This window comes from Trachypithecus francoisi, unplaced genomic scaffold (genome assembly GCF_009764315.1).
Source record: "Trachypithecus francoisi isolate TF-2019V2 unplaced genomic scaffold, Tfra_2.0 Lachesis_group21, whole genome shotgun sequence".
Classification (NCBI taxonomy): Eukaryota; Metazoa; Chordata; class Mammalia; order Primates; family Cercopithecidae; genus Trachypithecus; species Trachypithecus francoisi.
The window spans coordinates 29,710,891-29,769,517 of record NW_022681467.1 but is presented as its reverse complement, the minus strand read 5'-3'; the positions used below and the strand labels follow the sequence as shown (position 1 = coordinate 29,769,517).

The following is a 58,627-nucleotide window of genomic DNA, read 5'->3' as shown; positions in this document are numbered from 1 at the left end:
CAGGCTTCAGAGAGCTTCCCGATAGCCAAACACGCTGGGGTTCCTAGGAGGTGGCAGGCCCAGGGAGGACGCAGAAGCTCTGCACCCCTTCCCATACCTCACCCTGTGCATCTCTTCATCTGCAGCCTTTGTATAGCCTTTATAATAAACTGGTGTGTTTCCCTGAATTCTTTTTGGTTTTTCAATTTTTGAGACACAGCCTGGAATGCAGTGGTATGATCACAACTCACTGCAGCCTCGACCTCCTGGGCTCAAGTGATCCTCCTGCCTCAGCCTCTTGAGTAGCTGGGACTACAGGCTTGTGCCACCATGCCTGGCTAATTTTATTTTTTATAGAGATGGGGTCTCACTGTTGACCAAGCTAATCTTGAACTCCTGGGCTTAAGCGATGCTCCCACCTCGGCTTCCCAAAGTACTGGGATTACAGGTGTGAGTTACTGCACCTGGCCTTGCTTCCCTGCGTTCTGTGAGCCCCTCCAGCAAATTAATTGAGCCCAAAGAGGGTTGTGGAAACCCCAACTTAAAGCCAGTTGTCAGAAGTTCTAGAGGCTCAGACTTTTGACTGGTGTCTGAAATGAGGGCAGTCTTGGGGACTGAGCCCTCAGACTGTGGGATCTGTTGCCATCTCCAAGTAGATAGTGTTGGAATTGAACTGGAGGACACCCAGCTGGTGTCCACTGCAGAACTGATTGCTTGCTGGTAGGGGGAAATCCCCTCATATTTTGGGGTCACACAAGTCTGTTGGGTGTTGATGACTGTTGTGGTGGTGTGAAAGCAGAGGAAAACATGGTTTGAGAATTTTTTCCTGAACAATGGGACTGTCAGTCAAGGTGGACCACCCTTGGCCCCACATCAGGTGAATCAGCCTCTCCTGGGAATTATTTTGAATGGTCCAGTGCAAGGACTGAAGAGGTCGGAGCCGACATCCCTGTCGCTTTGCTTGGAAGACATTGTCCACTTGGCTCCTCTAGCACCTCTCAGGGGCTTTTTTTTTTTGGAGGCATGTCGTGTAATCTTTCCTTTGAGGTTCCCAAATCTCTCCAGGAGACTAACCCTCTACCTTTTTTTTCTCTCAGGCTAGCTAGAGTTGTTTCTGTTGTTTGCACCTGAAATACTCTGACTGATTTACTTCTCACTTTGTAAACATGGAAATGGTAGCATCAAAAGTGACTTGTTCAGGCTGGGTGTGGTGGCTCATAGCCTGTAATCCCAGAACTTTGGGAAGCTGAGGTGGGCAGATTGTTTGAGGTCAGGATTTTGAGACTAGCCTGGCCAACATGGTGAAACCCTGTCTCTACTAAAAATACAAAAATTAGCTGGTGTGGTGGCACATGCCTGTAATCCCAGCTACTCGGGAGGCTGAGGCAGGAGAATCACTTGAACCTGGGAGGCAGAGGCTGTGGTGAACCCAGATTGCGCCACTACACTACAGCCTGGGTGACAGAGCAAGACTCTGTCTCAAAAAAAAAAAAAAAAAAAAAGACCTGTTCAAGGCCACACTATGAGAACTTTGGGCACAAGTTTAAGGCTATGCCCTTCAGGAAGAAATGATCCTCAATCAATGGCCACAAAGGTAGGGTAAATCTTCCTAGGTTAAGTTCACCCCGTGTGTGTGTGAGACAGAAATAGAATGAATAATGGTGTTGGAGATGGCGATCTCAGATTCTCCTAACAGGCAAGCCATAACTCTGAGTCACAAATGTGAGTTTCATTTCTGGTCATTAGACCAGCAGAGTTTTGAGAGGCCCAGCACCATGCTCTTAGCACTTTAGGCTTGAGGAGGAATTCTGAAAAGGAGAAGGAGGTGGGGCGTGGTGGCTCATACCTGTAATCCCAGCACTTTGGGAGGCTGAGATGGGTGGCTCACTTGAGGCCGAGAGTTCAAGAATGGCAAAACCCCACCTCTACTAAAAATATAAAAATTAGCCGGTTGTGGTGGTGCACGCCTGTAATCCCAGGTACTCACACACGACTATCTCTTGAATCCTGAAGTCCCAGCTACTTGGGAGGCTGAGGTTGGAGGATAGCTTGAGCCTGGGAGGTGGAGGCTCCAGTGAGACAAGGTTGCACCACTGCACTCCCACCTGAGTGACAGAGCGAGACTCTGTCTCAAAACAAAGAAACAAAGCAAAAACTGGCTGGGCACAGTGGCTCATGTCTGTAATCCCAGCACTCTGGGAGGTTGAGGCAGGAGGAGTGCTTGAGGCCAGTAGTTTGAGACCAGCTTGGGCAACATAGCAAGACCCCATCTCTAAAGAAAAACCAAACCTGATGGTCTGAGGGAATGGACCACATATGCTAACAACGGTTCTAACCTGTAACAAGGAACAATAGCCATGGGCCACTGGACCATAAGCTCTGCAAGGAGAGGATCCATATTGGACTTCTTCACCACTATGTCCATAGCACCTGGCACACAGTAGGTGCTCAGTACACATTTGCTGAATGAATGAATGGGTTGGTCTTCTATGTGGTTGTCTGGACCCAGCAGCCAAATGGCTTTGTTACTAATGGACTGAGTCTCTAGCTTTGCATCCTGGCCTCACCCTTGGGGGCCAAATGGTGCCTGCTTGGTGAACAATGTCTGGAAAACAGGAGGAGTGACTGCAATATCTTCCCAATATGACATTTACTCAGCAGCAGCTGTGATACAGGAACGAAAGGTTCTTGCCCTGTAGGACTGCAGCCTAAATGATAGAAAACAAAACAAGCATCTGGCAGCTTTCCTGTGTGGGGGTGTTGTGTGTTTATTTCTTGTGTTAAGGAACAGAGAGGGAACAGGACACTACCTTAGATTTGTAACAAGAATGGGAATGATTATTTCCTTTTTTTTTTTTTTTTTTTCTTAAACACAGGGTATCACTCTGTTGCCAAGTCTGGAGTGCAGTGGTATGATCATAGCTCACTGCAGCCTCCAACTCCAGGGCTCAAGTGATTCTCCTGTCTTAGCTGCCTGAGTAGCTGGGACTACTGGCGCATGCCCCCACTCCCAGCTAATTTAAAAAATTTTTTGTACACACAAGCAGTGTGGTGGGGAGTCTCACTATGTTGCCCAGGCTGGTCTTGAACTTCTGGCTTCAAGTGATCCTCCAGCCTCGGCCTCTCTTTCTTTCTTTTTAGATAGAGTTCTGCTCTTGTTGCCCAGGCTGGAGTGCGATGGCATGATCTTGGCTCACTGCAGCCTCTGCTTCCCGGGTTCAAGCAATTCTCCTGCCTCAGCCTCTCGAGTAGCTGAGATTTAAGGCATGCGCCACTACGCCCGGCTAATTTTGTATTTTTAGTAGAGACGGGTTTCCCCATGTTGGTCAGGATGGTCTCGATCTCCAGACCTCAGGTGATCCGCCCGCCTCGGCCTTCCAAAGTGCTGGGAATACAGGCGTGAGCCACCGCGCCTGGCCTCTTTCTTTCCGTTTCTTCCCCTGGGGAGAGGGGAGCACCTAGGAGGAAATGTGTTAAGACCTAAAGGCGGTTCCTTTCTGCCTGGCTGGTCTGAATTCCCTGGTTTTGGAGGCGGCCTCGGGTGTTTCCCTGTTTAATGGCAGGGGCGGTACCTCGTTCCCAACCCCTAGGTCGGGAGCAGCGTTGACTGGCAGTGCAGCTGTGGGGCTGGGACGCCCGGGTTTCCTGACCCCCTGGAGAGCAGCGCGTGCGCAGTCCGCGGGACTCCGTGGCGAAGGCATCGAGAACTTTCGGGACCTTTATAGAAACAGCCGCACACCTTGGAGCAGCCTATATATATTGTATTTCGAGTTTAGCCCAAGCCAGGTCTCCCTGAACTCCCACCTCCTGCAACCTCCGCCCGCCCCCAGTCGTGGGAAGCCGCCCTGTTAGAGATCACCCGCCCGAAAAGCGCCCCGCGTCCCCAAAACCCTGTGCGCCGGCGGCCGGGAGAGGGCGCGCTCAGCAGTTGAGGCTGAGCACGCGGCAGGAGCAGGCGCTGCGGAAGAAGCGGCACTGGCAGGAGGCGCACGGGTCGCAGCAGGCGGGTGCAGGCGGCTTGCAGCTGTCGCGGGTGGCCACGCAGGGCGCAGACAGGGGGGTCCGGGGCTGCGCAACTTTCTTCATGGAAGCCTCCTTCTGCGTGGGAAACGCCGGGGCTTTATGAGCCGGCCACGCCCGCCCCTCTTGTCCTCACCTGTGCCTGGGAGCTCCTCGGGCTAGGGAGGTCCCGGACCAGAGGTTTCCCCGCCCGATTGCCCACCGCCCACTGCCCGCTCCCTCAGTCTGATTCCCTCACCTCCATCGCCATCCAGACTGACCTGGCTCTTGGCTGGCCCTGGCCCTCTTCTCCCTACTTTTTGTTTTGTTTTGTTTTTTAGACAGAGTTTCACTCTGTCACCCAGGCTGGACTGCAGTGGCGCGATCTTGGCTCACTGCAACCTCCTGGGTTCAGGCGATTCTGCCACTTCAGCCTCCCAAGTAGCTGGGACCACATGTGTGTGCCACCACGCTTGGCTAATTTTATTTTTATTTTTATTTTCTATTTTTTATAGACGGGGTCTCACTTATTGTCCAAGTCGGTCTCAAACTCCTGGGCTCAAGGGATCTGCCTGCCTCGGCCTCCCAAAGTGCTGGGATTACATTATAGGCGTGAGCCACCGTGCCCGGTCTAAGTGGTCTCTCTTTTAACTTAAAAGGAAACATGAACCTTCTTTTGGCCTTTGAGATTTGACCTTTGCCTGCCTCTCCGACCCGTGTTAACTTTGCTGCCCCACCGTGCACCGAGCGCAGCAGATGAGTTCCTGCTGCGGGAACCCAGCAGGAGCTGTCTTGGACACTGCTGTCATAGCTTGCTGCTTCCTTTCCTGGGAAGGAAATAGCCATTGGGTTTTGTACCTTCGATACAGGTAGCCAGTGGTCATATGTGGCTATTGAGTATGTGAAATGTGTTTAGTGTGACCTAGAAACTGAATTTTCAAATTTAATTTTAATTAATTTAAATTTAAAATGTAAAACTGAAGCAATATAAAAATATTTTTCCCCTTGAACACAACTTTTTAGTTAGAACTACTCATGCTTGTCAAAACTGAGCATTGGGATGAGATGTGCTGTACTGTAAACTATGCACCAGATTTCAAAGATTTAGCACAACAAAAAGAATAAATTATTTCAGTAACTTTTTAAATTAATCACATATTGAAATGTTAACATTTTGAGTATACTGGGTTAAATAAAATATTACAATTAATTGCACCTTTTTTTTTTTCTTTTTAAAAATGTGGTTATCAACTCGGTGTGGTGGTTCATGCCTGTAATCCCAGCACTTTGGGAGACTGAAGCGAATGGATCACCTGAGATCGGGAGTTCGGGACCAGCCTGACCGACATGGAGAAACTCATCTCTACTAAAAATACAAAAATTAGCCTGGTGTGGTGGCACATGCCTGTAATCCCAGCTACTCGGGAGACTGAGGCAGGAGAATTGCTTGAACCCGGGAGGCGGAGGCTGCAGTGAGCCGAGATTGTGCCATTGCCCTCCAGCCTGGGCAACAAGAGCAAAACTCCGTCTCAAAAAAAAAAAAAAAAAGTGACTATAAGCAAATTTAAAATTATTATGTAGCTCACATCACAGTTCTTTGCTTTTTTTTTTTCTTTTTTTGAGAGGGAGTCTTGCTCCGTCGCCCAGGCTGGAGTACAGTGGCGCCATCTCGGCTTACTGCAAGCTCTGCCTCCCGGGTTCACACCATTCTCCTGCCTCAGTCTCCTGAGTAACCTTTGTTTTTTTGAGATCCAGTTTCACTCTTGTCACCCAAGCTGGAGTACAATGGTGCGATCTTGGCTCACCGCAACCACCGCCTCCTGGGTTCAAGTGATTCTCCTGCCTCAGTCTCCCAAGTAGCTGGGATTACAGGTATGTGCCACCACGCCCGGCTAATTTTTGTATTTTTAGTAGAGACGGGGCTTCACCATGTTGGCCAGGGTGGTCTCGAACGCCTGACCTCAGGTGATCCGCACGCCTCGGCCTCCCAAAGTGCTGGGATTATAGCCGTGAGCCACTGCGCCCGGCCTCACATTGTATTTCCGCTGGACGCTGCTGCTCTAGGTTACTGAATTTTTCAGTCTATTTAAATACTACTTCCTCAGAGAGGCCTTCCCAGACCACGCTTCCCCTCACTCTCATTACTGTGCTGTAATTTCTTCGCACTCTTTATCATCGGAATTTATTTACCTATTTATTGATTTACTTGCTGTTCACCTGTTTTGTCCACAAGAATGTAAACTCCATGAGAGCAGGGATAGGATATATCTTTCTTATTCACTGCTATGTTCCCAGTGCTTAGCATATAAATATATTTGTCAGTTATATATTTTTATCTGTCAATAATCTCATCTTGCATGTTCACTTTACAGCCAACAAAATAGGCCTAGAGAAGAGCAGGGACTTCCAAGATCACGCAGTACCAGATCCTGCCTCCTGATACCTAATGCAGTGCTCCTCGCTCTGGTTACAGTTGATATGATAAACTGAGGCACACTAAGACAGGAATAAGCTGTGCATTTCAGCAATGCCTCAGTCCGGTGTTTCCCAAAGTGGGAACTTGTGTTAACGGTGGTATGATTTTAGGTGGAACGTTAATGTTAAATGACGCTGAATTATACAATGAGAAAGGATTCTTTTTTCAATCTTTTTCAACTTGAAAGGGCTAATTTGGTGCTAACATGTCCTTAGTGCCATTCTAACACTTTCTAATCCGCCTTTTTTTTTTTTTTTTTTTGAGATGGAGTCTTGCTCTGTCACCCAGGCTGGAGTGTAGTGGTGCCATCTCGGCTCACTGCAACTTTTACCTCCCCGGTTCCAGTGATTCTCCTGCCTCAGCCTTCCGGGCAGCTGGGATTACAGGTGTGCAGCACCACGCCCAGCTAATTTTTGTATTTTTAGTAGAGACAGGGTTTCACCATGTTGGCCAGGCTGGTCTGCAACTCTTAACCTCAGGTGATCTGCCTGCCTCAGCCTCCCAAAGTGCTGGGATTACAGGTGTGAACCACCATGCCCGGCCTAATCTGCCTTTTAACACAGAGATTTAGGCCTCAAATTTAGAGCCTTTGGTAGGCAATACCATCCATTCATCCAGAATTCACTAACAATGTTTTAACTTTGCCCCCCCCTTTTTTTCCTTTTTTTTTTTTTTGAGATGGAGTCTCGCTCTGTCGCCCAGGCTGGAGTGCAGTGGTGCGATCTTGGCTCACTACAACCTCCACCTCCCAGGTTCAAGTGATTCTCCTGCCTCAGCCTCCTGAGTAGCTGGAATTACAGGCGCGCACCACCATGCCCAGCTAATTTTTGTATTTTTAGTGGAGATGGGATTTCACCATGTTGGTCAGACTGGTCTTAAATTCCTGACCTGAGGTGATCCACCCTCCTTGGCCTCCCAAAGTGCTGGGATTACAGGTGTGAGCCACCATGCCTGGCCAACTTTACATATTTTTATAGTTACCTTCTATTTATGGCAAGTGATACTAGTTTTCTATCATAATTATATACAATTGACCCTTGAACAATGCAGGGGTTAGGGGCACAAACTCTTTACACACAGTCAAAAATCCTTTTTTCTTTGAGACAGGGTCTTATTCTGTTGCCCAGGCTGGAGTGCAGTGGTAAGATCACAAGTCACTGTAGCCTTGATATCCCAGGCTCAAGTGAATCTCCTACCTCAGCCTCCTGAGCATCTGGGACTACAGGAGCACACCACCACACCCCAGTTAATTTTTGAAAATTTTTTGTAGAGATGACGTTTCATTATGTTGCTCAGGCTGGTGCTGAATTCCTGGACTCAAGTGATCTGCCTGCCTCAGCCTCCCAAAGTGCTGGAATTACAGGTGTGAGCCACCGTGCTTGACTCATATTATTTTTGACTCCCGAAAAACTTAACTACTAATAGCCTACTGTTGGCCAGAGGAAAGCCTTACTGATAACATAAACTGTGGATTAACACATCTTTTTATGTTATATATATTATATACTGTACTCTTATAATCAAGTAAACGGCATGGTGGCTCATGCATGTAATCCCAGCAGTTTAAGAGGCAGAAGCAGCAGATTGCCTGAGCTCAGGAGTTCAAGACCAGCCTGGGCAACATGGCAAAACCTCGTCTCTACTAAAAATACAAATATCTGCCAGGCATGGGGTGCACACCCATAGTCCTAGCTGCTTGCGGGGCTGAGGCAGGAGGATCACTTGAGCCTGGGAGGTTGAGGTTGCAATGAACCGAAATGGTGCCACTGCGCTCCAGCCTGAGTGACAGAGCGACACCCCATCTCTAAAAAAAAAAAAAAATCGAGTAAGCTAGGGAAAAGAAAATATTATTAAGAAAATTATTGGATAAGTAGAGATTGATTATAAGAAGAGAAAATATAAGGAAGTAAAAATACATTTACAGTACCGTACTGTATTTATTGATACCAGAAGTTTACTTCATCTGTTTACAAGATGTATTGTCTGTCTGAAATAGTAAGCAGCCGAAGCTGCAGAGCTCCACCTATGGTACCACCTACTATACAATTAGAAAGGATTCTTTTTTCAATCTTTTTCAACTTGAAAGGGCTGATTTGGTGCTAACATGTCCTTAGTGCCGTTCTGACACTTTCTAATCTGCCTTTTTGCTTGAATCAAGCAATTCAAGCAACTTTTTCTTGTAATGTCATGACTCTTCTCTGCTTCTTAGGAACACTTCCAGAATCACTAGTAGCACCTAGTAGGGGCCCTTGGTACTACTCAAGGCTTACAATATTGCATTAAACACATTGAAAAATACACGAGAACCTTGAGGGATCACATTTTACTGCAATATATGATTCACTGGTGAGACTCCTTGTGCAGAGATGATTAGCTCACAGAGCATTTTAAGCATGTACTCACAACACCAGAGCATGCTGCAGTGGCAACAGGAGGTAGCTTCACAAATATGATGGTAGTACAGTATGTACTACAGTTGTTTATGCAGTTATCATTTAATACTGCATCTTTACATTTGGTTATATTTCTATTTTGAATGGCATCATGTACTGTCTGTGTGTTGTATATGTTTTGGGCAATTTTAATTTTTTATAATAGATTTATGTATATCTTATGGTAGCAAGTGGTAAAATAGACTAGTATCTACATATATTTTATGCATTAATGACATACTTTTTTTCATTTTAAAAAATATTTCTAGGTAACAAGATTCACCTGTTTTTCCTAATTGTCAGTCTTTAAAAAATTTTTCCAATTTAAAAAATCAGCTGGGCATGGTGGCTCACCCCTGTAATCCCAGCACTTTGGTAGGCTGAGGCAGGCAGATCACCTGAGGTCAGGAGTTTGAGACCAGCCTGGCAAACTTGGCGAAACCCCATCTCTACTAAAAATACAAAAACATTAGCTGGGCATGGTGGCATGTGCCTATAATCCCAGCTACTCAGGAGACTGAGGTATGAGAATTGCTTGAACTCGCCAGTGAGGGTTGCAGTGAGCCAAGATCATGCCACCAAACTCTGGCCTGGGCAACAAGAGTGAAAACTGAGAACTCCATCTCAAAAAAAAAAAAAAAAAAAGAAGAAGAAGAAGAAGGCTGGGCGCAGTGGCCCATACCTGTAATCCCAGCACTCTGGGAGGCCGAGGCGGGCAGATCACAAGGTCAGGAGATTGAGACCACCCTGGTTAACATGGTGAAACCCCGTCTCTACTAAATATATAAAAAATTATCCAGGTGTGGTGGTGGGCATCTGTAGTCCCAGCTACTCGGGAGGCTGAGGCAGGAAAATCGCGTGAACCTGGGAGGCGGAGCCTGCAGTGAATTGGGATCGCGCCACTGCACTCCAGCCTTGGTGACAGAGCGAGACTCCATCTCAAAAAAAAAAAAAAAAAGAAAATGAATAAAATAATCAATGTGTAAGTGGACCCATGAGTTCAAACCCATATTGTTCAAGAGTCAACTGTATTTTTTAAGTTTTAATTTTTTTTGTTGTTTTGAGACAGAGTTTCACTCTTGTCACCCAGGCTGGAGTGCAATGGCTCAGGCTCACTGCAACCTCAACCTGGGTACAAGCAATTCTCCTGCCTCAGCCTCCCAAGTAGCTGGGATTACAGGTGTCCACCACCACACCTGGCTAATTTTTGTATTTTTAGTAGAGACGGGGTTTCGCCACGTTGGCCAGGCTAGTCTCAAACTCCTGACCTCAGTTGATCTGCCCACCTTGGCCTCCCAAAGCGCTGGGATTATAGGCGTGAGCCACCGCATCTGGCCTAAGTTTTAATTTTAAATAAATATGTTAAATAAATAGGTGGAACTCAGATATGGCAAAAGTTATAAATGTGGTTCTGAAATGACTGAGGTTTGGGAAACACCACATTCATCCAAAAGTGTGAGTGATGGTGAAATTTCAGGCAGGGGCTAACTAGAAGAGGAAGCTGCTTTTCATAATCTATTTTGCTCAGTGGACTTCAGCTCCCTGGGCTTCTGTGGGTGTCTGGCTCAGCGCTGAAGCCAGGAAGTCTTTAGTAGCTTTCAGTTTCTTTTGTTAATATAGGCCTGAAAAATCTCTCATTTAGTTCCTAGCCAGAGCTTGGGGGTCCTCCTTCTGTAAGTCCAGTCTCACCCCAACAGTGAGAACTCCCAGAACTTCCCTGCCCTTACCTTAGAAGATCTCTTCTTTTCTGCTTCTTTTCTGCTGATCTGTTTGGATTTCTTGTTCAGCGCTTCAAAGAGAGACAAAAGGAGGAAAGTGAGATGTTTCTGGGGATGTTGAGTTGCAGTGAAGTGAGAGGGGCAGAGGGGCTCGGGAAGTTGCCAGGTGGGGGAGAGGAGAAGCAGCGTGCCGGATGAATCACGCTGTAGGACTCAAGCCAGTAGGTTCTTGTCAGCCCGGATGGTGACCTGGAGCCAGGCACTGATAGCAACGTGTCATCTGAGGGAAGGCAAATGGGATATCCAAGCAGGCACTGGGATCTGCCTGTGGTGCTCTTGTGTGGCCTGGTCCCTCTACCTAGGTGAGCTTGGGCCACTCAGAGTCACCCCAGGTGCTTCTTCCTTCATCTCCATTGTGGCAGGTGCAGGAACATTGTGAAACTCAGAAAATGGACTCCCGTCTTGCACACAGATGCACCTGTGTTTCCTATTTTCCATTCCTCAGAGCTTTGGAGCCAGGGGGACCTGATTTGAATCCTGACTCTGCCAATATAATGACTATGTGGCTGTGGGTAACTTACTTATCTTCCATGAGACTCAGTTTTTTCATCTGCACAAAAGATTCCATAGTATCTGCCTTGCAGTATTGTCTTGAGGATAAATGAAGTCTGCTTATAAAGTGAAAAGTCTGTTACACTGAAGATAAATAAATATTGATGTTTCTCTACTTCCCTGTCTGATATGTGTAGAATATCCTCTTTTCTTTCTTTCTTCTTCTTCTTTTTTTTTTTTCTTTTGAGACAGAATCTCACTCTGTCACCCAGGCTGGAGTGCAGTGGTGCAATCTCAGCTCACTATAACCTCTGTCTCCTGAGTTCAAGTGATTCTCCTGTCTCAGCCTCCCAAGTAGCTGGGATTATAGGTGTGCACCACCACGCCTGGCTAATTTTTGTATTTTTAGTAGAGATGGGGTTTTGCCATGTTGGCCAGGCTGGTTTCAAACTCTTGACCTCAGGTGATCTGCCCACCTCGACCTCCCAAAGAGCTGGGATTATAGGTGTGAGCTACTGCGACTGGCCGATTATTTTATTTATTTATTTATTTATTAAAAATTTTCTTTTTTGAGACAGGGTCTGTCTGTCATCCAGGCTGGAGTGTAATTGTGTGATCATAGCTCACTACAGTCTCAACCTCCTGGGCTCAAGCAATCCTCCTGCCTCAGCCTCCCAAATAGCTGGAACTGTAGGCATACACCACCATTCCTGGCTAGTTTTTGTTTGTTTGTTTTTGAGACAGGGCCTCACTCTGTCACCCAGGCTGGAGTGCAGTGGCACAATCATGGCTCACAATCATTGTAGGCTCAAACTCCTGGGCTCAAGTGATCCTCCTGCCTCAGCCTCCCAAGTAGCTAGGACTACAAGCGCATGCCACCATGTCTGGTTAATTTCTGTATTTGTAGTAGAGACAGGGTTTCACCCTGTTGACCAGGCTGGTCTTGAACACCTGAGCTCAAGAGATCTGCCCACCTTAGCCTACCGAAGTGCTAGGATTACAGGTACACGCCACCACACCTTGCTAGTTTTTAAACTTTTCCGTAGAGACAGGGTCTCCGTATGTCACTCAGTCTGGTCTTGAACTCCTAGGCTCAAACAATCCTCATGCCTCAGCTTCCCAAAGTGCTGGGATTACAGGCATGAGCCACCTCACCTAGCCTCAAATATCCTCTTTTCCTAGCAAAAGGCAAGGTAGTAAGGGATATTAGTTTTGAGCTTAGGTTCTGGAGTTAAGCACCTGATTTTGAATTCTGGCTTTGCCAGTTAAAAACTGTGTGATCCATGCTAGTTTCTTAACTCTCCTAAGCCTCAAGTTCCTCAACTGTGAAATACAAATAAAGACCATACTCACCTCACAGTGCCTACCACACAGTATGCCTATGATTATTATCAGGTGAAGTCAAACCAGATCTCCAATGCCCCTCATATTTTCCCCTGAGTCGTCATTCCCAACCCTGACATGACAGGACTGGTCCATCCTAGCCTTGTGTATGTTCTGGAGCATTTCCTGAAGTTTGTTACTGTTGACAAGAGTTCTGTGATTCATTAAGTTTCAGAAATGCTACGTTAAACAAAGTTTAGCAAGTGTCTTAACTTCAGGCCTTTCAGAGGCTCTACCATATGCTAAGCTGCATATTAGATTGGTGGCATGCAGGGCTTTCCCAAACCAAATGAGTCAAGGGACCCTATTCTCCCAGGATTATTTCATGGAACGAGCAAGAAGGAGCTGTCCATGGCAGTGGATCCTGGTAGCACCCCGGGAAGCATGCTTGATTTCCTGCAGCCCCTCTCCTGGCCAGAGCCCAGGGGCTAGGTGACTTACCCACAATAGAGACAGAAGGGAAATCCAGTAGGTTCACAGAGGAGTTGCTTCTCAGGCTCCTGTCATCTCGGAGCTTCTCCTCAGGTGGCAGGTGGCTGTAGACAGTGAAGAAGCAGAGGAAGACCAGCAGGGTGGCCAGGAGTAGGCGGGTGACATCCATTCCAGGAGGCCTGAGTGGGACAGAGAAGGTGGTCAGATGGGTGGGTCAGGGTAATGGTAAGAGGCCTTCTTGCTTTCTTTGTGCTTCTTTGGGCTGGTGTTGTGACTCTGTTAGGCAAGTGTCCTGGTAGAGTCGGAGGGTTAGCAAGGCTTAGGATGGGGAAGGGGAATTGATGAGGGAAGAAGAGAGAAGAGAGATGGGAAGAGGAAGAAAGACTAGGAACAGGAGATTGGAGCAAAGATAAAAGGAATGCATTGCACTGGTCTCTGCTGTCCAGAGGGTGGTGTGTTGGCTGCTTCTGGTTTTTTTAATGTCTGTGGCCCCAGGAGACCCTAGGCCTGGGCAGAGTTGTTGAAGGGCCCCCAGCAGGGCCTCACAGTAGCAGAGGTTTTATTAAGGTGCACAGAATAAGGCTAATAAATTAAGAATCAGTGAGAAAGATACAGAGGTAAGTGGCTCCTTCAGACAAGCCTAGATGTTGGCTCATACCCTAGATTCCCAAACCCAGAGAGAAGGAATGCAGGTATAGTTTGTGTCAGGAGGATGGACCTGTCCACATAGGCCTCCTGGATTTATGTATTTATTTATTTGCTAGCTGGAATTTTTTTTTTTTTTTTTTTTTTTTTTTTAAGACGGAGTCTCACTCTTGTTGCCCAGGCTGGAGTGCAGTGGCACAGTTGCGGCTCACTGCAACCTCCACCTCCCAGGTACAAGCAATTCTCCTACCTCAGCCTCCCGAGTAGCTAGGGCTATAGGCACCCACCACTAAGCCAGGCTAATTTTTGCATTTTTTGGTAGAGACGGGGTTTTGCCACGTTGGCCAGGCTAAGCATTTTATATTTTCTAACTCTTTTTATTTTTTTTGAGACAGAGTCTTGCTCTGTGAGTCAGACTAGAGTGCAGTGGCACGATCTTGGCTTACTGCAACCTCTGCCTCCCAGGTTCAAGCGATTCTTCTTCCTCAGCCTCTGGAGTAGCTGGGATTACAGGTGCCCACCACCACACCCGGCTAATTTTTATATTTTTAGTAGAGATGGGGTTTCACCATGTTGGCCAGGCTGGTCTTGAACTCCTGGCCAGAAGTGATCCACCAGCCACTGCCACTGCACCTGGCCTATATTTTCTAACTCAAGCTCATATAGTTTTTTTTCTGTTGTCATTGTTTGTTTTGAGACAGAGTCTCACTCTGTCACCCAGGCTGGAGTGCAGTGGCACGATCTTGGGCCACTGTAGCCTCAACCTCCCAGGTTCAAGCCATCCTCCCACCTCATCTTCCTGAGTAGCTGGCACTACAGGCATGTGCCCACATGCCTGGCTAATTAAAATTTTTTTTTTTTGTAGAGATGATGGCTCACTCTATTACCCAGGTTGGCCTTGAACTCCTGGGCTCAAGCGATCCTCCCACCTCAGCCTCCCAAAATGAGCCACCACTTGGCCATATTTGTTCATTTGTGTGTATATATTATATATATATATGGCATCCCCCTTCTAGGATATTTTTTTTTTTTTTTTTTTTTTTTTTTTGAGACGGAGTCTCGCTCTGTCGCCCGCCTGGAGTGCAGTGGCCGGATCTCAGCTCACTGCAAGCTCCGCCTCCGGGTTCCCGCCATTCTCCTGCCTCAGCCTCCCAAGTAGCTGGGACTACAGGCGCCCGCCACGTCGCCCGGCTAGTTTTTTTTTTGTATTTTTTAGTAGAGACGGGGTTTCACCGTGTTAGCCAGGATGGTCTCAAACTCCTGACCTCGTGATCCGCCCGTCTCGGCCTCCCAAAGTGCTGGGATTACAGGCTTGAGCCACCGCGCCCGGCCCCCTTCTAGGATATTAACTCCTCAATGACAGGGGCTCTCTGCCATCCTTTCCAGCTTTATGTTTTCTCACAGGAAGTAATGAATTGCAACCAAGCTTGGCTACTTCCTGGTCCCCATACGATGCTTGTCCTTTCCCACTGATTGCAATGCTTAGCTTGCTATACAAACATTTATTTACTTATCATTTGTCAATGGTCATCAAAGCCCTTAATGACTACGGTACTCATTTGCCCTTCTCACATTTCATATGGCATTTATCCAGTCTGGGAAGTAAGAACAGTTTTTACATTTTAAAATGATGCTATTAAAAAAAAAGAATATCCAACGGAGACCCTATATGGTCCACAAAGCATAAAATATTTACTATCTGGCCTTTTACAGAAAAAGTTTGCCAGCCCCATCTAGATTGTAAGAATCATGACGGATTGGAACAAGAACATCATGTTTGCTCCATCAATATCTATTAACCAATGGACCACTTAACTATTTCTTGTCTTTTCTTTTCTTTTCTTTTTTAAGATGGAATCTCACTCTGTTGCCCAGCCTGGAGTGCAGTGGTGCGATCTTGGCTCAATGCAACCTCCGCCTCCTGGATTCAAGTAATTCTTCTGCTTCAGCCTCCTGAGTAGCTGGGACTACAGGTGCCCACCACCACGCCCGGCTAATTTTTGTATTTTTTGTAGAGACAAGGTTTCACCATGTTGGCCAAGCTGGTCTCAAACTCCTGACCTCAAGTGATCCGCCTGCCTTGGCCTCCCAAAGTGCTGGGGTTACAGGTGTGAGCCACTGCACCCAGTCCAACTATTTAATCAGGTAAAGATATTGATGACGTTTATTAAAAGGCTAATGTGCCGATAATATTTCTCATTAATTTATCAGATTTCAGATTTGTTTTAGTACAGGACTGGGTCCTAGTAAGACAAGAGCTAGGACTGGTAAGCTTGGATTGTGGATGCAGAGGAAAAATCTACATCATGAATAGTTATCATAATGTTTTGAAACTTATTATTATACCATGCTGTCTAGAATTCATAAAGATTCAATACAGTAACATTTGGAATATAAATATGAAATATTTGTAAACTAGATAATATTTTAGTTACATAAAATTAAATATATATTTAAATTTTTTATTCTGTATCATTGACCTCTTCCAAAAGCAATGTTGTATTTAATTTTTAGCTTCTGATTGTTGCTAAAAAGACCATTTTTCAAATAACAGCATCTAGCTTTAATGGGTATTAATTAGGAAGGCAAATCAGAAATAAATTCAACCCGGCTGGGCCGGTGGCTCACGCCTGTAATCCCAGCACTTTGGGAGGCTGCAGCGAATGGATCACCTGAGGTCAGGAGTTCGAGACCAGCCTGGCCAACATGGCGAAACCCCGTTTCTACTAAAAATACAAAAATTAGCCAGGCAGTGGCCTCCTGAGTAGGTAGGTGCCTATAAGTCTACCTACTCAGGAGGCTGAGGCAGGAGAATTGCCTGAACCCAGGGGTAGGAGATTGCAGTGAGCTGAGATCATGCCACTTCACTCCAGCCTGGGTGAAAGAAACTGTCTCCAAAAAAAAAAAAAAGAAAGAAAGAAAGAGAAAGAAATTCAACTTCAAAAAACAAGGAAAGTAAAGGATGAAGATGTGGTGGAATGTGGTGGGGAGACGCTCTGATTAACAAAAGGCTCTTAGCTGGGAGTGGTGGCACAAGACTGTGGTCCCAGCTACTCGGGTGGCTGAGGTGGGAGAATCACCTGACCCCAGGAAGTTGAGGGTACAGGGAGCCATGATTGTGCCATTGCACTCCAGCCTGGGCAACAGAGTGATACTCTGTCTCAAAAACAAGAACAAATAAGCTCGATTAAGGCAAGTTACAAGAGGCATGTTATTAATTGGAAGGCGGCATGTGTAGTTATTTTATGTCTTTGGGTTTTCCTTACCATAAATAATATACTCGTGGGCCAAAAACTGTAATGGGAATTTCTGCAAAGAAGTGAGAGTGGCCAGAAAATCTGAATTAGAAAAAGAGGCCAGGCATGGTGGCTAACGCCCATAATGCCAGCACTTTAGGAGGCCACAGGCGGAGGATTCCTTGAGCCCAGGAATTTGAGACCAGCCTGGCAACATAGTGAGACCTCATCTCTACAACAAATTTTTTTAAAAAATTAGCCTGGTGTTGTAGAGTACAGCCCTACTGGGTCTGGGTCTGTGGGTTTTTTCTCCTCATGTGCGGAGACGAGAGATCGTAGAAATAAAGACACAAGACAAAGAGATAGAAGAAAGGACAGCTGGGTCCGGGGGACCACTGCCACCAAGGCGCGGAGATTGGTAGTGGCCCTGGATGCCTGGCTGCGCTGGTATTTATGGGATACAAGACAAGGGGGCAGGGTAAGGAGTGTGGGCCATCTCCAATGATAGGTAAGGTCACGCGAGTCATGTGTCCACCAGACAGGGGGCCCTTCCCTGTTTGGCAGCCGAGGCGGAGAGACAGAGAGGACAGTTATGCCATTATTTCTTCTATACCTTTCAAAGACTTTAGTACTTTCACTAATTCTGCTACTGCTATCTAGAAGGTGGAGCCAGGTGTACAGGGTGGAATATGAAAGCAGACCAGGAGCATGACCACTGAAGCACAGCGTTACAGGGAGATAGTCAGTCCTCTGGATGGCTGTGGGCGGGCCTGACTAATGTCAGGCCTTCCACAAGAGGTGGTGGAGCAGTCTTCTCTAACTCCCCCAGGGAAAGGGAGAGTCCCTTTCCCAGTCTGCTGAGTAACTGGTGCCTTCCCCAGGTACTGACGCTACCACTAGACTAAGGACCGCTAGGTAACGGGTGCCTTCCCAGGTGCTGGCATTACTGCTAGACCAGGGAGCCCTCTAGTGGCCTTGTCCAGGTGTGACAGAGGGCTTATATGCTTGTCTTCTGGTCACTTTGTCACCGTGTCCCTTCAGCTCCTATCTCTGTATTGCCTGGTTTTTCCTAGGTTATAATTGTAGAACAAAGATTATCATAATATTGGAATAAAGAGTAATGCTACAAACTAATGATTAATGATGTTCATATATAATCATATCTACAATCTATTTCTAGTGTAACTATTCTTATTCTGTATATTTTCTTTATTATACTGAAACAGCTTGTGCCCTCGGTCTCTTGCCATGGCACCTGGGTGGCTGGCCACCCACAGGTGTGATAGTACACACACCTGTGGTCCCAGCCACTTGGGAAGGTGAGGTGGGAGGGAGGATTGCTTGAACCTGGGAGGTTGAGGCTGTAGTGAGCTGTGATCGTACCAAAAAAGAAAAGAAGAAAGAAAAAGGTGGCAGGAGTTTGGGGAAGATTAACTTAGACCCAGGAACAGGATTGAGAATGAGGGGACTGAATCAACAGTCCAATTCAGTATTACAAATCTAAGGGGTAGTGGGACAGCTCATGAGCAGAGGCCAATATCCATGGGACCAAAGTCCACACTGATCACTTGCTATGAACACTTGATAATGTAGGTACAAGCTCACTTCACCATCAGAGCAGCCACAAGCCTAATGTAAACACTAGTCACTGCATAATGGGCAGGCAGGAGATCTCACCAGGTCAAATCCCCAGCCTAACTCACGACAAGTGAATCCTAGGGGTTAGTTTTAAGACAGACCAACCCTTGGCAAAACAGTTCTCCTGGTAGAACCATACAATTGGACTGAGTCTTGGATTGGTGACGTCTCAGTGGAGTAAATCTTATTTGGGTATTATAGGGAGAGAGTTAAAGACCAGTATTCCTGGCCGGGCGCGGTGGCTCAAGCCTGTAATCCCAGCACTTTGGGAGGCCGAGACGGGCGGATCACGAGGTCAGGAGATCGAGACCATCCTGGCTAACATGGTGAAACCCCGTCTCTACTAAAAAATACAAAAAAACTAGCCGGCGACATGGCGGGCGCCTGTAGTCCCAGCTGCTTGGGAGGCTGAGGCAGGAGAATGGCGTAAACCCGGGAGGCGGAGCTTGCAGTGAGCTGAGACCCGGCCACTGCACTCCAGCCTGGGCGGCAGAGCAAGACTCCGTCTCAAAAAAAAAAAAAAAAAAAAAAAAAATAAATAAATAAAGACCAGTATTCCTTACCTCAGTTCTGGAGGGATATGTATATTCTAAATGTAATACAGGTCCATAATGTTTAGTTGTATTAGGACCCTTGGCGTCAGATGTTTTTTAGAATTCAGAACTTTGTGGATGTTAGAAAAGTAGTATCGGCCGGGCGCGGTGGCTCAAGCCTGTAATCCCAGCACTTTGGGAGGCCGAGACGGGCGGATCATGAGGTCAGGAGATCGAGACCATCCTGGCTAACACGGTGAAACCCCGTCTCTACTAAAAATACAAAAAAAAAAAACTAGCCGGGCGAGGTGGCGGGCGCCTGTAGTCCCAGCTACTCGGGAGGCTGAGGCAGGAGAATGGCGTAAACCCGGGAGGCGGAGCTTGCAGTGAGCTGAGATCCGGCCACTGCACTCCAGCCTGGGTGGCAGAGCGAGACTCCGCCTCAAAAAAAAAAAAAAAAAAAGAAAAGTAGTATCATCCATATATTATATTAAACCACATATACGGGTCTGGGAAAGCCCTATAATAAAAATCTTAATGCTTCTATAGCAAAAAGGCACTGATCTTCATCATAGGGAGGATGAATAGAGACTATGAATTGATTCACATCAATTCAGGACGCATTTTGTTGCCAAATGTCTTCATGTAAGTTCAGATTTTGCTGCCAAAGGAGAAACAAAACCTTATAGTTTTCAGGGTGTTGGGATTTTGCAATTACAGGTAAAGGTTTGTGGATCTGTACAGACCTCGTTGCTGTTACTACTCATCAGAGAAACACTCTCTGCTATTAATACAGGACAATGATGCTAGGCCGGGCGCTGTGGCTCACGCCTATAATCCCAGCACTTTGCGAGGCCGAGGCAAGTGGATCACCTGAGGTCAGGAGTTCGAGACCAACCTGACCAACATGGTGAAAGCTCATCTCTACTAAAAATACAAAAATTAGCTGGGCTTGGTGGCGCATGCCTGTAATCCCAACTACTTGGGAGGCTAAGGCAGGAGAATCACTTGAATCCAGGAGGCAGAGGTTGTAGTGAGCCAAGATTGTGCCACTGCATGCCAGCCTGGGTGACAGAGTAAGACTCTGTCTCAAAAAACAAAACAAAAAAAGCAGGACAATAATGCTGACAGTAATCAGTAGCTGTGTAACTAGGTTTCTCAACTGTCTTTCCACTCCATACTGTTACTTGATCTGTGATATTTCTGATGACAATTCTCCTTTTAAATTCATCATCTGCATTAAGTTACTATTTAGGACTTAAGATGAGTTTCTCTTCAGCATGGTGGATAAAAAGAAGAATCCAGACACACGAGTAAGATCACCTGGATGAACCTGTCATTTAAATGGCTGTGTGACCCTAGGTCCATCTGAGTCCCAGCTTTCTCAGTTTTAAAATAAGGGGATAAGGCCTGGCACTCACGCCTGTAAGCCCAGCACTTTGGGAGGCTGAGGCGGGTGGGTCACTTGAGGCCAGGAATTTGAGACCAGCCTGGCCAACATGGTGAAACCCCGTCTCTACTAAAAATACAAAAATTAGCCGGGCTTGGTGGTGCATGCCTACTACTTGGGAGGCTGAAGCTCAAGAATGGCTTGAACCCAGGAGGTGGAGGTTGCAGTGAGCTGAGATTGTGCCACTGCACTCCAGCCTGAGCGACAGAGCGAGACTCCCTCTAAAAAAAAAAAAAGAAAGAGAGATCAAGTTGTTACTGTGTCTATGTAGAAAAGGAAGACATAAGAAACTCCATTTTGATCTGTACTAAGAAAAATTGTTTCCGCTTTGAGATGCTGTTAACCTGTAACTTTAGCTTCAACCCTGTGCTCACAGAAACATGTGCTGTATTGAATCAAAGTTTAATGGATTTAGGGCTGTGTAGGATGTGCCTTGTTAACAATACGTTTGCAGGCAGTATGCCTGGTAAAAGTTACCGCCATTCTCCATTCTGATTAACCAGGGACACAGTGCTCTGCGGAAAGCCACAGGGACCTCTGCCCAAGAAAGCCTGGGTATTGTCCAAGGCTTCCCCGCACTGAGACAGCCTGAGATATGGCCTCATGGGAAAGGAAAGACCTTACATCCCCCAGCCTGACACCTGTAAAGGGTCTGTGCTGAGGAGGAGTATGGGAAAGAGGGAGGCCTCTTTGCAGTTGAGATAAGAGGAAGGTTTCTGTCTCCTGCTCCTCCCTGGAAATGGAATGTCTCGGTGTAAAGCTGATCATTCTCATTCATTCTATTCTAAGATAGGAGAAAACTGCCCTGTGGCTAGAGACAAGATATACTGACAACAATACTGCTCTGTTGCTCTGTGCTACACTGAGATGGTTGGGTAAAGAAAAACATAAATCTAGCCTACATACACATCTGGGCATGGTACCTTTCCTTGAACTTATTCATGATACAGATTCCTTTGCTCACATGTTTCCCTGCTGACCTTCTCCCCACCTGTTGCCCTGCTATACTCCCCTCACTAAAATAGTAAAAATAATAATCAATAAATACTGAGGGAACTCAGAGACTGGCACCAGTGCGTGTCCTCCATATACTGAGTGCCGGTCCCCTGGGCCCACTGTTCTTTCTCTATACTTTGTCTCTGTGTCTTATTTCTTTTCTCAGTCTCTTGTCCCACCTGATGAGAAATACCCACAGGTGTGGAGGGGCAGGCCCCCTTCATAAGAGGATAGGACTATATGACTTAGTATAGAGTATGAGGCACAGAGTAGCAACTTGACAAAAATTTGTGAAATGAAAGAAAGAATCTACCTGCTATCCTTAAATTCTATGAATCCTGTCTTAGTCTATTTAGGTGACTATAACAAAATATCATAGACTGGGTGGTTTCTAAACAACAGAAATTTATTTCTTACAGTTCTGGAGGCTGGGAAGTCTAAGATCAAGGTGCAGGCAGATTCAATATCTAGTGAGGGCCTATTTCTTCATAGTCAGTCATCATCTCTCTAATCTCACAAGGTGGAAGGGGTTTCCCTTGGGCTTCTTTTATAAAGGCACTAGTCTCATTCATGAGGGCTCTGCCACCATGACCTAGTCACCTCCAAAAGGCCCCACCTCCTTACACTATCACCTTGGCAGTGAGGATTTCAACATCCGAATCTGAGAGGGCATAAACATTCAGAACATAGCAAATTCCTCATTTCCGATTTTTGCCTCCCCATCACTGTGCCACTGGGCAGCTTAAATAGTTACACAGAGAAAGATTTTATAAGGGCCACTTATTATACTTCCTTAAGAGCTGAAGAATTTACAAATGCATAAGTGTGACTGAATCTGACTAAGCCTGGAAAAGAGGGCATGGAAAGTCATGGAAAGTTTGTACAAGCCCACTGTAATTGTATTTTTTTTTTTTAATTTTTCAACACTGACATTTTATTTTCTGAAGTTTTATCATTTTTACAAAACAAAACAAAATGAAACAAAAAGCAGGTATCGAAATCAGCAAAGAGTTTATAGAATTTCTGCACCAGTTTGCACATAAGTCAGTGATTATAAAACTGGTGTCCAATGTAAATACTAATCACAAGCTGACTTCCTCCTTGGTCAGATGGTTTGTTTTGGAACTACTGGATATTCATAACTTTTTATAAGCACCGGTCATTTTTTGAGAACTGATTTGGTTTGTCCAACAAAGTAAACAATTCTTTGCTGTGTGGCAGTTTCTTTTTTAAAAAAACACTGAGCTAAAACACAGAATGTGTATTTGTTTGGATCTGAACCAAATCTTCTGAGATCCCAATGACCCTGAAGAACACTGAAGACATTTATGGGGCATATTAAATAGTATCTTAAATACTAGTTGTATGCCTCATAATGTCTAAGGCAGCTATTATATTTCTAAAGAAAGTAGCATTTCATTCAGAGGCTGCCCAGAGTTTGAATTATACCATAGTTTTTCTTCCTTTCTGCAAATCATTTTCTGATTTACAGTTTTTTCCAAACAGAGCCATATTATTAGAACACAAGTTTGATGTTCATGCCCAACAAGCTCTGATATTTTATGGATACATTTGTATAGAGCAAGACTTCTTCCTTTGAACCCTGGGTGACCACAAATAAATTGAGAGGCCATGATTATTGGATGCTGAGAGAAAGTAGCACACTTAAACCCACAGTACAGATAATCAGGAGGCAAGCAGAAACAAAGCTAGAACTCGGTAGTGGTATTCACCCACCACTTATTCCAAAAACATATTTTGCTTAAATAAGGGAAATATGGTCCAGTTTTGCAATGTTAATAGCTGCTAGTCTCTCATATTTTTTATAAATATCATTTCCCGACTAGCAGTGAGCTAGGAAACTGGCCTCAAATTTTGACCAAATCTCTCAGTATTAGGTAAAAATAACACAAAACAAAACAAAAAACCAGCCAATAGGGGTTAAAAATTGCACAATTAAACTTGAATGTAAATTATACTATGTACAGACTGGTATAAACATCACTGAAACGGTTTTGAAAGGATGAAACATTTATATTTTAACACAATTTCTTCTATATTATCCCAATTTTCATTAAAGGAAAACTGATATGTAATTTTCTTCTTTACAGATACGAAAAAGCAAGAAGGCAAAGCTGAGAGAAACAGATGCTACCCACAGGGCAGCGGTGGCATTTGGTTGTTTTGGTCTTTGTACCAGCAATTCCCACTCCCGCGGCAGATTTCCACTTCCTGCCAGACTACACGGTTTTTCTTGCAGTCAAGACACGAACCATGGACCCTACTCCTCCAGCAGCAAGTGCCTTTGCGTGCCATTGCAGTAACACAGCACTGCTATTGTCAGAGGGACTCTCAAATCCCTTATAAATACACTTCATTAGGAGATCCACACCATTCTTGTCCAGAGATTGAACTGCCTTTTCAATATCATCTTCAAAAGAGATGAGCACCTTCAAGACAATGCTGCCTGCCCGCCCGGTCCTTCACTGCCTGACTCTTGGTGTTGATAGGGAGGTACTTCAGAGCTGCCTGTAGGGCAGCTGTCATGTTTCCTTGCCGCAGGCAGGAGTCCACCTCGCCCTGGTCGGGCCCGGCTTGGCCGTCGCCCCCATCTTCTTCGTCCACGAACTTGTTCTCGTCATATTCATCCACGTCCACCTTCCGGAACCGGGCCGACGACACTGTTCTTCGACATCCCAATCCCTACCAGCGGCAAAGGCCTCTTCTTGGCGCTGCCTCTACCTCAGCAAGCCGAGCTCAGCAGCCCACTGCCCGGCGCCTGATTCACTTCCCTCTTCCGCTCTGGGGCTGCAATTGTATTAATAGCAGTGAGTGTGTCCCTCATGAGTGGTAACAGCAATGAGGGTTTGTACGGGTGCAGTGCAATTGGTTGATGTAACCCAGGAGTCTTGTTGATGTGTGTGCACACATGTATGTTAATATGTAAGATCTCTGCTTGAGGGAATATAGGAGACAACAGTGTCGAGATCATCCCTGAGTAGGGTACACTCAGCGTCCTGAGTATGCACTGAGGGAATCCCCATAGCGACAGCACTGGGGATAGCATTGTATCTTAATCCTTCAGGGTTAAGGCCTTGTTCCCCACAGCAAAGGAAAGGACTACAGTCTCCCAGTCATGTGGCATGACTAAGTACCTATTGGGACGGAGGTGTAGCGAGAGATGAGAACGGAAGAAGAGGCAAAGGCGCCTCCACCTCCTGGGTTCAAGCGATTCTCCCACCTCAGCCTCCTGAGGAGCTGGGATTACAGGCATGCACCACCACCACACCCATCTCATTTTGTACTTTTAGTAGAGATTGGGTTTCACCATGTTGGCCAGGCTGGTCTCAAACTCCTGATCTCAGGTGATCCACCCGCCCCAGCCTCTCAAAGTGCTGGGATTACAGGCATGAGCCACTGCACTCGGCCTTTTTAACTTTTTTGAGATGTGGACTCACTGTGTTGCCCAGGCTGGCCTGAAACTCCTGGCCTTAGGTAATCCTCCTGCTTCAGCCACTCAAGTAGCTGGGACTATAGGGGCACCACTGCGCCTGGCTTCCCTTTTAATTTTTATTTTAACATTGTTTTAGTATTTTTTGTTTGTTTGTTTAAGCAGCCTTCTTGAAGACAGTGAATAGTGTCAGTTGCTGACCACACTAGGTGTTCATGAGGCACAACTTTGACAGCCTGCCCTGGGCTTTGCTAGTGACACTAGTTAAGGCAGCCAGAGTGTCTGGGTAGCCAGCAAGCTGGCATTGGAGGGGAAGTGACTAGGCTCAGTTAGTCATAATAGTGGCTTCCACCAGCCCTGCCAAGCACCAGTGGCCAGAGACCTGGGGAGTCTGGGTGAGGTTCATCCCTATGAAGGAAAGTGAACAGAAATCAAACAGTATCAGCTGGACCCCAGCATGGAGGAGCAGCTGCAGACTTCCGCAGGCTCATTCAGGTTAGTGCAGATGAAGGCAGGCTTTCCTTTGATCAGGCTTTTGAAACAAAGCATATACTTGGGAAGAAAGGGAAATGATAGCAAGAGGGAATTCTTGACCTCGAAATTGTCTGTGAAACATTGTGCATATGTGATTTTTCAGGGAGACGGTCCATAGCTTTCTCTGGGTCCATAATGGCTTCTCTGGCCCTGAAAAACCTCAGACTGTTTGTATATGATATTCCTATAACCTGCATGTGGCTCATCCACAATCACAGATACATAAGGGCAGGGGAGGTTGTTGATTTCTTTCAGTTTAGGTAGTAGTAGTGTAGTTCTACAGTGGCGAAAGTGTCTTGTTGAAAGGGGCACATCATTCTAGACTGGTACTGGTTCAGAGTATATTTTTAAAATGTAATACCCGGCCGGGCGCGGTGGCTCAAGCCTGTAATCCCAGCACTTTGGGAGGCCGAGACGGGCGGATCACGAGGTCAGGAGATCGAGACCATCCTGGCTAACATGGTGAAACCCCGTCTCTACTAAAAAATACAAAAAAAAAAACTAGCCGGGCGACATGGCGGGCGCCTGTAGTCCCAGCTGCTTGAGAGGCTGAGGCAGGAGAATGGCGTAAACCCAGGAGGCGGAGCTTGCAGTGAGCTGAGACCCGGCCACTGCACTCCAGCCTGGGCGGCAGAGCAAGACTCCGTCTCAAAAAAAAAAAAAAAAAAAAAAAAAAAAAAAATGTAATACCGAAACAAATTAAAGATTATAAAAAGTGGCTGGGCATGGTGGCTCAGGCCTATAATCCCAGCACTTTGGGAGGCCGAGGCGGGTGGATCACGAGGTCAGGAGTTCGAGACCAGCCTGGCTAACACGCTGAAACTCCGTCTCTACTAAAATACAAAAATTAGCCGAGCATGGTGGTGAGCACCTGTAATTCCAGCTACTCAGGAGGCTGAGGCAGGAGAATCACTTGAACCCGGGAGGTGGAGGTTGTAGTGAGCCGAGACTGTGCCATTGCATTCCAGCCTGGGCAACAGAGTGAGACTCTATCTCAAAAAAAAAAAAAATTATAAAAAATATGATCCTGTAAATATCAAAACATATTCAAATATGTACATGTTTGCATATGCAGAGAAAAAAGTCTGGAAGGATAAACATTTAAGTGATGATTGCTCCTTAGGAGTGGGATTGAGGATGGAGAGTGAAGTAGAAACATGCATGTTTTCCTTTATGTACTTCTGTATTTGAATTTTTAAAAATAAGCGTGTCTTATTTACTTTTTTATTACTTTGTAATTAAAAAAGCAAACAAACAAAGGATGGCCAAGTGCAGTGGCTCACACCCGTACTCCCAGCACTTTGGGAGGCCAAGGTGGGAGGATCGCTTGAGTCCAGCAGTTTGAGACCAGCCTGGGCGACACAGGGAGACCTCGTCCCTACAAATTATTTAAAAATTAGTCAGTCGTGGTGGCGCACGCCTGTGGTCCCAGTTACTCAGGAGGCTGATGTGGGAGAATTGCCTGAGCTCAGGAGGTTGAGGTTGCAGCGAGCCATGATTGTGCCACTGCACTCCAGCCTGGGCAACAGAGCAAGTCCCTGTCTTAAAAATAAAAATAAAAACAAAAACAAAGGATGATATTATAGAAATAAAATACCGGATGCTACCTGACATAGCCTGAAAAGATTTAAAGAAGCTGGATGGAGAGTCATATACAGTTTGTGACAACGATGTTGAGGAATTTGTAGGACTCTCCTTCCCTTTCATAGTTCAAATTCAGGGTGGAGTTTGCTCTCAACAACTACTGCTCTGTCACCAAAACATACAGCTTGCTTGTCGTGTATCTTCTTTCACCTGAGGCCCCTTTTTGCCCTGGGATACTCTCAAACTCTATTACCCTTCTGGTTCATCGGCCACTGTTTCTGAAATGCTAAAACTTGGGAAAGGCAATACACCATTTTGTTGGGGTTTAGTTTCTTAGCCAAACTAGCTGTCCCAAATTCTGAGGGTCAGGGCCCAGGGGAGAACCACCTGTCATTATTAGTTACCTCAATTCTGCACACCAGATGTTCAGCAGCTGCAGGGGGACCCTGCTTCCCCCTACATCTTCCACCCACCTGGGTTATGTTACAGCTGCGGCAAGAGCCTGGCTGGGGTGAGCATATGAGGCTAGCTGAGGGACTTTCAGTAAAGTCCACTCAGGTTTATCAGTAATGTCCATGATCAGACATAATTTCTGGGGTAGCTTGAGGGTGGCAATATGTTTCATTTACTTAGTGTTGTCCTAGAATAGCCAATCAATCATCACGTTTACTTTTATTTATATTTTAATTTTTTAGAGACAGGGTCTTGCTCTGCTGTCCAGGCAGTAGTGCAGTGGCACAATCATAGCTCACTGTGATCTCAGCCTCCTAGGCTTAAGTGATCCTTCCACCTCAGCCTCCCGAGTAGCTGGGACTACATGCACACACCACCACGACTGGCTAATTTTAAAATATTTTGTAGATATGGGGGGGGGGTCTTGCTATGTTGCCCAGGCTGGTCTTGAACTCCTGACCTCAAGTGATCCTCCTGCCTCTGCCTCCCACACTGTTGGGATTACAGGCATGAGCCACTGAGCCTGGCTAACAAATATGTTTTGAATGCTATTCAAAAGTCTTATCTGACGGCTCTCCCTTCCAGGGGAGTTAATCTCTCTTCTCTGAACACATTCTATCGTAATTATTTGTTCATTTGTCTGCCTCTTCTAGACTGAGGATTCATCAAGGGCAGAACCTGTGCCTTATTCATCTCCATACCCACTACCCCACCCCCAGGCCACACCAACCCAGGGCCTAACATTGTGCTCAGTGCAAAATAAGGCCTCAGGAAATGTTTCTGTCAACTGAATCAAGTTACTGTATGTTCGATAGATGTGAAGAACGGATGCCCTACCTTTAAATGGCTTTCAGTGCTTCAGGGAAGAGAGACAAGTAACTAACAAAAGGAGGAGGGAGAAGTGCTAGAGTTGAGGCACAAGTGAAACAAATGCCTTGGGTATGCAGAAGAGAGTGGCTCCACGTATGGGGTCTCGGGCCTTTCTAATTTCCTCAGACCCCTGATTTCAGTCTGCAGCTCCTAGAGAGCTCCACACTCACCTCTGTGTGGCTCCTGCTGGGCCCCCCTCTCTAAAGTGGTTCTGTGTAGCAGGCAGGAGTGCCCTTTCTTCTCCAGACTCTGCAGCCTTTTTTTTCCCTCTGGCAGTCTCCTTGAATTTCCTGCTTTACAGGGTGGCTCTTTTTTTTTTTTTTTTTTGAGACAGGGTCTCGCTCTGTCACTCAGGCTGGAGTGCAGTGGTGCCATCTCAGCTCACTGTAACCTCTGCCTTCAGGGTTCAAGCAATCCTCCCACCTCAGCCTCCCTAGTAGCTGGGTCGACAGGGATGTGCCACCATGCCTGGCTAATTTTTTTTTTTTTTTTTTGTATTTTTGGTAGAGATGGGGTTTTACCATGTTGCCCAGGCTGATGAATTATTCGATTTTTAAGTTCAATGGCTACTGCTACAGGAACTGGAATAGCCAGTTTATCTACTTCATTATCCTACTACTACATACTCTCAAAGGATTTCTCAGACAGTTTGCAAGAGATAACGAAATCTATCCTTGCTCTACAATCCCAAATAGACTCTTTGGCAGCAGTGACTATCCAAAGCCACTGAGGCCCAGACCTTCTCACTGCTGAGAAAGGAGGACTTTGCACCTTCTTAGGGGAAGAGTGTTGTTTTTACACTAACCAGTCAAGGATAGTAAAGGATGCCACTTGGCATTTACAGGAAAAGGCTTCTGAAATCAGACAACGCCTTTCAAACTCTTATACCAACCTCTGGAGTTAGACAACATGGCTTCTTCCCTTTCTAGGTCCTGTGGCAGCCATCTTGCTATTACTCACCTTCAGGCCCTGTATCTTTAACCTTCTTGTCAAATTTGTTTCCTCTGGAATTGAGGCCATCGTGCTACAGATCGTCTTACAAATGGAACCCCAAATGAGTTCAACTAACGACTTCTACCGAGGACCCCTGGATTGACCTTCTGGCCCTTCCACTGGCCTAAAGAGTTCCCCTCTGGAGGACAATACAACTGCAGGGCCCCTTCTTTGCCCCTATCCAGCAGGAAGTAGCTAGAGTGGTCACTGGCCAAATTCCCAACAGCAGTTGGAGTGTCCTGTTTAGAGGGGGATTGAGAGGTGAAGCTGGCTGGCCTTCTGGGTCGGGTGGGGACTTGGAGAACTTTTCTGTCTAGCTAAAGGATTGTAAATGCATCAATCAGTGCTCTGTGTCTAGCTAATCAGGTGGGGACTTGGAGAACTTTTCTGTCTAGCTAAAGGATTGTAAATGCACCAATCAGCACTCTGTGTCTAGCTAAAGGTTTGTAAATGCACCAATCAGTGCTCTGTGTCTAGCTAATCGGATGGGGACTTGGAGAACTTTTGTGTGTAGCTAAACCATTGTAAACGCACAAATCAGCACTCGGTAAAACGGACCAATCAGCACTCTTTAAAATGGACCAATCAGCAGGATGTGGGTGGGGTGATAAGGGAATAAAAGCAGGCCACCCAAGCCAGCAGTGGCAACCTGCTCAGGTCCCTTTCCACACTGTGGAAACTTTGTTCTTTTGCTCTTCATGATAAATCTTGCTGCTGCTCACTCTTTGGGGCCCCACTACCTCTATGAGTTATAACACTCACGATGAAAGTCTGTAGCTTCACTCCTGAAGCCAGCAAGACCACGAACCCACCGGGAGGAATGAACAATTCCAGATGTGCAGCCTCTATGAGCTGTAACACTCACCACGAAGGTCTGCAGCTTCACTCCTGAAGCCAGCGAGACCATGAACCCACCGGGAGGAATGAACAACTCTGGACGTGACGCCTTTAAGAGCTGTAACACTCACTGCGAAGGTCTGTGGCTTCACTCCTGAAGTCAGCAAGACTACGAACCCACCAGAAGGAATAAACTCCAGACACATCTGAACAACTGAAGGAACAAACTCCAGACACACCATCTTTAAGAACTGTAACACTTGGCCGGGCGCCGTGGCTCAAGCCTGTAATCCCAGCACTTTGGGACGCCCAGACGGGCGGATCATGAGGTCGGCAGATCGAGACCATCCTGGCTAACCCGGTGAAACCCCGTCTCTACTAAAAAATACAAAAAACTAGCCGGGCGAGGTGGCGGGCATCTGTGGTCCCAGCTACTCGGGAGGCTGAGGCAGGAGAATGGCGTAAACCCGGGAGGCGGAGCTTGCAGTGAGCTGAGATCTGGCCACTGCACTCCAGCCTGGGCGACAGAGCGAGACTCTGTCTCAAAAGAAAAAAAAAAAAAAAAAGAACTGTAACACTCACTGCGAGGGTCCACGGCTTCATTCCTGAAGTCAGCGACACCAAGAACCCACCAATTCCAGACACACTTGTACTTGGTAGCACAATAGGTTGAGTACAATTAAGTATAATTTATTGTACCTTTCAAAATAACTAGAAGAGTAGATTTGGAATGTTCCCAACACAAATAAATAATAAATGCTTGAGGTGATGGATATTCCAATTATCCTGATTTGATCATTACACATTGTATGCTCATATCAAAGTATCACATATACCACATAAATTGTACAACTATTACCTATCCATAAAAAAGAAAATAAATAAAATGAATAAAGTGTAAAAATTACAGGCTCATTTTAATTAATGAGAAAAATGCATTTTATGAAATTCACTATCTGTTAATGTTTAAAAATTATATCAGGCCGGGCGCGGTGGCTCAAGCCTGTAATCCCAGCACTTTGGGAGGCCGAGACGGGCGGATCACGAGGTCAGAGATCGAGACCATCCTGGCTAACATGGTGAAACCCCGTCTCTACTAAAAATACAAAAAAACTAGCCGGGCGACATGGCGGGCGCCTGTATCCCAGCTGCTTGGGAGGCTGAGGCAGGAGAATGGCGTAAACCCAGGAGGCGGAGCTTGCAGTGAGCTGAGACCCGGCCACTGCACTCCAGCCTGGCGGCAGAGCAAGACTCCGTCTCAAAAAAAAAAAAAAAAAAAAAAAAAAAAAAAAAAAAAAAAAAAAATAAAAATTATATCAAATTAGAATTAGAAGAAAAAGTCCTCAATCTGATAAAGAGTAACTACAAAAAGTAAACTTCAGTAACGATCATATTTAACTGAAATTATTGAGTGCTTTCTTTCTATCAGAACTAAGATAAGGATGCCTGTTATTTTCACTTTTATTTCAGCATTGTTCTTAAGGTTTTACCCAGTCCAATAAGTCAAGAAAAAGAAGTTAAAAAACTGGCCAGGAGCAGTGGCTCATGCCTGTAATCCCAGAACTTTGGGAGGCCAAGGTGGGCGGATCACCTGAGGTCAGGAGTTCAAGATCAGCCTAACCAACATGGAGAAACCCCATCTTTACTAAAAATACAAAATTAGCCAGTGTGGTGGCATGTGCCTGTAATCCCAGCTACTCGGAAGGTTGAGGTAGGAGAATCGCTTGAACCCAGGAGGTGGAGGTTGAGGTGAGCCGAGATTGCGCCACTGCACTCCAGCCTGGGCAACAAGTGCAGAACTCCATCTCAAAAAAAAAAAAAAAAAAAAAGAATTTAAAAACAACTATCTGAAAGAAATCACTACACACTCCACTACATGATTGTGAATCTATAAATAAACTATAAGAATTATTAAGTTCGGCCGGGCGCGGTGGCTCAAGCCTGTAATCCCAGCACTTTGGGAGGCCGAGACGGGCGGATCACGAGGTCAGGAGATCGAGACCATCCTGGCTAACACGGTGAAACCCCGTCTCTACTAAAAATACAAAAACTAGCCGGGCGAGGTGGCGGGCGCCTGTAGTCCCAGCTACTCGGGAGGCTGAGGCAGGAGAATGGCGTAAACCCGGGAGGCGGAGCTTGCAGTGAGCTGAGATCTGGCCACTGCACTCCAGTCCGGGTGACAGAGCGAGACTCCGCCTCAAAAAAAAAAAAAAAAAAAAAAAAAAAAGAATTATTAAGTTAATTGAGTAGGGTTGCTGTATGCAAGGTAAATACAAAATTTTAATTATTATGTCAATATGCCAGTATCAAACAACTAAAAATGAGCATTAAAACATGCCACTATAGCCGGGCATGGTGGTTCACATCTGTAATCCCAGAACTTTGAGGTCAAGGCGGGTGGATCACCTGAGGTCAGGAGTTCGAGACCAGCCTGGCCAACATGGTGAAACCCCATCTCTACTAAAAATACAAAATTAGCCGGGTATGGTGGCGTGTGCCTGTAATTCCAGCTACTTGGGAGGCTGAGGCAGGAGAACTGCTTGAACCTAGGAGGCGGAGGATGCAGTGAGGCAGGACTGTGCCATTGCACTCCAGCCTGGGCCAAAAGGAGTGAAACTCCATCTCAAAAAATAAATTAATTAATTAAAATTAAAATTAAAATATGCCACTTATAAGGCTGCGTGCATTGGCTCATGCCTGTAATCCCAGCACTTTGGGAGGCCGAGGAGGGCAGAATACTTGAAGTTAGGCATTCAAGACCAGCCTGGCCAACATAGCAAAATCCTGTCTCTACAATAATGCAAAGATTAGCCACACATGGTGGCAGGTGCCTGTAATCCCAGCTCGTTGGGAGGCTGAGGCACGAGAATCACTTGAACCCAGGAGGGAGAGATTGCAGTGTGCCAAAATCATGCCACTGCACTCTAGCCTGGGCAACAGAGTGAAATTGTGTCTCAAAAACAAAATATATATATATAATATACATATATATGCCACTTATAAAATAAATAGATAATAATTAGGAATAAATCCAATGAATGTTATGCCAGGTTTCTACATAGAAAACTTTAAAACATTATCAAAAAATTTTAATAAGACTTCAACTAGTGAAGGGATATACCATATTCATGGATCAGAAAATTTAGTATTGTAAAGACTTTCATATTAATCGATGTACAGATTTAATGTAATCCCAATAAAAATTCCACCGGGGTTTTTTTTTTTTTTTTGGTGGAATTTATAAAGTTATCATAAAGTTTATGTGGAAATACAGAAGTTCAAGAATAGCCAAGGCAATCTTGGGGAAGACCAGAAACATGAAGGACTTATCCTACCATATATCAAAACTTATTGCAAAGTTGCAGGAAATGGAAACAGGTTGCAAGTGGCAGAAAGATAGACTAATGGACAAATGGAAAAGAATGGAGATTCCAGAACAACACACACATATTAGATAGACAATGGATTAATAAAGTGGAAAATTAATAGTGTTTTCAGTACATGATGCTGGGTTGATTGAATATCCATACAGAATTTAAAAAAAGGGAAACTTGACCTCACATCATACCTGAAAATCAATTCCAGGTGCAACAACATTAACAGAACTACATTGCCATTCACCACAATTCATCTAAATTAAAAGTAAATAAAATTTAAAATTCATTTCATCATATGTACTATTTCAGAAAAGATTGATACAATCATTTTGGAAAACTGACAATATCTGTAAAATATTTCAGGGTGGTATGGCCGTAGACCGTATGTACTGTTTCAGTTGTTCAATAGCCATATGTGGCTAGTGCTATTTCAAGTAGTCAATAGCCATTCAGTGGCTACATCTTGGACAATGCAGATATAGAATATTTCCATTATTGCAGAAAGTTCAAGCAGACAGTGCTTGCTGTCTAGAAGATATAAGATAGAATAAGACTGGGTAAGACAAAATTTCTTATAAGGGATTTTAAAAAGGCACTAATCTTTTTCTTTCTTTTTTTTTTTTTTTACAATTTTATCATTATTTTAATCAAGTAACTTAGCTGTTTGAAACAAATCCTTAAGACAGCTCAATAGAACAAAATGAAGAATTACTCTATCAGGATAACCTGTGAACAAAGTTCAGATTATGTGAATTTGAATTCCATGGGAAGTTTGACACTAGACTGAACACTGTTTAAGCCAAAATTTTTAGTGTTCTAGAAGCCCTGAACATGTTTTCTCTCAGATTAAAAGTAGAAGCTTTATAACAGAACCTCATTAGCTTGACACTGAGTATGTTGAGTACAACTTAGCTTAGGTCACCAGTATCTTCTACAGAACTCCAGTTAATGTAAGCAAATCGGCCTTGTGGCAAAGAATTTGAAACCTAGGCAACATGTTAGTTTGAAGAAAAAAAATCCTCTTTGGTGTGACAAACCACGTTCCCTCCAGGTATATGACTCTGGCTCCACTCACACCCGAATATATCAAAGGCAGCTGGAGACCAATTCTTGTCTCTCCAGTAAGACTGCTAGATTTCAGTTCCTTGAAATATCAAGCCAACAAAGTTTTATTACATCAAATGTTTGTATCATTTCAATGTGAAAATTTTTTACACCTATTTGTTATTAAGGTCTCATTATCTGTGAGATAAGTCAAAAAAAAAAAAAAAAAAAAGAGGTGAATGGTATAAGCCACTGCTCCAAAATTAACCCTACAGATTCTCGATTCCCACTGTGCACTTTGTGAAAAAGGGTAACTGCCAACAGGTTTAACCTTGAAGATGATCACTCAAACACAGTCAGAATCCATATTGAGTTTAGATCAGGCAAGGAGTTCACAAGGAAGTTATCAACTCTTGTGTGTCCAAATCTAAAGCCCTGCATGGGCTCTGTCAGGTCCTTGTCACCTGCACTCAGGTGGCCATCAGACTTCTTGGGTGCCTGGCTATATTCAATGTGAAGTAAAAAATTAAAAGTAAAAAAGTAAAAAAAAGTAAGACTTTTACACCAAAATAGAGGCTCTGACTTAGAAGTATACTTTTAGCTTTCTTTTTAAATAAGACATTCTGGAGGCAAAAAAGAAAGAAAGAAAATCAAGTTTGAAACACAGCTAACATTTATTTTGGCAAGATAGCAACCAAAATCTAAAAAGCATAAACTATGTGTCCAAATGTGAAAGGCATTAAAGAACAAACCATAAGGGGGGAAAATTAAAGCCACGCTGAACAAAAAGATACAGAATGTCTAACATTTTTGAATTATAATTTAAACCTTAATTTAAACTTTAAGGGCAAACGCTGAAAAATTATGCTTAGGTTGCTAGTAAGTGCACCCTTCCCTGTTTCTCCCAAATAAAATCAGTTTATTGTTGAATTGCACCCCAAAGCAAGTTCTCTTAGTCCAAAGTAACTACTACATATACACAAAATGCTTGTTAATGTAATAATGCACGCAACTTCAAAAACTACAATTTAGGGCAAGTGTACATGAAATGAGAAAACAGCTCTCCAAATTTCAAAACCTGCTCTTACATTATTTATAGGACACTCAGGTCATATTTACTTCTTGGTAAGATGTTGCACTGTCATTTGATTATCAGTCTACCTCCCAATGTACATTACCAGATGCCAATTTGAGGGATGCCAATTTGAGAGACTAGGGATAAAACTTTAGTACTGTATTTCTTAATGGGCTGAATACGGTAATTACAATTAAGTTTGCTTTACATCCTGTTGAAGACCTCTTTACAGCCTCAGGACCTAACAATATCTAGCAGGCTCCAAGAATGCTCATCAGGTGAAATGATGGCACAACATTTTAAAAAAGGAGCCAGTTACTTCAGCTTAAGTCATTCAGAGCCAAACATCTGAAGAATGACCAAAATCAAATCTTTATTTTTGTAACTGTATAAATGAGATCCAAATGAAAAGGCACTAATCTTAAAAGAAAAGCTTGAACATTTGGACTTCATTAGATTAGAAACTTCTTTTCATCAAATAACACTATATAAAGAGCATGAAAATGCAAGATACAGAATGAGATGGGCCAGGACTGCGGGGAGGCAAGTGAGGCTCTTGCCTTGGATACAATTCTTTGAGGGGGTGACAAAAAAAACTCAGTAATCAGGAGAAATAAAAATTTGATGCAATATTTAAAAAATCAAATGTAATGCAAAAACATCCATGCTGAACAAAATATCAAAATTTAAAATAAAGACAGGAATCAGTATTTTTGTTTTTTCTTTTGCCTGAAGCTCCAATGTGACTCAACATAGCCTTCTGGGAGATGGTATTTGCAACATGTACACAACAAAGGGCTCATATCTACATTTAAAGAATGCTTACAAGTCAATAAAAATGTCAGACAACCCCGTAGAGAAACCGGTTCAAAATCCGGACAGCTATTTCTCAAAACAGGATAGTCAAAAGGCCAATAAATATTTGAAAAGGTGCTAAACTTCATTACTCTTCAAGGAATAGAAATTAAAATAAAGAAGCACACCCATCAACATGGCTAACTGTAAAAGACAGACAATAGCAACTCTTGATGAGGATGTAAGAAAAAACAAATCTCAGACATTGCTGATGGGAGTGTAAAATGATACAATCATTTTGGAAAACTGACAATATCTGTAAAAGCAGAACACACATGTCCTATGATCCATCAATTCTACTTCTAGATAGAAACGCACTCAAAAGTATTCACAAATGTTCCTAGTGCTTCTGTTCAGTAATAGCCCCCAACTGCAAACACTCCATGTGTCCATCAATAAGACAATGAATAAATAAATTGTGGCATTTATCCATGTAAATTGTAGATAAATTGTGGACAAACAAATGGATAAATAAATTGTGGTATTAATTCATGTAATACCACACAATAATGAGAACAAACAAAATATTACCATATAAAACATAAATGAATCTCACAAACCTAATATTAAGCGAAAGAAGCCAGGCATAAAAACCCCTACACACACATATAAAGCCCCCAAACAGACAAAACTTAATTTATGGTGTTAGAAGTCAGGTTAGTGACTAATTTTGGTAAGAAAAAGGGACTTGAAGAGGGAATGAGGAGGCTTCTGGGTGCTGGTAATGCTCTGTTTCTAGATCTAGATTCTGGTTTTCTGGGTGTGTTCACATAGTTAAAATTCATCGATATGAACACTTTTCTGTAAGTGTACTTTATATCAATAAAAACTTACAAGAAAATAAGGGGCTAGGCATGGTGGTTCAGACCTGTAATCCCAGCACTTTGGGAGGTTGAGGTGGGAGGTTCACTTGAAGTTAGAGACTAGCCTGGGCAACACAGCAAGACCCCACCTCTACAAAAAATTTAAAAATTAGCTGGGTACAGTGGTGTGTGCCTGTAATCCTAGCGACTTGGGAACCTGAGGGGGAGGATTACTTGAGCCCAGGAGTTCAAGGCTGCAGTGAACAATGATCACACTACTGCACTCCAGCCTGGGTGACAGAGGGAGATCCTTTCTCTGAAAAATAAATAAATACATACATACATCCATAAATACATAAAAAAGAGAATAAAAGTGTATCCAGGTCATTTAGGAGCCCAGGAAAATAGAAGATGAAGATTTAAAACATTAAGCAATGGCCGGGATTGGTGGCTCCCACCTGTAATCCTAGCAGTTTGGAAGCCCAATGTGGGCAGATCACCTGAGGTCAGGAGTTCAAGGCCAGCCTGGCCAACATGGTGAAACCTGTCTCTATTAAAAATACAAAAATTAGGCGGGCGCGGTGGCTCAAGCCTGTAATCCCAGCACTTGGGAGGCCGAGACGGGCGGATCACGAGGTCAGGAGATCGAGACCATCCTGGCTAATACGGTGAAACCCGTCTCTACTAAAAAAAAAAAATACAAAACTAGCCGGGCGACGAGGCGGGCGCCTGTAGTCCCAGCTACTCGGGAGGCTGAGACAGGAGAATGGCGTGAACCGGAGGCGGAGCTGCAGTGAGCTGAGAGCCGGCCACTGCACTCCAGCCTGGCGGCAGAGCAAGACTCCGTCTCAAAAAAAAAAAAAAAAAAAAAAATACAAAAATTAGCTGGGTGTGGTGGCACGTGGCTGTAGTCCCAGCTACTTGGGAGACTGAGGCATGAGAATTGCTTGAATTTATTTAATATTGAGGAAACACAGAGGCAGTTCTTGGAGGCGGAGGTTGCAGTGAGTTGAGATCACGCCACTGCACTCCAGCCTGGGTGGCAGAGTGAGACTCTGTCTCAAAAAAAAAAAAAAAATCAATCAAGTAAAAAAATTAGCTACTGCAACATCAAGGGTCTGAACCCATTCTCTTTTCCCCAGCTATGGCAAATACTTTTAACCTGTCATGGTATCTACAAGAATTCTTGCTAGTAGAGGAGGCGAGTCTTTGTTTTCCCATTTGATTCATAGGAAGATGGAACCCCTGAGGCGGTCAATACATACATTAAAGTCTCACAGGTAGTTATACGCAGATGCAAGACCTGAATCTGGTCTCCTAATTCCTGATCATGAGCTTGGTGCACTACAGCCAGTGGTCAGGCTGCATGATCTTGCCGAGTCTGGGTTCCAAGCAGTGAATGCCTTCACTAGGAGCCAGCAAATTTTTCTCTGTGTCCCTAATTCATAATAATGCTGAAGATGAGAAATTTGTCCCTAACTTAGAGTAACTTAGAGTAAAAAGGACTAGGAGTCTGCTTTAAGTCAGTTCTACCATGAAATAAGCAGATACCCACTCAATGGTCACTGCGTACACTTCCCTGGATGCACAGGGGGTGCAGCTACAGGACGTAAGCAGGCAATTTTACATAAATACTTCTCCTCTTTCTAAAAGCCTAATTACTAACTGTATTGAACAAGTCCTGAAGGCAGCTGAGATGAGGATAACCCGAGGGAAGAGTGAAAATGCATGACACCTGGGATCCCGTCTAGTATGGCTACTTCTTTTTTTCTATTTTTGAGACAGAGTCTTGCTCTGTTGCTCAGGCTAGAGTGCAGTGGCGCAATCTCAGCTCACTGCAACCCCCGCTTCCCGGGTTCAAGAAATTCTCTTGCCTCAGCCTCCAGAGTAGGCACCTGCCATCACACCTGGCTAATTTTTGCATGTTTACTAGAGACAGGGTTTCACCATGTTGGCCAGGCTGGTGTCAAACTCTTGACCTCGTGATTCACCTGCCTCTCAGCCTCCCAAAGTGTCGGGATTACAGGCTTGAGCCACTGCACCCGATCTGCTATGTCTATTTCTAAACAAGCCAAGAGAATCACACTTCTCATCCTTCCATCTTTTAAACAAGATTCAAATTGTGGCTTTGAATTTTTTTTTTTTAAAGAATGTTTTAGTTCAGTATTTTTGCTTCAAGCTCATTCTTCTGAAAAATACCTGAATATCAAATCTGTAAGCACAAGTTTGGGGAACAGATGGAGACGGAACTGGTGGCTCTCTAGAAGGCCATTTACAGCTGGATCCTACCTTTGTAGTGACCATCAGAGGGGCGTATGCCCCCCATAACACTCCCATTCTTCATCTTTTTCCTCAAGACAGCTGCCCTGTGAGCAAAATGCAGACCTCTCAGGGCTCTAGGGAGCACCTCACCCCTCAGAACTGTCTACACAGGTATGGGAACTAATTACAGACTCTAGCTTTATAGTTCTTTCCAATTTCCTCCCAGAATCTGAATAAATCTCCCCAACAAAACTAAAGTCAGTTTTCTCTCAACTCACAGTCTTTTTGTGTACATTTCCCCTAGGAATCGTACTCTTTTTTATTTCAAAGATGATGTACTGCCCACACCTCCTCCCAAACATCTGCACTTTTTGGTTCCTATTTTCTATAAGAAATCTCCCTTTTTGTCCAGGCGCGGTGGCTCATGCCTGTAATCCCAGCACTTTGGGAGGCCGAGACGGGCGGATCACGAGGTCAGGAGATGGAGACCATCCTGGCTAACACGGTGAAACCCCGTCTCTACTAAAAATACAAAAAATTAGCCGGGCGAGGTGGTGGGCGCCTGTAGTCCCAGTTACTTGGGAGGCTGAGGCAGGAGAATGGTGTGAACCTGGGAGGCGGAGCTTGCAGTGAGCCGAGATCACACCACTGCACTCCAGCCTGGGCGACAGAGCGAGACTCCGTCTCAAAACAAAGAAAAAAAAAAAAAAAAAAAAAGAAATCTCCCTTTTCAATGAGTGTTCTGGCTCTGGTTCCTTATCTCTTTTGCCCAACACTTGGCTCCTTTTATTTCTGCGTGCCAGACTGTAATGGCATCTTTGCTGGAATACTCATAGGCGGAAGTGATTGGAAGAGAAACACTCATAGTGGAACCAAGATATGGCAAGTTTTACGTTATTTTAACTTTGAAGTTTCCTGCAGGCTGTCTCAAAGAAGCAGAAACAGGCCCTTTCCCAGATTGCCTTCCAACCCAGAGCCAGTTACAACATATGGGGGTTATGTGCTAGACAGTAAAATAGACTATTAAAAGTAATTGCTCCTCACTCGAGCTAGTCCAGCAAAAAAAAAAAAAAAAAAGGTAATTGTCTCAATTTTGGCTATACATGTCCTTATGTACTTGAATTTGCAAGAGCTCCAAAGCAACAGAATCTGGTATTTGGTTTCCTGAATGCATAACATTCTGTTTTTTCAAAGCCTCAACCTGACAGAGGCTAAAACCAAATCCTTCAACCTGCAATTTAGTCACTTTCATGTAAATGTCCGTCAGCTTTCTTACATCTGTCTAACAGTATGTTGGAGTGACCAGATCAAAGGGCTGTAATGAGCCCACCATTCCTGGTAATTATCTTTGCATGGGGCTGTCCTGCTGTAGATTGGGCCCAAAGTGAAGCCATCAGTGTAAGTGCCCTGATCCTTAATGAGATCCCTGTGGCTTGAGAAGAGGAGATGCCGATGCACTCCTTACCTTCATCTGGATCAGATTCTTCTTTATTTTCACAGAGCCACTTGACCAAAGGAAAGGCTTGACCAAAGGGAGACTCCCAACCAAAGGCTTCCGGGGCCTGGTTCCGTTTATGCCCTGGGTTTGCTCTTTCGATTGCCCATGTTGTCAGCTCAGTACAACATGGCTCCTCCTTCCATGAGGAGCAGCTCAGTAGGGTTCTGCATTCTGGTACAGACCTGCAGCCTTTTGTTTTTTTATTTTTTTTTGGTACCTTCTCAGCTGCCTGTCTACAAAACATGGGCAGTGGCCAGCCACTACTACAATAATTTAGGCACTTAAACACTTTTGAAAATTCTGCACCCAAGCAAGAAACTGTGATTCTGAAACTCCAATTAGTGGAATGTACCAGGCAAAAATCATCCAGGCACATCAGCTTTTGGAAAGTTTTACTATAGAAGAAGCAAATAAACAAACAAACAAACAAAAGAAGATGATGATGAGGAAGGAGGGGGCTGGAGAAAGAGGAAAAAGAGGAGAAGGAGAAGTTGAGCCCATAGATATATTACTATAGCATAGATATTGTACTGTACCAAAGCACCCGCCAGAAAGCGAAAGAAATTTCTTCTTCCCTCACTGGAGCTCACCTCTCTCTATACAGGGCCCTGTTCCAGGAAATCGTCAGTGGCTGCTCTCTGTGGTCAATAATAGATAATTCCAGATGAAAAGAAGTGTTCTGAAGTCAAGATGTAGTTTTTAGATCAGTGGTTTTACAAGTTGAATCCGGGGATCTCTGGTGGATCTGTGAAAATTCTTCCAGCCGTTCAGTGGGCTGAGTCTAAACGCAAGGCTCACAGTGTGTTGGGTGGTTTTTTCTTTCTTCTTTCTTTTTTTTTCCCCTTTGAAACATATTTTCCACTGCAGATTTGAAACAAAATTTAAATGCACCAAAGCAAATATTTTTGAAAGGAGCTACAAATAATCACAAGGGATTCAGCAAAAACACAAGGGATTCAAAGGTGTTTTTTGTTTGCTTGCTTCTTTATTTAATCTAGTAAATAGGTGAGACTCTTGTTCTGCTTAAGTAGCCTAAAGACTAAAAATTTCGAGACTCGCCAGATTAAAAGAGGAAAAGATGAACCTTGCAAAGCGCATCTTTTTCAGGGGAGGAAAGTAAGATTTTTTTTTCTTCTCTGGATTTCCCATTTCCCAGTGTCATTTATTCCTGGTTCTCTCTCTCAGCACTGCTTTCTAGTTCAGTGCCCACAGCTTGGAGTCAGGAGCAGCCACTATCAAAAATAATCCCTATCTGCTGCCACTGGTGTATTTATTTAGGGTTTTCTTCCAGGGAGCAGGAGTTCAGGTGTGGGGTAAAGGGGACATTAAATGTGGCTGCAGCTTAGGGAGATCTGTTTTTCTTTTTTCCTCATTCTAGTCCTATGGGAAGAGTTAACCTCAGGAAAGTCTGGGCTGCTGGAGAAGAGTTTTGTGAGTTATCTAATAACCTAGTTGTCAGCCACATAGCACAACAAAGCTGTCCAGACATTTAGGTTCCTCGGATGCCACGAGATAAAAATTTACACTTATGCCTGTGTCTGCTTTTCCCTTTCTAACAGAGTAACATGTACATTTGGCTATTTGTTGGACCAATTTACACAGCCATAGTTTCCTAGAAGGATTTTAAAACAGACCAGGCTACCTACACTGCAGATAAAGTTTGGAAGCTGTACACTAAAATGAACTTAGAGGTCTCTAGTTGGATTTTGGTGAAGTGTTTGCAACACCATTTACCTATCTGGATAATTCTGTCATGTACAAAGTACTCTCCAATAATTCAGGTGTCATCCTGTATGACCCAGATGCTGTTAGCCCTTTCAATCCTTTGTGCAGGCTTACCTAGAAATAAAGGGAAAAATGTTCTTCCCACCTTGCTTGATAAGATAAAAACAATGTGTTTGCTTTATTAATGTAACTGGAAAAAAAAAAAGAAGAAAAAAGGCCAATTCCAACATCCAGATGAAATTTATTACATACCTCTCTGGGACACCCTAGTTCCTGAATGATTTGGCTTGTCATCCCTTTTCCAGGTCTTCAGAGACTCAATGATTCAGCATGTTAGGAAATGATACTTTGCTGCCAGATACTATAAAGTGGATTTAAAGAGGTTGTAAAACTGCTGTAGCTGTAACCAAAATCCCGGTAGGGGGAGGTGGGGCAGCACATGCCATGTAAGTGTGCTCACATGTTTCTGTGTGGATACCCAGTGGGAAAGTTATTTGCCATTTCTGGAGAAGCTGGAAGTTGTCGACTATACTACCTTGTATCTCAGCCCTAGAATCTGCCTCATGTGTGTTTATACCTGACCAACTTCTCTCAAGTTACGCCACTTCACTCCCTACCATATACATATATATATATTTTTTTTTTTTTGAGATGGAGTCTCCTTCTGTAGCCCAGGCTGAAGGGTTCAAGTGATTCTCCTGCCTCAGCCTCCTGAATAGCTGGGATTACAGGCATCTGCCACGACGCCCGGCTGATTTTTGTATTTTTAGTAGAGACAGGGTTTCTCCATGTTGGTCAGGCTGGTCTCAAACTCCCGACCTCAGGTGATCTGCCTGCCTCAGCCTTCCAGAGTGCTGGGATTATAGGCGTGAGCCACTGCGCCTGACCACTACTATATAACCTTATTTTCTCCCTAGAACTCATCACTATTTGAAATTACATGAACAACATGAGTTTTTTTGTTCTTGTTTTTTGCCAGAGTCTTGCTCTGTCACCCAGGCTGGAGTGCAGTGGTGTGATCACTGCAGCCTCAAACTCCTGAGCTCAAACAATCCTCCCACCTCAGCCTCCCAAGCAGTGGGGAGTACAGGCAGGCACCATCATGCCTAGTTATTTTTCTTATATTCTGTAGAGATAAGGGCTCACTTTGTTGCCCAGGCCAATCTTGAACTTCTGGGCTCAAGTGATCCTCCTGCCTCGAGCAACATGCACATTTTGCAAAGTGCTGGGACGACAGGCCTGAGCCACCGTGTGCCCAGCTAACAACATGGGTTTGAGCTGCACAGGTCCACTTATATATGGAATTTTAAAAATAAATGTATTAGAACATTTTTTGGAGATTTGGAACAATTTGAAAAAACTCACAGATGAACCTCATAACCTAGAAATGTTCAAAAACTTAAGAAAAAGTTAGGCATGTCATAAATGCATAAAATACATGTAGATACTAGTCTATTTTTATTATTTACTACCATAAAATATACATAAGTCTATTATAAAAAGTTAAAATTGGGGCCAGGCGCGGTGGCTCATGCCTCTAATCCCAGCACTTTGGGAGGCCAAGGCGGGTGGATCACGAGGTCAGGAGATTGAGACTATCCTGGCTAACACGGTGAAACCCTGTCTCTACTAAAAATATACAAAATTAGCTGGGGGAGGTGGCGGGCGCCTGTAGTCCCAGCTGCTTGGGAGGCAGAGGCAGGAGAATGGCATGAACCCGGGGGCGGAGCCTGCAGTGAGCCGAGATCGAGCCACTGCATTCCAGCCTGGGCGACAGAGTGAGACTCCGTCTCAAAAAAAAAAGTTAAAATTGTCTGGGCGTGGTGGTTCATGCCTGTAATCCTGGTACTTTGGGAGACCAAAGTGGGCGGATCATGAGGTCAGGAGTTTGAGACCAGCCTGGCCAATATGATGAAACCCCATCTCTACTAAAAATACAAAAATTAGCTGGTGTAGTGGCGGGCACCTGTAATCCCAGCTACTCAGGAGGCTGAGGCAGGAGAATAGCTTGAACCCGGGAGGCAGAGTTTGCAGTGAGTCAAGATCATGCCACTGCACTGTAGCCTGGGTGACAAAGTGAGACTCTGTCTTGAAAAAAAAAAAAAAAAACAGTTAAAATTTATCAACACTTATGTACAAACACTATACATGGCACCATTAGCGGTGGAGAGAAATGTAAGCAAATGTAAAGATGCAGTATTAAATCATAACCGCATACAATTAACTGTTACACATACTATACAACTGTAATAATTTCAAAGCCACCTCCTGTTGCTATTGCTGTGAGCACAAGTGTTGCAAGCATCTGCTTAAAATGTCAGGTGACACTGATCACCTCCAGGTAAGCAGTTAGTTTCTCTAGTAAATTATTGCATATGGCAGTAGAAAGTGCTCTCTCAAGGTTCTCATGTGTTTTTTTGTAGTGTTTAATACAGTATCGTAAACTTTGAATAACAACACAGGACCCATACAAGGTGCCACTAGTGATGCTAGAAGTGCTCATAAGAAGCAGAGAAAAGTCATGACATTACAAGAAAAAGCTGAATAGCTTGATATATACCATAGATTGAGGTCTGCAGCTGCGACTGCCTACCATTTCAGACAGATGATTCATCTTGTAAACAGATGACGTAAATTTATGGCATCAATAAATACAGTACAGTACTGTAAATGTGTTTTCTCTTCCTTATGATTGTCTTAGTAACATTTTCTTTTCTCTAGCTTACTTGACTGTAGGAATACAGTATATAACACATATACAGAATATGTGTTGTTGATTTATGTTATCTGAAAGGCTTCTTTCTGGTCAAATAGTAGGCTGTATTAATAGTTAAGTTTTGGAGAAGTTGAAAGGTATACTCAAATTTTCAACTGGTTAGGTGCTCCTAACCCCCATGTCGTTCAAGGGTCAACTGTATCTTGTCTGTTTACTTGTTTTGGTCTAGTTCTCCAACCATAATATAAATATCATCAAAGTATCTCATCTGTCTTGTTTACTATTGTACCCTACATGTTTAAAATAGTGCCTGCAGACAGCAGGTGTTGGATAAATATGGGCCACAGTAAAGAATGTGGATTTAGTTAAATCAGGTCAACCTAGATTTTGTCATGAAATTCTTGGATCCTCATATGACCCCTAATGAATGGAAGTATGTGAGCAAATTCTCTCCATCTATGACAAAAATCAAAAGACCCTTGGCTTGATGTCCAGGGGTGTCAATGTACCTCACATGTGTAGCCTCAATACACTCTAGCTGAGGGTCTGGGAGCAGTGCTGGCCCAGGATGCTAGGCCACCAATCCTTGCCTAGGGCCAGGCTGAGATGCTTGCCTCCCACTGGGGGTCTTACAGAGTCAGGCCCAGGCAACTCTCTGCATCCTATAAACCACAAGGGCTCCAGCAGTCCATAGACAGATCAGGGTGACAGGAGTGAGGCATGTGTCCTGGGTGCAAAACTTCAGGAGATGCCAAAAATTCCAATAATCAGAATAAGTAATATTTTAATGAAATACTTAAAAATAGAAAAATGTATGCAAAAAATAGAAATAAAATTTATCATTTATAAATGATCTAGGGATCTGTCTTCTATTATTCCATTACCCAGCTCATTATACAAGGGTTAGATAGGATCCGGGGGTAACTCTCTCATGGGTTCTTCACACTTCTCCTGAGATCTAGGAATGGAAGGCCTAAACTAGACAAGCCCCAGGAAACTGGAACCAGGCAGCACCACCCCCACTCTCCCTAGTTATTTTGGAATTCTATGCAGAAGGTGGTGGCTCCTTCCTCAAAAAACTAAAAATAGAACTACCATATGATCCAGCAACCCCACTGCTGGATATATAATCAAAAGAAAGTAAATCAGTATTTAGAAGAGAGATCCACACTCCCATGTTTATTGCATCCCACAATAACCAAGATATGGAATCAGCCTAAGTGTCCAAAAGTGAATGAATGGATTAAAAGAAAACGTGGCGCTCTACACAGGGAATATTATTCAGCCACAAAAATAATGAAATTCTGTCATTTGCAACAACATGGATAAAACTGGAGGATACTGTGTTAAGTAAAATAAGCCAACATAGAAGATAAATATCGCATGTTCTCACTCATATGTTAGGAGCTAAAAAAACAACAACACTGAGGGCTGGGTGTGGTGGCTCATGCTTATAATCCCAGTGCTTTGAGAAGCTGAGGCAGGAGGATCACTTGAACCCAGAAGTTTGAGGCTGCAGTGAGCCATGACTGCGTCACTGCACTCCAGCTGGGGCAACACAGCAAGACCACGTCTCAAAAAAAAAAAAAAAAAATTAAAAATAAGATAAAGGCCGGGTGCGGTGGCTCATGCCTGTAATCCCAGCAGTTTGGGAGGCCAAGGCGGGCGGATCACCTGAGGTCGGGAGTTCAAAACCAGCCTGACCAACATGGAGAAACCCCGTCTCTACTAAAAATACAAAATTAGCTGGGGTGGTGGCTCATGCCTGTGAACTACTTGGGAGCTGAGGCAGGAGAATCACTTCAACCCAGGAGGCAGAGGTTGTGGTGAGCTGTGATAGCGCCATTGCACTCCAGCCTGGGCAACAAGAGCAAAACTCTGTCTCAAAAAATAAAAATAATAATAATAATAAAAAGATAAAAATTGAACTCATGAAAATGGAGAGTACAGCGATGATGGCCAGAGGCTGAGAAGGGTAGTGGGGAGGCAGGGATAAAGAGAGAGGTTGGTTAATGGGTACAAAAGTACAGTTAGATACAAGGAATCAGATCTAGTGTTGGGTAGCACAAAAGGGCAACTATAGTTAACAATAATTTATTACATATTTCAAAATAAAAGAGTAGAATTGGAGTATTCCTAGGACAATGATAAATGCTTGAGGAGATGGATATCCCAATTACCCTTAATTGATCATTATATATTTTATGCATGTATGAAAATATCACATGTACCCTATAAAATGTACAACTATTATGTATCCATAAATTTTTTTTAATGTTTTAAAGCATGGGGGAATCCTAAGTTTGCTGCTTACTTTCAACCTGATGCATCACCAATCTGAGGCAGGCCCCAAACTTTGGCAACAAGGTGTTAGGTAAGCATCACTTTAATGCAGGGAGGGTAACCTGCTTGAGGAATTGACTGATTTTCTGTAGTATCTGCCATTTCTGTTCTTCACAAAAGAATAGGCCATTCCTATCTTCCTCCACACTCCCAATCCCAAAGGGTAACCAGGGCTTTTTGTTTTAGAGATCAGGCTTTCTCTGATCTCAGGAAAACAAAAAAACCAAAAAACAAAAAACAAAAAGAGGAAAGGAAAAAGAGAAAGAAACAAAGAAAAGAAATTGAGCTGGGCGTGGTGGCTCATGTCTATAATCTCAGGACATTGAGGCAGGAGGAGCGCTTGAGCCTACGAGTGAGCTATGATCACACCACTGTACTACAGCCTCGGCAAAAGAGCGAGATGCTGTCTCTTAAAAAGAAAGAGGCCGGGAGTGGTGGCTCAGGCCTGTAATCCCAGCACTTTGGGAGGCCAAGGTAGGTGGATCACCTAAGGTCTGGGGTTTGCGACCAGCCAACATGGAGAAACTCCGTCTCTACTAAAAATACAAAATTAGCTGGGCTTGGTGGCTCATGCCTGTACTCCCAGCTAATTGGGAGGCTGAGACAGAAGAATTGCTTGAATTTGGGAGGCAGAGGTTGTGGTGAGCCGAGATTGCGCCATTGCACTCATGGGCAACAAGAGCGAAACTCCACCTCAAAAAAAAAAAAAAAAAAAAGAAAGAAAAGAAAACAAAAAGAAAGAAATCAGGCCAGGTATGGTGGCTAACGCCTGTAATCCCAACAGTCTGGGAAGCCGAGGTGGGTGGATTACTTGAGGTCACGGGTTCGAGACCAGCCTGGCCAACACGGTGAAACTCTGTCTCTACTGAAAATAGAAAAAATTAGTTGGGCGTGGTGGCGGGCACCTGTAATCCCAGCTACTCAGGAGGCTGAGGCAGGAGAATCGCTTGAACCCGGGAGGCAGAGGTTGCAGTGAGCTGAGATTGTGCCATTGCTCTCCGGTCTGGGCAACAAGAGTGAAACTCCATCAAAAAGAAAAAAGAGAGAGGGAGGGAGGGAGGAAGGGAGGGAGGGAAGGAGGAAAGAAGGAAGGAAGGAAGGAAGGAAGGAAGGAAGGAAGGAGGAAAGAAGGAAAGAAGGAAGGAAGGAAAGAAGGAAGGAAAGAAGGAAGGAAGGAAGGAAGGAAAAGGAAAGGAAAGGAAAGAAAGAAAGAAACAAGCTTTTGTTTTAAAAAATTAACCCAGTCTTAGAGGCAATAAAATTGTTTTGTCTGAGAGGAAGAAGGATTTGTAGGATTAGAAGAGGGCAAGGAGAATTTCCTGAGCCTGGCTTTGAGGGCATGGTGCTGAGGAGCCCTGCAGCCTCCTTTTGTGGCCAGGTCCTGTTCCAGGCCTCCCACAGATCCCTGGGACCAGAGGGCCTTCAATGGGGATGACTGTGAGCTCAGGGAGGTGAGCAAAGGCACTGCTGACCTCAGCAGAGGTCTCCATGCCATAGAGAGAACTAGAGAAAGGGTGGTAGAATAGACCATTGTTTTGAGCAAAGAGCACCAGGGGTGGCAGGCACCCTTGACTAAGAGACATCTTTCCCCCAGTATGTGTAAGCTCCTGATAAAGGACCAAGATTGGATTGGCTACTCATTGTTGGATGGAAGCCAAGGGTATTTAATTTAGAAAATTAAAGAAATGTGACATTTCTACCACCTATATGTCAGGGAACAAAGTAATACCTGTTTCACCAGCCTCCACACTTTCCTTTAAAGTATTTAGGTTTTCTGGTTCAAAGAAGCCTCCAGCTTGATTTGTTGAACTGTGCCTCTCGGGAGTTGAAGGCAGGAAGTGTTGCAGGATATGTGCATATGGGGGTGCATGCTGCTCTGTGAAGGAGCCTTGCACTTGGGCCCCATTCCAGTCCCTCCCTTACCAATTCAATAGGAGCCTGAATCAATGGTGGACTCAAATATATCCCCTGAAAAAGAGAAGAAAGGAAGCTGGGCAGAAGTTGCATTCAGGACTGGGATTGCTCAGGACTGGGGCTCGCAAAACCTTGCTGCGCAACACATCCTCAGGTCTGCACTGCCCCCAGGTGGCCACACTAGAGCCCAGCTCTGCACTTGGTATGAAGAGAAGACTGTATGGGATGTGTGTGTTTCTTCCAGTTAGAGTTCTTTGGGACTCATCGGTAATCCTGATGAGATACAGAATTCCGAAGGAAGAGGAAGCCTTAGTGAGGAAGGGGGTGAGTTCTGTTTACTCTGAAGTATCTGTGGAATACACTTAAATATAGATACCTAGGAATCTGTCAAAATAAAAATCTAAAGGTCAGGAGAGAGATCTGAACTAGACACGCAGACAGGAGTGTTATGATCATATATGGAGTAATTAAAACCAGGGGAACAGATGAGATCACCCAGGGAAAACGGGAATAGAGGCAAGGGCTGAGTTCCAAGGACTAAACTCTAGAGCAGGCTAGGAAAGATTTGGTGATATAATCTTGTGTATTTTTCTGGGGCTTTGGAATTTCTCAACTCATTACCATACTCATTATCTTTCATACTCATTATCTTAATTCTCATCTGGGAGGTTCTATAAAATACCTGGTAAAACCAGGTATGACTGGGATGGTGCCAACACTGCAAGAAATCCCATCCACCGGAGAGGCAGGAGGTGGGGCCCGGACACGGTGGATATCACGAAGGATAGTGATTCCCAACGGTAGGCTTGAAGCCCCAGGTTAGCATGACACGGAATGACTCTAAGAGCACTTGAAGCTCTTGCCTAGACTCTTGGTGAAGAGCATAGCTGGTCTGTGGCGCTGGGTTAGACAAGCTGTTGCGGGACAGTGGCTGACCTGACAAAAGCTCTGCAGCAGGGGTTTATCTCCAGAAGCAGGTGCAGCCTGCCTGTCTCTGCGTGTCCTACAGGCAGTAGTCCACTAGACCGAACTGAGGAACGGTCTTCCCAACTGGGAAGAAAGGCATCCTTTCCAGAGACAGAAATAAAGCAGCAAGAGTACTTGCTCCTTTCTGAGTAACTGGGGTTGGTGGGAGACATGAAAGCTGACCTGGCCCTATGAGGAGGTCTGTAAGGCAGAGGGCTAGAATGCAAGACAGAGATAAATGCAGTGAGGTGACTCCTTTGGTAGAGTCCCCACTTTCTTCAATTCGTCTCACCTACTCTGAACATACTTCCTCCCATAGTATTTCGGAGCTTCCCGGTGTTATATGTGTTATTGTGCACCTGTTCACATGCTCCCTTGAGTTCCTCAGGCTGTTCATCCGTGTGGCTTCTCCAGGGTTTGCCTAATACTTAGGGGGAGCAGGGCCAGGTGCAGTGGCTCATGCCTGTAATCCCAGCACTTTGGGAGGCTGAGGGTGGGGGATTACCTGAGGTCGGGAGTTTGAGACCAGCCTGACCAACATAGAGAAACCCCGTCTCTATTAAAAATACAAAATTAGCCGGGCTTGGTGGCGTGTGCCTGTAATCCCAGCTACTCGGGAGGCTGAGGCAGGAGAATCACTTGAACCCAGGAGGCAGAGGTTGCGGTGAGCCAAGATCGCGCCACGGCACTCCAGCCTGGGCAACAAGAGCAAAACTCCATCCCAAAAAATCACAGGGGGAGCAGTTAAGCTACCCGCGTGGCCAGAGGTTCTGGGCACCAGACCATGGCTCTGCTCCTTATTGCTTGAGGTTTTGTTTAACTGCCCTGAAACTCAGTATTCTCATCTCAAAAATGGTTCAGGTTGTTGTGAGAATTAGAGAATACTCAAAAAGCCTAAATTAATGATAGCACTCGATAGTGTCATTATTGTGACAGTTTCATCTACTACAAATATATTATCTTGTCTTTTTAGAAATTTCCACCATTAAAATGACTCTTTAGGTTAAAGATCTCAGAACCCTAGCATAATGCTTATAGCGAGAAGTATGATTCTTACTATACTGTTGGTCGTTATCATGATCCTGAATTGGTTTAGGTAAAGCAGAGGGCAGGAATGGGTCACAAACAGTAATTTTGTTTGGGCTCGGAGTGGGGGAAAGAAGTGTCTCCCAAACTTCAGTCATTTGAATAGCAACGTCAGGATATCAACCATATCCCCAAGCCAGCTATATTATTATTTACTCAATATTTTTCTTTAAATCAACTAATAACTTTTCCAAAACATAAATGCATTTGTGTAAATTGGAAATTTTATAGCATGTTACTGTCATTTTTCATAAACAATACAATCCTAGAAAAAAATTAATAAAATGGTGTCAATAAATTCTAAATACTGTCAGCAGAAGAACACTCCAGGCCTGAGGTCTATTTTCTTGATTGAAAAGGAATATATTAAAAAAGAATAAGTTTTAGAATATGTTAATGACATATCAACCCCCACTGAAACTTTCTTCTAAATGAATCCAGACTTGAAATCAAATTAAAAAGGGAATTACTTTTTCACGATGTGATGATTTTATGCTTGTCCATCTACCACCGAAAATCATCTTCTGTTTAACTTAAATCATCTCACATACCACCAGCGGTACATGTCCTAACCTTTTGGAGACAAAAGGGCTGAAAGCAGGCTAACGAGTTCCACAAGTAAACTGAAAAAACTAAACTGGCCAACATCACCTCCTTTACAGGTTTGTGTAAATGCTCTACAACCTTTTGTAAAATTTCATCTTCGTATCCCCTTTGGGAACGAGGATAGAATGGCACACATAAATATGTTCAATAAATATCGGGATGCTGGGTATGGGTAAAATGGTAGCAGAACAAGTCGATATGAATAAGACCCTGGAAGTCCGAGGGGAAGACGGGTTTTCTGAAATACATTCCCTCATGTCCCACCTCCAAACAGTAACAGGCTCAGCCTGAAGTCAAAGCAAGATGTGGAAATGCCATACATAGCAGAGGAGAATTGGTTCTAAGGACTGAACTATATGAATAATACTTATTTCTCTCCTATTGGACTTGGAGATCTGGCTTTTGATAAATAACTATATTTACTCTTGTAATGGTCCGGCCCCATTTTCAAGTGACAGAACAACTCCAAAGTATCTTTCCCTCTTAAAGTTCATTTATAGTGAGTGATGTGCTTCACGTGTGTCTTGCACTGAACTGAAAACAAACCATCAAGGAACACTCCTCACCTGCCATATCCAAAAGGCACTCTAGGTTTGTATCCATTCTAACATATCTTCTTGATTTTGTACAGACAATATTAGCAATTGATACATAACATCTGTCACTGCTGTTTATAAAATAAAATATCTGAGTCTCTCAAAGGCAGTTTAGGAAATTCAGGATCTCCTAAGAGAAAGATGAAAACACCACCAGTAGATTCTCAGCCCTAGGACAGGCCAGCTTAAAGTGACTAGGCCTGTGGACAGAGATTAAACTGAAAAACCTTATATACTTGGCCCTAGCCTGGAGCAGGGGATTGATTTTTTTCTCTGAGAAGAACTTTAGAGGCCAAAGGAAGAGACACATTAAAAAGAAATTCCTCTCTGAACAGTTACACAGCTAAGGCAAAGATTTCAGAATTCTAGCCCATGAATCTTTCTCCCCAGCCTAGTTTGGTGCTATGACCAAACACTAAAAATAACCAATTTAGGACTACCACCAGAATTATTTATTTATGACTCTCACACCCCTTGGTGGATCACTGATGGCAAGTTCTAAGTGACTGGTTCTCCTTTGTGCCTCATCAATCAGGGCATTTCCAAAGACTACTAATTATTTCAGTTTCAACCCAAGTTAAACATAATCAAGAAGTTAAATCCTTCTGCTCTGGATCACGAGGTCAGGAGATTGAGACCATCCTGGCTAACATGGTGAAACCCCGTATCTACTAAAAATACAAAACTCAGCCAGGTGTGGTGGCATGCGCCTGTAGTCCCAACTACTTGGGAGGCTGAGGCAGGATAATCACTTGAACCCAGGAGGTGGAGGTTGCAGTGAGCCAAGATCGCACCACTGCACTCCAGCCTGGTGACAGAGTAAGACTCCATCTCAAAAAAAAAAAAAAAGAAAGAAAAAAAAATCCTACTGCTGCCAAAGCTATCCCAAATTCCAAAGTCAAATATAAGTGAGTTGAGGATTATCTACTGTCTAGAGAATTCTTGCCAAGTTCCCAATAGAAAAATGAGAGCTGGCCTCATTATTAAATCATGTCATTATCAGTGGCCCATTTTCTTTCCAGCTTTGGTGATGACATCCTTGTATCAGCAGAGTAGAGTTAAATTGTCAGATTCCCGAAGCAATTTCCCTTTGGACTTACCTGTAGGTATTACTGAGTAGGAAGGATTGGTGAACTCAGGGTCCAGGCTTTTGTTCAGTGACTTTGGTAGCCTGACCAAAGCTGTTCACTCCCTTCACGTTGCTTTTTATGCAACCCCGGGCTGTTAATGACTTCCAGCTGTGGGGCGATCCCTCTGACCACTCTGCCTGGCCTCCCAGATCGTCAGTGCTTTCATGTTTAAGGAGCCTCTATATTTTCCTGCTCCATGGCCTTCTCTGACTCCGGCCTCCTATCTCCCAGGGTGCTGACAACTCAGCAAGGGTTTCCTTGGTGTGAGTTCTTTTGCTTATGGCAACTGAGCTATCACATTTCTAATCGGGAGCAGCCTGAAATTAAGGTGCAAAAATTAAATTGTGGAGACTAAAGGCATTTGGTGCAACTGAATTTCAGGCAGAGTCTGAAGTTCCCTGGAGTAGAGCTTGCTGTGTGGGGGCCTCCTACCCATGGCTTTGGAGCACTTTGATAATCTGAAATGTCTCTTAGCCTTGTTAAAGCCCTGGTAGAGCCAGAATCCAACAGATTTTCCCAACTGGAACTCCATCTGCTACCATTCTCCAAGTCTGAATCATGGCTTTGCCACTTACTAGCCGTGACCTCAGACAAGTTATTTAACCTCTTTTGGCCTCACTTTCCTAAGACGTAAAATGCGGGCAATGAGACTTATTCTACAGTGCTAATGTGAGCTTTAAACAAGCTATGATATGTATAGCACATGGTAGATGCTAAATGAACTTCACTTCCCTTAACTCTACCCTCTACATTTTAGAGGAAATCTGTTTACCTGCCTTACCTCTTGCTTAGTAGACAGGATGAGGCTTGGGTTGAAGAATATATTACTGAGGGGCAAGTCTAGAAAGGATGTGGGGTGGATACCGTAGATAGTCACAGGGATTGGTGTTTCTCTTCCTCAAATCCTAGGTCGTAATGATAAGACTAAGTGATTCTCTGACTTCAAGAATGCTTGCAATGTTCATTTCTGGGACAAGTCTCTCAGTAGGCACAACCAGAACTTCTTGTTAACATAGCCCAGCCCAGAACCTTGAAGATGGCAATGATTTTAATCTTACAGTATGGGGTGGAATAAGCTAAGCCACATATACACATGGCTTTTATATATGGCTCTTAAGAGCATACGTAGTTGTCACAAGAACATGACATTTCCAGATCTGTATTATGGATAATAATTTACATGACTATCAACTTTTGAAGCAGGAATCTTCTCTTATTCATGTTTATTCTCTTAAGTACATATGGCTTTGCATGTCGAAGTTGCTCATTAAATCAAATTGAATTGATTCAGTAACAAAGGACATGAAACTGAAGGAAAAAATGGAAGTTAAAATTGTTGATGAGCAAGATCCAGACTGACCAAGAGAACCAAGAGGAAACCAAAGCTGAGCAGTATCTTGTCGCTATACCAGGCTTTGTTCATATAACTTTTATCTATGGACTTTCATTATCTTTTAGAAAGTTATCATTGCCTTAGAAGACTAGCTTAGGAATGTGTTGTTAGTAGGATAGCTGGCTAGAATAGGGGCTGGGATAGTCTTATTCCTAAAGTCATGCGTAGTTACCAGAAAGTGAGACTCTTCCTCCCTGATTCCCTCCATGGAGTGGGTTAAGACAACAGTGTGCCACCAGCCATTATTTTCTTTTTCTCTTCATTTTTTTAGTAGAGGTGGGGTCTCGCTTTGTTGCCCAGACTGGCCTTTGAACTTCTGGCCTCAAGTAATCCTCTTCCTGCCTCTGTCCCCTAGCCATGCCTGGCCCCACCCGCCATCGTATATTGCCACAGGGCTGAGAGTTTGGCAGAAACCCCCTCTGCCTGCTCTGCCTGGGAAAAGCAGTATCCCTTAAGAGAATTTAAGTTTTAAGTCAATTGTTACCTCTGCTGTGTTTTGTCCTTGGTAGGCATGGTGTCCCTAGCTGGGCATGGTGGTGCGTGCCTGTAATCACAGCTACTCAGGAGGTTGAGGCATGAGAATCACTTGAACCTAGGAGGCAGAGTTGCAGTGAACCAAGATCATGCAACTGGACTCCAGCCTGGGAGACAGAGCAAGACTCCATCTCAAAAAAAACCCAACAACAACAAAAAACAAACAAACAAACAAACAAAAAAAACCCATATACTTAAATGGAATTTTATGGTATACAGTTAATTTTAATACATGTCTATATTCACATCACCACCCCCACAAACAGGATATAGGGTATTTGCTGCTGTAATTCATTAGTTAAAATTCTCCTTTTCCTTTTTCCTTAAGGCTTGGTTTTGCTACTTTCAGCCTTAATTGGTATGATATATATATATATATATTTTTTTTTTTTTCTTTCCCTGAATGCTGAAATGTAAGTGTTCCAAACTAGGGGAGAGAGAAGTAGAGAAAGCGACTTACTCTTAGAATGGATTGGGGTGTTTATAAACGGTTTTTTGTTGTTGCTGTTGTTGTTGTTTGAAACAGAGTTTAGCTGTTGTCGCTAGGCTGGAGTACAATAGCATGATCTCAGCTCACTGCAAACTCAGCCTCCTGGGTTGAAGCGATTCTCATGCCTCAGCCCCCCAAGTAGCTGGGATTCCAGGTGCCCGCCACCACACCGGCTAATTTTTTTATTTTTAGTAGAAACGGGGTTTCGCCATATTGGCCAGGCTGCTCTTGAACTCCTTTTTTTTTTTTTTTTTTCTCTTTCCCTTTATTTCTCAAACCAGCTGAGACACTTAGGAAATAGAAAAGAACTGCTCTTGAACTCCTGACCTCAGGCGATCTGCCTGCCTTGGCCTCCCAAAGTGCTGGGATTACAGGCGTGAGCCACCACTGCGCCCGACCCGGGGTGTTTATTCACTGCCAGTGGGGTTGTTTCCTCTATTAGATTTTAACTCCTGAGTTCAGGGGCTGTGTCTTATTCACCTGTGTATCCCCACTGCCTAGGGGGTCCATCGTGGCTGTTCAATAAATGCTTACTGATTGATATATAAGTCAAATATAACCAACATTGCAAAGTGTTACAGGTGCGAAATTGGTGGTACAGGTAATAAGCACTAGAGAAACTCAGAAAAAGAAATCACTGTGGGCCAGGATGGTCAGAGAAGGTTCTACAGAAGGGGTAGAAATGTTTCATGAAAGAATTTGACTCTCTGGACAGAGATGGAATGAAATATAGACAGTGCACAGACTTCCAATCACTTAAACTCTGAGAGCCTCACTTTCTTATTGATGCAAAAAGTGTTTTTTTTTTTTTTTTTTTTGCAAAAAGTGTTTTTAAAATGAGAAGAGTAAACCTACATCATAAGCAAAGAGTAAATGAGACAGTTATATAAAGTAATTAGCACAGAATGTGATACACACAAAAGAATTTTCTTTCCTCTGTACTTTTACTGACCTGTATAGCCATCCCATTGGATTTGAAAGCTTTCCTGAGTCTTCTGGAGCTCCTGGTGCCATTTCCTTCATAGCTGCAGGAGCTTTCCACACACCAGAGGAGATATTCCTGAAGCCAGGGAGGCTTTGTTCACTCTCTGTGGATAAATGAGATAGATAAGTACTCTAAATACTTTTTATTGTCTATCCTTGAGCACATATGACTATGTTGGGCATAGGGACTTTGGCTAGGCAAAACATTTCCAATTTTATCTCCATTTCTACCTCACAAAACTTTACTATTAGAAGAGCTCTGGTAGGGCTCAGTGGCTCACACCTATAATTTGAGCACTTTGGGAGGCCACGATGGGAGAATCACTTGAGGCCATGATTTTGAGACCAGCCTGGGCAACATAATGAGACCTGTCTCTACAATTAATAAATAAATTGGCCAGGCGTGGTGGCACATGCTTGTGGTCCCAGCTACTCTGGAGGCTGAGGTGGGGAGGATTGCTTGAGCCCAGTAGGTCAAAGCTACAATGAGCCATGATTGCGCCACTGCACTCCAGCCTGGGTGACAGAGAGAGACTTTGTTTAAAAAAAAAAAATTCTTGGAGATAATGTAGTATATAACTTTTGTTTTACATATTTAAAAAAGCAAATTTAGCCTAAAGCAATTAAGTGATCAGTTAGTGGCAGAACCGTGAAATATACTTGGGTGTCTTTTGATGTCTTACCCAGTGCTCTTTCCAATTTATCAGGCTATTATATACTTCTATATGTTGGAAAGTCCCATTCACTTTTCACATTTCCATCAACGTTGGCAATCCAGTTTTTCAGCGAAATTCAAAGACATCCTATACCTTTGGCTTGTTTACCAAAGGACTAGGAAGATCAAGTGATTGATACAAGTTGAGAATCACTAATCTGAAAATCTGAAATGTTCCAAAAGCTGATGCTTTTTGAGTGCTGACAGGAAGCTCAAAGGAAAAGCTCATTGGAGCATTTTGGATTTGGGATTTGGGACGTTCAATCAGTTCACTGAATTAACCATTTCTCTAAGGAGTCCTGGTTCTATGAATAATTTTTTAGG

General features: G+C 44.1%; 1 protein-coding gene and 1 pseudogene across 3 annotated transcripts; both read right to left on the bottom strand.

Annotated features, from left to right (window-relative positions):
* Positions 1-3,723: 3,723 nt before the first annotated feature.
* ASIP (agouti signaling protein) lies at positions 3,724-57,837 on the bottom strand. 2 transcript variants are annotated; one of them, XM_033186148.1, is made up of 4 exons: positions 57,557-57,837; positions 12,981-13,150; positions 10,614-10,675; positions 3,724-4,077 (listed from the first exon to the last, which is right to left on the bottom strand). In XM_033186148.1, the coding sequence occupies exons 1-4, from the start codon at positions 57,625-57,627 to the stop codon at positions 3,901-3,903; spliced, it is 480 nt and encodes a 159-aa protein (XP_033042039.1). In that variant the 5' UTR covers positions 57,628-57,837; the 3' UTR covers positions 3,724-3,900. The 2 variants fall into 2 exon arrangements, with proteins under 2 accessions (XP_033042039.1, XP_033042040.1); XM_033186149.1 differs by lacking the exon at positions 57,557-57,837 and adding an exon at positions 41,696-42,006.
* Positions 22,384-27,615, bottom strand: LOC117069073 (annotated as a pseudogene). The gene is made up of 2 exons (XR_004431367.1): positions 27,526-27,615; positions 22,384-24,172 (listed from the first exon to the last, which is right to left on the bottom strand). The product of XR_004431367.1 is annotated as an actin-related protein 2/3 complex subunit 5-like (transcript).
* Positions 57,838-58,627: the final 790 nt, after the last annotated feature.

Bases quoted from the DNA above. Each gene is read 5' to 3' on its own strand.
- ASIP (XM_033186148.1), bottom strand. From the start codon at position 57,627: ATGAAGGAAATGGCACCAGGAGCTCCAGAAGACTCAGGAAAGCTTTCA. The intron at 13,151-57,556 runs GTCAGTAAAAGT...TGTCCCACTCAG, and splicing joins CCAATGGGATGGCTATACAG to GCCTCCTGGAATGGATGTCA. The intron at 4,078-10,613 runs GTAAGGGCAGGG...TTTCCCACGCAG, and splicing joins AAAAGAAGAGATCTTCTAAG to AAGGAGGCTTCCATGAAGAA.